The sequence below is a fragment of the Phoenix dactylifera genome, chromosome 6, assembly GCF_051530095.1.
Source record: "Phoenix dactylifera cultivar Ajwa chromosome 6, Ajwa_hap1_PhDact_Kaust_v1.1, whole genome shotgun sequence".
NCBI classification, from domain to species: Eukaryota; Viridiplantae; Streptophyta; class Magnoliopsida; order Arecales; family Arecaceae; genus Phoenix; species Phoenix dactylifera.
This window is the reverse complement of record NC_143195.1, coordinates 22,418,056-22,490,144: the sequence shown is the minus strand read 5'-3', so window position 1 is coordinate 22,490,144 and position 72,089 is coordinate 22,418,056. Positions and strand designations below refer to the sequence as shown.

At 41.9% G+C, this 72,089-nt stretch overlaps 1 protein-coding gene and 1 long non-coding RNA gene across 3 annotated transcripts; one reads left to right on the top strand and one right to left on the bottom strand.

Annotated features, from left to right (window-relative positions):
* Positions 1–9,393: 9,393 nt before the first annotated feature.
* On the top strand, positions 9,394–10,695 carry LOC149753353 (uncharacterized). The gene is made up of 2 exons (XR_016395730.1): positions 9,394–10,083; positions 10,173–10,695. It is a non-coding gene; the product is annotated as an uncharacterized LOC149753353 (long non-coding RNA).
* A 24,272-nt stretch (positions 10,696–34,967) lies between these two features.
* Positions 34,968–62,101, bottom strand: LOC103710295 (DEAD-box ATP-dependent RNA helicase 6-like). Of its 2 annotated transcripts, XM_088723386.2 has the most exons (12): positions 61,877–62,095; positions 61,521–61,813; positions 51,533–51,593; positions 40,903–41,137; positions 40,250–40,488; positions 39,417–39,668; positions 39,150–39,330; positions 36,997–37,085; positions 36,565–36,638; positions 36,316–36,470; positions 35,351–35,468; positions 34,968–35,271 (listed from the first exon to the last, which is right to left on the bottom strand). In XM_088723386.2, the coding sequence occupies exons 2-10, from the start codon at positions 61,757–61,759 to the stop codon at positions 36,392–36,394; spliced, it is 1,449 nt and encodes a 482-aa protein (XP_088579512.2). In that variant the 5' UTR covers positions 61,760–61,813; positions 61,877–62,095; the 3' UTR covers positions 34,968–35,271; positions 35,351–35,468; positions 36,316–36,391. The 2 variants fall into 2 exon arrangements, with proteins under 2 accessions (XP_088579512.2, XP_017699082.3); XM_017843593.5 differs by having other exon boundaries at positions 34,968–35,468; positions 61,877–62,101.
* Between the last annotated feature and the right edge of the window lie 9,988 nt (positions 62,102–72,089).

Below are 72,089 nucleotides of genomic sequence, written 5' to 3'. Positions count from 1 at the left end.
TTTAGAACCAATAATGGACCCAAGCCCATTTGATTCAGCCCATTTGAATTAACCCATTTAAGAAAAGTCAAATTTAATTTGGAAATTTACTTGTTTGCCCCTCTAATTGAATGCCACGTTTTTTGTTGGTTCTGGTTTCTTCTCGGTCCAGTGGACCAATTTTTTCTGCAAGTAATTTTCCCGTGGACCGCGTTACTTCTTCTTCTTCCGAACACATCGAAGGCCGCTTGATCTTCCCTCTTTCGGCTACCATTTGAAGATCCGAAGAGACGTGTCTCTTCGGTTTTGAAACCTCTTTAATATAGTACTGATTTAATTGAAATCAAATGGTTCAAAAAATTCAATAAAATCATGAAACGTTTGGCGTTCACTCTTCCCTTTTGGCGTTTTCTCTTCCCTGGTTCAGCCTTGTCTTTGCCTATAAATAGGCTAGCTTTCTCTTCATTCACAGCTAGAAATTTTATTTGGGGAGAGGGGAGATTCATGATCTTTTGAGTAGCCTGTAAAAGAGAGAAAAAGGAAACGGGAAGAAAGAGGAAAAAAAAAAGGGAAGAAAGAATTTTTGAAATTCTTTTCTTCCAGGGGCTTATTTGCAAAAGGGTTTTTGCACTATACAGACATCATCCTATCTTCCTGCATTTCTTGGCGTGCGTGTGAAGTAGAGGGTCCGTACATCCGGGCCTCGCATAGCACCAGATCCACCAGTACCAGATCCGGCACCAGATCCAGTTCTAGATCCAGCTCCCGATCCAGTACCAGATCTAGCATCCGATCCAGTATCTGATCCAGCACTTGGCCCTGTACCAGATTTTGTTCTAGAGTACCTCGACCATCTTTCGCTGCGGGATCGAGATATGGTAAACATAATATAGTTATATTATTTATTTATACCTGTTATAAATAAATAAATAAAATTTTTAAAACTGATTTTCTGACCTGGCATCCGATTTTATCGGATTTTGCGGGATATTTTCCCTTCAACTGGTATCAGAGCTAGGTTGGCTGATGGAATTGGCCTATAATATCTAGAATTATGCATGATTTAATTTTTAAATTTAGATTAGATCTATTTATTGATAAAATATCAATCTTGTGCTGAATTATAAGGTTGTCCTGCTATAAGGTTAACCCCTTATAGTGAAAAGGTTGTCCTAGCACAAAATTGAGACTAACTTGTATCATAAAATAAATAGTTTATTTTTGTGAAATTATGCATAATTGATGTTTATGAAATTTCAGTTTTAAATTTATTATGACCACAAAATTTAAATATAAATTGTTTATATTTGGAATAAATTGACACCTTGAATCCATGATCATAATGCATTTAATAAAGAATTAAATGTTGAATTTAAAATTTAAAATTTGAATTTCAAATAAAGATTTAAAATTCAAAATTTGAAATTCGAATTAAAATTTAAATTTGAACATCGGATTTGGGGCATGGGTTAGTACAATCAGATTAGTTGACTAGGTTAGACCTAATCATGAAATCAAATTGAAATGGACTAACTTAAGAAACATGATTTAATCTAATCAATAGTTGAACTATACTAAATCTAGGTTTATAAAATGATCAAACTCAATAGTTGTAGTTTATCATATCCAAACATTTCAATTGGATCTGATTGTGGCTCAGTGGTCGAGCCCGAGTTTCCAAGGATAACCTAAATCAACTTGATAAACCAATTGGTGTCTAAGGTAAGTCGGCATTTGATCATGGTTTTTAATTGGGGCTACCTCTTACCTGGCCAACATAGTTGGTGTCTAGGAAAGAGGTTAATGGCGTAACCCTCCCATGATCTCTCTTGCCTGGCCAATTTGGTCGATCAAGTTTTGATTAAGGTACCTTGAGACTTGGCACTCACCCATGCCATTAAGCAAAATCAGTGTGACTGATTTAGGTGTCTAATAGACCAATAAGAGCTAGTCCTCTGTATGACTTGGTGAAGTCAGTGGGAGAATTGAGAATTATCGGTCAGTATTACATATCATTTAAAATCCTCTAAATTATTAGGTCCTTAAAATGATAAAGTTATATAGATAACTAGATCATAGCCTCCCATTAAGGTGAATGATAATGGATTCAATATTACAGTTGAACATGCAGGACTCTTCCGTCTGGTGTTCCTTTGAATACTGGAATTATCCTTCATTATATGATAGCTTTTTGAGCTATCTAATTGTGATTAGGTTGGCCGAGCCTTCCTCGGGCTTGATCATACATTAGGTAGTGTCATCGAGTTAGTTCATTAATGGTTGGACCTAACCAAGATTTTCAGTGGAGGCCTCCGCCTACTGATTACCACTTGGGGCAAAATTGATTGCTAGAAATTGTTTAGAGAAATAATTGGTAATGTACCTACCCTTAGATGCACATCGGTTGGCCGAGCCTTCCTCGGGCCCGTATGCAGTCTATGCGGATTCTAGTACCCACTAGGAAATTAAAGTAATTCCTCGAATTAAAGGTAGAGGCTATTAATTCGATTAAAATAGTGGGAGAAAACTTTAGACTAAAGTCCAAGTCTTTAGGATTAAATAAATCATATACTGATTAGTTGGGTTTTTTTTTTATTTTTCAGATATGGCTAACTCATTATCCCTCCGAACACTATTAGACAATGATAAGCTTAATGGACCTAACTTCGATAGCTGGTATCGAAAGATGAAAATAGTATTAAAGCATGAGCGGATCCTGTATGTGATATCGGATCCTGCACCTGAGGAACCTGCAGCCAATACACTACGTGCAATCAGAGACGCTTATCAGAAGTGGCTCAACGATCGTACTACAGTGCGTTGCATCATGAGGGCCTCGATGAATGACGAGTTTAGTCGTAAATTCGAGGAAGCGTAGCCAATGGAAATTCTTCAAATGTTGAAGGAGTCTTTCGGCACACCTGATGATGTTGAACGACATAAGACCTCCTGCGCTATATTCAATGCCTGTATGAGGGAAGGGGCATCGGTCACCGATCATGTATTGTACATGGTCGAACAAATCGATCGCCTAAGTAAACTTGGCTTTCCTATGCACGAGCAATTGGGCAAGGATGCCATTTTGAATTCACTTCCCAAGTCCTACCTGACCTTCCTTAGTCATTATAGAATGATTAAACCTGAAGTATCCTATCATGGTTTGCTAGGTTTACTGCAGACCTATGAGAAGGACCACCAACTCAAAAAGGAGTCGATGAATGTAGTAGGTGGGACTTCTGCAGGACTTTCTTCCTTTAAGAAAGGAAAGAAGAAGAAGGTGCAGAAAGCTCGTGCTGGGGTCTCTAAGCCCAGCCAGACTAAGAAGTGTAAAGCCGATAAGAGCAAGGCAGAGTGCTTCTTCTGTAAGAAGATGGGTCATTGGAAGCGGAACTGTCCGGCTTACATAGCGTCCCTTGATCCAAACAGGCCTAAGAAGAAAAAGCAGCAAACAGTTGCTGCACAAGGTAATTATATGATAACACCTTGTAATTTTTCAATTTATGATTCTACGACTTGGGTATTGGATACCCGAAGTCCAATTAATATTTGCAATTCATTGCAGGGACTTCAAGTTAGTAGAAGATTCAAGAATGACGAGAGATTCCTGAACGTTGGAGATGGAAGATCAGTTCCAGTCCTAGCTTTAGGAGTCATTCAGCTTGTTTTTGAATCTAGAGTAGTCATATTAGATGATTGTCATTATTGTCCAACATTTTTAATGAATGTCATCTCTGTAGGCCTTTTGGCCAAAAATGGTTATTGTTTATCAATAAAAGAAAATTTTTGTGATATCATTTTGAATGGTATTAAAATTTTTCGTGGACAATTGAAATATGGCATTTATACTCTATCACTGCCTATGAATGTAATGTACACCTCTAATAAATACCCTAAGTTAGATAATGTCAATGAAGCCTATTTGTGGCATTGCCGGTTAGGTCACATAAATAAAAACAGGATAAACAGGTTAGCCCAACAGGGCATTTTAGAAATCAATGATTGTGAATCATTGCCAACTTGTGAATCCTGTCTTCTGGGTAAGATGACCAAGTCACCTTTTTCTGGAAAGGTGTACGAGCCAGCGATGTTCTTGGCCTCATACATACTGATGTATGTAGACCTATGAACGTAAGTGCCAAAGGTGGTTATGCCTACTTCATAACCTTCACAGATGACCTATCCAGGTATGGGTATGTCTATCTGATGAAGCATAAGTCGGAATCATTTGAAATGTTCAAACAATTTCGTAATGAAGTAGAAAAACAGACTGGAAAGAGTATTAAGATCCTTCGGTCAGACCGAGGAGGAGAATACCTTTCTGGTAATTTCTTGACTTATCTAGAGGAGAATGGGATTCTCTCACAATGGACCCCTCCAGGAACACCTCAGCACAATGGTGTATCCGAAAGGAGAAATCGAACTCTGTTAGACATGGTTCGATCCATGATGGGGTTTACTAGTCTGCCTGTATCTTTTTGGGGTTATGCTTTAGAGTCTGCATGTATAATACTAAATAAGGTTCTAAGTAAGTCTGTTAAGAAGACTCCATATGAGATATGGACTGGGCGTAAGCCGACACTTTCATACCTTAGGGTTTGGGGATGTCCGGCTTATGTTAAACGTTCTCAAACTGACAAACTTGGTCCTAGATCCGATAAGTGTTATTTTGTAGGGTACCCCAAGGAAACTAGGGGTTATTACTTCTACCTTCCTAATGAACAAAAGGTGTTCGTAGGACTTAAGGCAACCTTTTTGGAAAAAGAATTCCTTAGTGAAGGAATTGTTGCCTCTAAGGTTGAACTTAATGAAGCTCAGCAGATAGAAGATTTAACACAAACTACTGAACCCACAGAACCGGATTCGATTAGATCAAACCCGGAGCCCAATGTAGAAGCACCATTAAGGCGATCAGGTAGAGTACCACGTCAAGTGGATAGATACTACGGTTTCTTGGTCCAAGACGCAGATCCCATTGAGCTTGATGAGAACAATGAGAATCCGATTACCTATATGGATGCTATGCAGAGGTCCGATTCTGAGTTATGGCTTAATGCCATGAGATCCGAAATGGAATCTATGAAAATCAATAGTGTATGGACACTAGTTGATCCACCCGAAGGGATAAAACCCATAGGGTGCAAATGGATCTTCGAAAGAAAGAGAGGCGCAGACGGAAAGGTAGAGACCTATAAAGCCCATTTGGTTGCCAAGGGGTATCGTCAACGTTATGGTATCGACTATGACGAGACTTTTTCTTCTGTGGCAATGCTAAAATCTATTCGGATCATGCTTGCTATAGCAGCATATATGGATTATGAAATCTGGCAAATGGATGTGAAAACAGTTTTTCTAAATGGAGAGCTGGAAGAAAAGGTGTATATGATACAACCTGAGGGTTTCATATCCACAGACGAGTCCAAAGTATGCAAGCTACAAAAGTCCATTTATGGACTTAAGCAAGCTTCTCGAAGTTGGAACATACGTTTCGATAAAACTATCAAAACGTATAGCTTCGTTAAGAACGAAGAAGAACCTTGTGTTTACAAGTGGGCTAACGGTTCAATGATCACATTTCTTGTCTTGTATGTGGATGACATTCTCCTAATTGGGAATGACATCCCTGCATTACAAAATCTGAAACTCTGGCTGTCATCACAGTTCTCCATGAAGGATCTGGGAGAAGCATCCTACGTCCTAGGGATGAAAATCTATAGAGATAGATTTAAGAGGTTGCTTGGATTATCCCAATCCACGTACATCGACACTATGTTGAAGCAGTTCAACATGGAGAATTCCAAGAAGGGCTATCTTCCGATAGGCCAAGGAATTTCTCTCTCTAAGAAAGATTGTCCGACAACTTCCGAGGAGAGAGAGCGTATGAGTAGAATTCCATATGCTTCTGCAGTAGGTTCTATCATGTACGCCATGACATGTACAAGACCGGACGTTGCTTACTCACTAGCAGTAGCGAGTAGGTATCAGTCTGATCCGGGTGAGAACCATTGGAAGGTGGTGAAAACCATCCTTAAGTATTTGAGAAATACTAAGGACCAATGGTTAATCTATGGAGAATCTGACTTAAAACTTGTGGGGTTTACAGACTCTAGTTTTCAGTCAGACCATGATGATAGTAAGAGTATGTCAGGATTTGTGTTTACCCTGAATGGAGGAGCAGTCTGCTGGAAAAGTTCCAAGCAGCATTCAGTAGCCGATTCCGTATGCGAAGCAGAGTATGTTGCTGCATCAGATGCGGCAAAGGAAGCTGTTTGGATCAAGAAGTTTGTAAATCAACTTGGTGTTGCTCCCTCAATCAATGGTCCAGTTCTTTTGTATTGTGACAATACTGGAGCCATTGCACAAGCAAAGGAGCCAAAGTCTCACCATAGAACCAAGCACATTCTGCGTCGCTACCACCTTGTACGAGAGATCGTGGAGCGAGGTGACGTCAATCTTCAGAAGATCGATGGAAAGGAGAACCTAGCTGACCCATTCACTAAAGCTCTTTCTGTAAAGGAGTTCGATTATCACAAATCAAAGATGGGTATAAGATATTGTACAAATTGGCTTTAGTCCAAGTAGGAGTTGTTGGAAATTGTGTCCCAAAGCCAATTTTTTTAATTGTAAGAAATTGGATTGTGTATATGTTTTATTAAAATGAATAAAAATTTATTCTGGCAATTTTCTATTCATCACAAGTGTTACATCTTCAAATTGAACTCCTGTGTATTGTGATGAAGTCCTTAGGACTAATTTAGTGGATAAAAGAGGTTTTATCATTTAGTTCTTAAACCAGTTCGCGATCAAATGATGAGCTGTCAATTGGACGATAGCTATATCAAGTATAGGTCGTTGTGTGTCATTTAGTTGGTTGTCCTCTTAAACCAAGGAGTGTGGAGACACTGTATGGCATACAAGTGAGATGTAGAAGTACATCATCACTGAATAGTGACTCACCTGCGTAGCACTCCACTGTCGGGAGTTAGCTCGCAAAGCGTGTGGACATAAGTACCCCTTAGACCTAAGACTGTCACGGTGACTTGCAAGCAACTCACTGTGCTTAGGCACTGGATGACCTGAATTTCTAATTTAGGGATCGGAAGGATGCTGGGTGCAGTCAAGTACTCGCGAAGTCTGTGTATGAGTCAAGATGGGATTGACCGCTCCAGATTTTAGGAGTTGATGTCTCACTGTATTTCAATTCAGTAAAACCTTGGCCAGGGTAAACCAAGTGATAGATCACTTGATTTGATTATTTGAAATACACTATGGATGACCGGACCCAGAGGTTGACAGTCCACTCTGAGGTCATCTTGAGCATCGATGGTCATAGGGATGAATTATGCAACAACCATACGTCTGGGTTCTTAAATGTTGCTTTGCATATTCGACCTATCCGGACATCGGGTATCATTGCTAGATGGTCACCTCGATTAGTGCATGGAGTGGTTCATGTACTACCGGCTTAGTGTTCGAACCTATCGGAGTCACGCACATAAGTCAAGTTAAGTAGGAAGGACTTGATCCAATTTAATTGAGAATTAAATTGTGGGTCATTTGAGATTTGGTTTTGTCTATGTTCAACTAGCACTGAACATGAGGTACATACTGAATTTCATGGATGTGTATTTAATTATGTCTGTATTCTGGCTTAATCAAGTTTCAATTAATGTAATTGAAATTGATTTGGACTCATTTGTTGAGTTTGGTTTTGAATTGGATGAATTGGGCTTAATGATGATTTTATTAGAATTTATTCCATATTTATTCTAGTCCAAGTGTGACTTGGATTGATCTGAAAATTGAACTAATTGGAGTTCACATGAATCAGATTCATGTGGAATTTTTCCGGATCCAAAATCTTTCAAATTGGTCTTCAATTTGGTTTAGAACCAATAATGGACCCAAGCCCATTTGATTCAGCCCATTTGAATTAACCCATTTAAGAAAAGTCAAATTTGATTTGGAAATTGACTTGTTTGCCCCTTTAATTGAATGACACGTTTTTTGTTGGTTCTGGTTTCTTCCTCGGTCCAGTGGACCAATTTTTTCTGCAAGTAATTTTCCCGTGGACCGCGTTACTTCTTCTTCTTCCGAACACATCGAAGGCCGCTTGATCTTCCCTCTTTCGGCTACCATTTGAAGATCCGAAGAGACGTGTCTCTTCGGTTTTGAAACATCTTTAATATAGTACTGATTTAATTGAAATCAAACGGTTCAAAAAATTCAATAAAATCATAAAACATTTGGCGTTCACTCTTCCCTTTTGGCGTTTTCTCTTCCCTGGTTCAGCCTTGTCTTTGCCTATAAATAGGCTAGCTTTCTCTTCATTCACAGCTAGAAATTTTATTTGGGAAGAGGGGAGATTCATGATCTTTTGAGTAGCCTGTAAAAGAGAGAAAAAGAAAACGGGAAGAAAGAGGAAAAAAAAAAGGAAAGAAAGAATTTTTGAAATTCTTTTCTTCCAGGGGCTTATTTGCAAAAGGGTTTTTGCACTATACAGACATCATCCTATCTTCCTGCATTTCTTGGCGTGCGTGTGAAGTAGAGGGTCCGTACATCCGGGCCTCGCATAGCACCAGATCCACCAGTACCAGATCCGGCACCAGATCCAGTTCCAGATCCAGTTCCCGATCCAGTACCAGATCTAGCATCCGATCAAGTATCTGATCCAGCACTTGGCCCTGTACCAGATTTTGTTCCAGAGTACCTCGACCATCTTTCGCTGCGGGATCGAGGTATGGTAAACATAATATAGTTATGTTATTTATTTATACCTGTTATAAATAAATAAATAAAATTTTAAAACTGATTTTCTGACTTGGCATCCGATTTTATCGAATTTTGCGGGATATTTTCCCTTCAGAAGATCCTTCAGGACTTCGCGTGTACTTCTCGTAGAGGCCATTCGTGTGCGTGGCTGCGAAGTCAAGAATCAGATTCACAACTTTCATCCATCATAAAAGGTATTAATCTAGCATTAATCATTTATTATGGTGTCAAGGTCTAGGTCCGATTCTCGAGGTTTTACCCTCTTTTGGGGCTCCTCACGGAGATATCTTCAGAATCCATTCGATGGATATTCGGAGATTAATTGGAATAGAGTTCTTAAGTTTCAGATCTGATAGTTAATCATGCATAAAAGTTTTAGCATAATTGTTTAAACGATTCCGGCATAATCCTATGTGTTCTTAATGTGCTGATTTCTAGATTTGATCTTGTAAACATGCATGAATTAAATTGTTTGATTCATTTTTCCGCTGTATTTTTGAAATTTTAAAAGAACTACGTGTGGCTTGATTCCCCTTGTGAAGGGGTACGTAGGCAACCCGATCAGGTTCAGCCATGGTTTTCAAAAAAAAAAAAAATTTAGCATGCTAAACACCGAAGAACCTAGGAATAACTTTCAATCACATCCTCCTTGCTCCTCGACCACGTCCTCAACCGAATCCCCTGTTTCTCCGTGACCTCCTCCATATCCATCTGCATCATCCGAACTTCCTCAGCCAAGGATCCTTCCACGTCAACAAACAAGAGCTCTTCCGCATCTAAAGAATAAGCTCACCGATCCGGATTTATTCCAAATTTTCTACCATTCATTATAGCCATTAACCACCCACGAAAACAGAACCCTCTTCCCAAGTATCACGAAGGAGCTCTCTTCCAAGATCTTCCTTATCCGATTCCCCTGTTCCGCGTGTTCCTTCTCTGCTGGAGGAGAACCAGCAACCATACAACGTTCGGATAGATTTCATTAGCCGAGATCCCAACAACCCAAAGCTTGCATCTTTATCCTCTTCTTCAAAACAGAACCAGCAAAGTCCCAGCGTCATCTCCTCCCAGATTTTGTTCGCAATCAACCCACGATTCGACTTCATCCTCCCGAGCTTCACGGCATCCAAGTTTTTCTTCCCAACTTCTGGATAATCTTCCAGTCATCCAGCAACCGTATGCGCTCTTCCCAGCAATTCTTAGCACCCGCATCAAAGGATCAAGTCCTCTCAACCGTGAGCTTCATCAGCGTCATCCCCTGCCTCAAAACAGAATAGCGGTTAGCAGTGACCATCGAATAAGTCTATTCAGCTTGAGACAGAGCTTGAGGAAGAGGTAGGCGGCAATAAAAAAGGTAGTCTATCCATTCTGGCGTTCTTCTTCTAATCCGAGATCTTCTCAGCATCTTTCCATGATCATCCCAGCGTTCGGATGGTTTTCTCCCAGCAGAACAAAGTCACACGGGATAAGCTTCAACTCCAACGGCATCCAACAGCATATCCTCCATGTTCAAGGATCAAGGGACATCGACTCTATCCCACAGCCATCGATCCTTATCTACATTTGGAACAGGGAGGTGGGCAGCCTATTTAAAGGAGTCGGACATGAAGACCAGAGCATTCTTCTTTTCCCCACGAAGGCCGATCCCATCATTTAGGAAGTCTCACGGGAAACAAAAGAGGGAGAAGAGTTTCTTGAGTTCTTTGGGAATGATTTCCCAAAGGAAGAGATGACGAGGTGCTGAGAGGAAGCTGACGGGTGGAAGGAGGGAAAATCAATCATTATGAAGTCCCCCTGCAGTACCACTGTTCGACTCTTCATGGAAGGCTAATCTCTTCACTGGGGCTGCATGCAACCCTAATAAAGGGACACGGGTTTTATATTTTATTTTATATTCTTGGAGTTGTATGAACTTATTGTTTTTAATGAATATCTTCTTTTATTTCATATTTAATTTCTGTGATTTTAAGTATGATGCTTATACAACTGTTCTTCATGATCACTAAGTAAATATAAGATAGTCCATGCTTAGGGAAGATGCGATGTGCTGCCATCTTAGATTAGGGTAGACATTTCATGCCAACTGAAGATGGATTATGCCTAAATTACTTTTGTGAATTTCTATTCGAATGCTTAATGGCTTGTAGCCAATTTGCATGTTAATCCAAGAACGAAATAAAATATAATTAATCCTTATTCCGATGTTAGTGGTGAATTCCTTGCCCTAGGTTTCTCCTAAATTGATATCATTTTAATTGCATTGCTTAGTTTAATAGTCTTCACAAACTCTTCCTTTTAAATATTTTTATTTTAAAAAGAAAAACAACTGTACCCCAATCCCTGTGGATCAATACCCGTAATCACTATTGTACCAGATACGTGCTATTACGTGGTCTTTAAAGTTGACTATCACATACTCCTTGGTTAAGAGGACAACCAACGTATAAGTCTCACAATGACCTAATCTCGATAATGTTGTCGTCCTAATAACAATATATCATTTGGTCGCGAACAGGTTTAAGGACTTGAAGATAAATCCTTCTTTATCATAAAATAAGTCCTAAGAACTTCATCATATAAGAGTTAATTTGAAGATGTTCAATAAAATGATGAATAATACCAAATAACACTTTATTAATTTGTCAATTCATTTACAAAATTCAATCATCAATATGCTGACGATTGACTTTTAGGATACAATTTCCAATAACTCTCACTTTGTCTAAAGCCAATCGGCATAATATCTAATACCCATCTTCGACTTGTATTCGTTGAACTCTTTGATGCCGAAAATTTTGGTAGGGTCAGTCAGATTTTCTTTTGTATCAATCTTCTGAAGATCAATATCACCTCGTTCGACGATCTCTCGAAATAGGTGGTAGCGACGTAGAATATGCTTGGTCCGCTGATGTGCTTTGGGTTCTCTTGCTTGAGCTATGGCTCCAGTGTTGTTACAAAATACAGGCACTGGACCATCAATGGAGGGTGTCACTCCAAGCTCGGTGATGAACTTCTGCAACCATACAGCTTCCTTGGCAGCATCAGATGCTGCGATGTATTCTACTTCATATGTAGAATCTGCCATTGTATGCTGCTTTGAACTTTTTCAGCAGATGGCCCCACCCTTAAGAGTAAAAATATAACCCGACACGCTCTTGCTATCATCTTGATCTGACTGAAAACTTGAATCACTATATCCCTCAAGTTTTAAGTCAGAATCACCGTAGACAAGCCACTGATATTTAGTATTTCTCAAATACTTAAGAATAGTTTTTACAACCTTCCAGTGGTTGCTACCTGGATCAGACTGGTATCTACTCACTACTCCTAGTGAGTGTGCCACGTCTGTTCTAGTACATGTCATGGCATACAATATAGATCCTACTGCCGAAGCATATGAAATTTTATCCATACTCTCTCTTTCTTGAGGGGTTGTCGGATAATCCCTCTTAGAGAAGTTAATTCCATGGCCCATCGGAAGATAGCCTTTCTTGGAATTAATCATACTGAACCTCTTCAGTATAGTATCAAGGTATGTGGATTGGGATAATCCAAGCAATCTTCTAGATCTATCTCTATAAATCTTCATCCCTAGGATGTAAGATGCTTCTCCCAAATCCTTCATGGCAAATTGAGATGATAGCCAAACTTTTATTTCTTGTAATGCAGGAATGTCATTTCTGATTAAAAGAATGTCATCCACATATAAAACAAGAAATATAATAAATGAACCATTTGCCCATTTATAAATGCAAGGTTCCTCTTCATTCTTAATGAAGTCATACGATTTGATCACTTCCTCTTCTAAATCTCCATTTAGAAAAGCGGTTTTAACATTCATTTGCCAGATCTCATAATCTAAGTATGCTGCTATTGCAAGCATAATCCGAATAGATTTGAGCATTGCCACAGGAAAAAACGTCTCATCATAGTCAATACCATAACGCTGACGATATCATTTGACAACCAGACGGGCTTTATAGGTCTCCACCTTTCTGTCTGCGCCCTATTTTCTTTTGAAAATCCACTTACACCCTATGGGTTTAATCCCTTCGGGTGGGTTAACTAATGTCTATACATCATTAACCTTCATAGATTCCATTTTGGATTGCATGGCTCCAAGCCATTTATCAGAGTCATGCCTCTGCATAGCATCCATATAGGTGATCAGATCCTCATTGTTTTCATCAAGTTCGACAAGATCTCTGTCCCGGACCAAGAAACTGTAGTATCTGTCCGGCTGACGTGGTACTCTACCTAATCATCTTAATGGTGCATCTAGGACGGGTTCAGGATCTGATCTAATCAAATCTGATTCAATAGGTTCAGTGGATGGTGTTGGGTCTTCTATATGTTGAACTTTCCTAAGTTCTACATTAGAGCTTCTACTTCTTTCTCTGAGGAATTTCTTCTCCAAGAGTACAACTTTATTGCTTACAAACAACTTTTGTTCTTCAGCAAGGTAGAAATAATATCCTTTAGTTTCTTTAGGGTAACCGACAAAGAAACATTTGTCAGACTTGGCTTCAAGTTTGTCTGTTTTCAAACATTTGACATAAGTCGGACACCCCTAAACCCTAAGATGAGAAAGCACCTGTTTACGTCCCGTTCACATCTTATGTGGTGTTTTATTCACAGATTTACTTGGAACCTTATTAAGTATATAATAGGCTGACTCAAGTGCATATCCCCAAAGGAATATGGGCAGATCAGCAAACTCCATCATGGATCGAACCATGTCTAACAGAGTTCGATTTCTCCTTTCTGACACACCATTATATTGCGGTGTACCTAGAGAAATCCATTGGAAAAGAATCCCATTTTCTCCTAGATATGTCAAAAACTCATTGGAGAGGTATTCACCTCCTCGATCTAATCGAAGAGTTTTAGTACTCTTTTCAGTTTGTTTTTCTACTTCATTACGATATAATTTGAATATTTCAAATGATTCAGATTTATGTCTCATTAAATAGACATAACCATACCTAGATATGTCGTATGTAAACGTAATCAAATATGAATACCCACCTCTAGTATTTGTACTCATTGGTTCCCATACATCAGAATGTACAGGGGTCAATAAATCACTGGCTCGTTCACCTTTTCTGGTAAAAGGTGATTTGGTCATCTTACCAAGAGACATGACTCGCAGGTTGTCAATGATTCACAATCATTAACATTGAGGATTTCCTCTTTACTTAACATGTTCATCCTGTTCTTATTATTATGACCTAGCCTATGATGCCAAAAGTAGACATCCGTGACATTATCTATTCTAAGGCGCTTACTTGATGTGTACATTACATTAACAGGTTGTGATAACAAGTAGATGCCATTGCTCAATCGTCCATTCATTACAGTAACACCATTCATAATAATATCACAAGAACATTTCTTTATTAAAATTTCATAACCGTTCATGGCCAAAAGGCCTACGGAAATTATATTCAATAAGAACGTAGGACAATAGTGACAATCACTTAAAACAACTACATGAGAATTGAAAACAAGTTTGAGATTTCTTAAAGCTAGAACTGGAACAGATCTTCCATTCCAACATTCAGGAATCTCTCGCTATTTTCAAATCTCTCATTGACCTGAAGTCCTTGCAACGAATTGCATATATTAAACAGACTTCCAGTATCTAATACCCAGGTTGAATTATCACATATAGAGAAATTATAAGGTATTATCATATAAATACCTTGATCAGCAACTGATTGTCCTTTTCTCTTGCTTGGCCTATTCGGGTCATATAAGGCAAGGTACTACGGATAATTCCTCTTCCAATGCCCCTGCTTCTTACAATAGAAGCATTCTGCCTGACTCTGGTCAGCTTTAATCTTTTTGGTCTGACTATGCTAAGTTTTCAGCTTTCTAAGCCAACTATTAAAATTGGATCCTGTCAGCTTATCACTATCCAATAGCGATTGGAGCGACAAGTTTGTGGCCATTTCTGCATAAAAAGAAAATCGGCTATCAGTATATGAATTGACAATACCCTAAAGACTTCGACTTTAGTCTAAAGGTCCTCCCATTATTTTATACAAATTTGTAGCCTCAACCTCAAATTCGAAGAATTACACTTAACTCTTTAGTGAGCACTAGAACCCAATTGATCGCATATGGGCCCGAGTGTGGCTCGGCCAACCCATATGCACCTATTGGTAGGTTCTGAACCAATTGTTTTACCAAATAATTTCTAGTGATAATTTTGCCCCAGTCTCTTTGGCAGGCGTGTAGCGCCTCCACAAAAAATTTTGGTTAGGTCCAACCATTAAATGATAGGGTTTCATGTAATCCACTAATAGATGACCAAGCCCAAGTGTGGCTCGGCTCACCTGATCACCTATTGAAGGTACACTTGACTCATCATGTATTGAATGACAATTCCAATGGTCAAATAATCACCAGACGTGTGGTGCCTCCAATGATTATCTAGCTATTGGACACATTATCATCCAACTTAATGAGAGGCTCTGATCTAGTTATCTCTATAACTATTTCATTTTAGGGACCTAATAATTTTAGAGAATTTGATTTAATTGAGAATAGATGAGAAGAACCGATTAATCTAAATCCTCCCACTGACTTCATCAAGTCAGATTAATAAGAACTAGATTCAATCTGGTTAAGGAGACACCTAAATCAGTCAGACTGATTTTCCTTAAGGTATGGGTCAACTCGAATCATTAAGTGATCCAATAAAAATGTGATTGACCATGTCAGCCATGTAAGTGAGATAGGTGGAAGGAATATGCCATTAACTCGACAAAAATGAATCAGTGCGAGTAGCTTCCAATTAAAAACCACCGGTCAAGTTTGCCAAACTTACCTTAGACACCGACTGGTTAATCAATTTCGATTTGATCACTCAAATGACTCGGGCTCTTCCTATAAGCCTAAATCAAGTTCCATCTTGGTCTAATCAAAGACATGGAATTGATCAATCTACAACTATTGTGTTTGACCTATAGTTTTCTTGACCTAATCTAGTTACTACTTAATTAGATTTGATCAATTAACTCTAATTAAACCATGTTTGATTCTAACCTAGGTCTAACCCAATCCTAAAAACTTGATTTGAGCTAACCCAAATGCCTTATGAATTATGCAATTGTCATTTAATTGAGTTACAATTCTAGATCTAGATTTTCATATCACTTAATTCTCAATAAAATATAAACTTATGAAAATTCAGATCATTGCATAATTCTTAATTATATATTAATTACATAGTTTTAGTTCTTAAAACTTATTTTTCAGATCTGAGATTTGTAATTAATTATGTTAAAATTCAGATTTAATTCATGTTTCAATCTCAAATAATTTATGTTCATATATCACATATACAAACTAATATGAATTAACTCAAACAACATACATCTTATGTATTTTTTTATTTTTTTAAATTTTTAGATCTGATTTGTTCTTTAAAATCAGAGATCAATTGAATCATTAATTTTATTTAGATCTAATCTAAATAATATTATGATTTCAGATTTGTTTATGTTACAAATCTTAATACAAACATGCATCATATGCATTCAAAATTTCAGATCTAGTTAATCATGCATAATCAGCAATTAAATCAATCATAAAAAATACTTTAGATCTAATCTAAGAATGTTCATGATTTCATATTTAATTGCAAGAATTAAAACATAAAAGTTTAAATACGAACCTGGCTCTGATACCACTGAAAGTGAATCCTAGGTTCTTCGGTGTTAAGCATGCTGAAATTTTAAATTTTTTCTATGGCTGCACCTGTTCGGGTTGCCTACTTACCCTTTCACAAGGGGGATCAAGCCACACGTAGTTCTTTTTAATTTAAAATCACAGCAAAAAATATTGAATTAAATATTTTAATTCTAGCATGCATAAGAAATCAGATTTCAAAACATCACTACAAAACATATGATCGATATGCCAGAATCATTTAAACAACTATGCTAAATCATTTGCATGATTAATATCAGATCTAAAATGAGATTATTAAGTTCTAAACTTGTCTAATCTATGATCCAACTAATCTTCGAATACCCATTGAATAGGTTCTGAAGATTACTCTGTGAAGAGCCCCTGAAGAGGTTTAACCCTCGAGGATTAAATCTTATCTAAATTACTGGTATCAAATTTATACCTTTGCAAAATCAGAATATAATAAATCAAATGCTCGAGCTTCACAGCCACACAATCGTCTGGCCTCCACGAGTAATCCACGCGAAGTTTCTGGAGAGATCCAATCCCACGGAAGTGCTAGCTTGCAATTTCTTGAGGCTGAAATTTGATCTTCCTGACACTATCAACCTTTGATCTGCCTTCTTGGAAGAATTTGGAGGAATTGTTTATAGGGGTTGAAGAGGACTTAGATCTGATTTAAGGCTCTTATCAGGGACCCTTAACACTAACGGCGTGATGGACTTAGAGGAGGAAGAAGTCAGCTAGATTGAATGCAGAATTTTTCCATGCATGAACTAGGGTTCCTCTCTTTTCTTTTTTCCTTTCCTTCTTTTTTTCCTTTTTCTCTTAATTTTGGCCACAAGCTGATGGAGGTCATTTTAATGTCGCCCTCCACTCCTCTTCACACACCAACCTTCCAATACTTTAGGAGGATTTTATGGGGTTTCGAATTCAAAATTCAAATGCTTGTTTCATGCGCCAACACATGATGAAGCTTGATCTAATCTAAACCATTCATCATGTTGCCACTTCCTTCTTTCAATTTTGAAATTTCCATGCCCACAATCAGATTAGAGGGTCATGAGGTGATTTTGTGGTGTTTAAATTCGAAATTCAAACTTAATTAGAAGTGAGATAAAGATAAGGATGACATATGCCATGAAGAGAGAAAATTTGATCTTATCCAATTCTTTTCATGAATTTATCTCTCCATTCACCCCATCTGATGATGAAGGAGGTCCCTGATGTGTGCCACATGTCCATGGCGCCATTAAATAAATTAAATTAATTTTTAATCATATTAAAAATCAATTTATGGTGCCATGCATGGATATGTGACATGTGGATTTCAAGATCCGAACAGTTTCAGATCAAACCCATTTAATTAAATTAAATCCTAACAATTAGGATTGTCCAATTATCTTGGGTTGAACCTAATCCAATTAGGTCAATCCCTAATTAAGCACCAATTTAATCTAATTTAATTTGGTCAACCTAAGTCCTCTTGATTCAGACCTAATCCAATCAGGTCAAAAATCCTGATTGAGCCCAGAGTTGAATCCAATTCAATTTGGCTCATCCTCAGTCCATTTACTCAATCAAATTGAGTTTATTAGTAATCTTGTTGCTGGTGGTCCAAACCGAGAACGATTGGCACAGCGGTGTGAACGGAGTTCCGTTTGAGTTGCCTTGGTTGGTGTTGATTGCGCTCCACCTTCCACCGGAAAACCTGCAAGTAAGCCTCGCACCACCACCGGGGTAGTGGGGGCCCTCCGACGATCAAGTCAGAGGAGATTGGAGGAGAAGGAGAGATAATAGTAGCAAGTAAGAGAATGCTCTGGAAGTTCTTGCTTACCCCCCCTTCTCCCCCCAGCCGCATATATACCAGGCTGGGGGGTCTTTCAGGGGGGTTCGTCATCGTGGGGCACGATGGAGCTGCCACTGACACGGCCGTTACAGGGCGTCGTGGGGCAGCGCTGGGTACGGACATGATAGGGCGTAGTGGAGCTCCGCCTTGTACGGCCGTTACAGGGGATCGTGGAGCAGCGCCAGATACAACCGTTGCAGGGAGTAGTGGAGCAGGAGGCTGCGGCGTGCCTCTGGGGAATAGCCTGTTGTTGTCGAGAGATGTCCGACTCGGGGTCGGGCTGCGGAGCCGAAGATGTCCGACTCAGGGTCGGATTGCTGGATCAAGGGGCAGCCGACTCGGGGTCGGGCTGCGGAGCCGAAGATGTCCGACTCGGGGTCGGATTGCTGGATCAAGGGGCTGCCGACTCGGGGTCGGGCTGCGGAGCCGAAGATGTCCGACTCGGGGTCGGATTGCTGGATCAAGGGGCTGCCGTAGTCTTCCTAGGCGCGCATGCCGGTCACGTGGGGCATGGTGGCTAAGTTCCCCCGTAACAGTAGCCCCCCACTTCCGAGCCTGGAACCAGAAGGGGAACGGGTGAAGGGAGTGATGCTTCGAGATTGCCGCCATCCCTCGGAGAGGCGCGCGCGCTTCGAGCTCCCCGCCTTCTTTATGGCGTATGGCGGTTGTTGCTGACCTGGCAGTCTGAGGATTTCGGCGGACATCCTTCCTTAATGGCGTCGATTCGCCTTTGGGGCGCGAGCGACCCTTCGGCAGCCAGGCGTCCTCTGGCGTCACCGAGGCGTCACCCACCTTTCCGCCTATTTAACCGGGGGCCCTCCTCCGTCCGCCTTTCTCTTTACAGACATCTTCGAGTTTCTCCTTTGCGCTGCCGTCATTGCCGTCGGACTGTTCGCTTGCTCCTCCTTTGACGCTCTCGGAGCCGTTCTTCCTTCTCTTCCGGTGAGTTGCCCCATTCTTCAATTTAAGGCTCTCCATACTTTCTCCTTTTGTATTAGTGTACTCCAGTCGTTCCGGTCCTTTCCCCCTTCTTGACCCCGTCCTGACCGTAGATTCACTGGCCATTAGGGATGGGCGAAGTGAGAGCAGACCGCATTAAGTCGGAGCTGGTCGCCGAAGACCTAGATAGGTTCGTGGCTCGATACCACCTTCCCGAGGCCTGCAATGTTACGCTCCCGGGGCCTGAGGAGAGGATGTCCCATCCTTCTCCAGGGAAGGTTGCCATCAATGAGGGCATTCTTCAGGCCGGGTTCCGCTTTCCCCCCTCGGACTTAGTCGTTCAGGTGCTTCGAGGTTTAAGAGTGGCGCCGACGCAACTGGTGCCGAACTCATGGCGCGCCCTGACGGCCTTTCAGGTTCTCTGCCGCATGCACGAGGTTCCCGCCACCCTGAATGTCTTTTGGGAATGCTACGGCCTGAGCGGCCACCCCCAGGACAAAGGGTGGTGGTGCTTTGCGGCGCGGCGAGGGTGCGGCCTCGTCAAGGAGGCTCCTACCTCCATTCACGGCTGGAAGGGGCGCTTCTTTTTCGTTGACGCAGATCCCTCTTAGGGAATCAGGGCAACCTGGGAGACGCCGATGAAGTCCCCGATTGGCCTATCGAGGTTGTCGAGGGAGGAATCCGATGGCGTCGCCGTCTTGAAGGGGTTGGTTGCTGAGGGCCGGCTCTCCCCGGTGGCTCGCCTTATTTCCGAGGATACCTTGGTGAACGTCGGTCTGAGCTCGGTCCCCGCTGACCGTGAGCCCGCCACCATTTCTTTTTTAGCTCTTTTCTCCTCTTTCGTCTCGTTCTTTCCTTCAGTTTCTCAACCTCCGACCACCTCGTCCTTTTTGCAGAGATCGACGACGTCATGCGGTCGGACAAGGCAACGGCTGTTGGTAGGACGTCCCTACTGGAAGCAGTCCGGAGGAAGAAACGAGCTCCTCCGAGCGGGGCCCCACCGGCGAAGAAGTCCCGCCGGCAGGTGACTCCGACGCCGACAGACGGGTCCGGATCCACCGATCAGGGGGACGCCGCGGGCGCGGACCGGCAGTTGACGCTGTATCAGCCCTCCGATGCCGAGACTACCGTTTCTCCGGAGGCATCACCCGGGCGCGCCCGAGATGGACGGGTCGGACGTGATCGGTCACCAGCCCAGCCTTCGACTCGGTCGGCTCCGGATGATACGAGGAGGGACGCGCCGAGGCCCCGGCCGAGCGGGACCCTGTCAATTCCAGGGGCGGTCCCCGCCCCGAGCATGGTCAGCATGACTCTTCCCCAAGCGATGGGTAAGGGTAAGGCTGCAGAACCACCGTCCGACTCCGGGGAGAAGTCGGGGTCGGTCTTCACTTTCGCCGGCGCCCGAAACCTCATCGAGACGGTGCTGCTGGAGAAGGACCGCAGGCAGGTCCGGGAGATGAGGGTCCCTGACGTTGGGGCTGCCAACTGCGTCTGTCTCATGTCGGTGAGTGTTCTTTTGGTCGCTTTCATCATTTATAGGCTCTGTTGATCCCCGCCTGACGCCCTCATTTTTCCTATCTCTTAGCTCGCCCAGTACATGATCCGTCTGGAGGAGTGCTACGAGGAACAGGCGAGGCTTCTGGCGAGGGCCGAGAGCCAACTGAAGGCAGTAGAGGAGGGAGGTCAGGCTGCGGCGGGGAGGACGACCAGGGACCTCGAGATGAGGCTCCAGGTGGCCGAAGAGCGGGCACTCGGCTTCGTCACCCTCGAGAAGCAACTGTTGGAGGCTCAGGAGCAACTCAAGGTTGCCTCGGGTCTCGAGGGCGAGATCAAGAAGGCGGAGGAGCGGGCCGAGAAGCAGTCCCGGAAGGCTGCCGACTACCGGGAGAGGTGGGAGAAGGCCCAGCGGTCAGCCGACAACGCCCGCAACCAAACCCGGTCTCTTGAAGCCAAGCTGGGCGAATTGGAGTCGGCCTTGGAGAAGTCCCGCGCGAGCGACCAGGAGCTTCATTCGCGCCTGGAGGAGGCTGAGGCTGCTCGCATTGCCGCCGAGGCGAAGCACAAGGAGGCTCAGGCTGATCTGCTGAGGGTCTCCTCCGAGGCGGACGACCGGATTGTGGCGAAGGTCTTGGAGGCGAAAGCTCAGATTATGGAGCGGGCAGAGGCGGCGCTGGCCGAGAAGAGTGCGGAAATCGGGCGTCAGGCGGTACAGGCTTATCGTCAGTCCGCCGAGTTCACCCGTGATATGTCGGAGGCGGTACAGGCCTATTGTCAGTCTGACGAGTTCGTCCGTGACATGTCGGACGCGGGGTCCGACTCCTTTATCTTAGGCTTCGAGGAAGGCCTGACAAGGGTGTCGGCTAAGTACCCCGAAATTGACCTGAGTGGGATCTCTCTTCTAGACTCCTCTCCGGCGCCATTGCCCGCTGATTCTCCAACCGCCTCCCTACCCCCTGCGGACGTGCCCGGCGTTCCCGACCCGGGGGTTCCTCCAAGCTGACCTTCTGTATTTTTGTTCTTTTCTTTGTGTGTTGGTGTTTTGCCAAGTTGTATGGGTCTCGGCCCTGAAACAATGAAAGTTAATGCAAATAGAGTTTCTTCATTTCACTTTCGTCCTTCTTCTTTTTAACTCTTGGTAGCGTCTCGCTGACTTCCGACTCTTGAAATTCTTCTGGCGCTAGGCCAGGTATCTGAGGGTTAGGCCTCAGGGAATTCTTCCGGCGCTAAGCCAGGCATCCGAGGGTTAGGCCTCAGGAACTTCTTCCGGCGCTAAGCCGGGCATCCGAGGGTTAGGCCTCAGGAAATTCTTCCGGCACTAAGCCAGGCATCCGAGGGTTAGGCCTCAGGAAATTCTTCCGGAACTAAGCCAGGCATCCGAGGGTTAGGCCTCAGGAAATTCTTCCGGCGCTAGGCCAGGCATCCGAGGGTTAGGCCTCAGGAACTTCTTCCGGCGCTAAGCCAGGCATCCGAGGGTTAGGCCTCAGGAACTTCTTCCGGCGCTAAGCCAGGCATCCGAGGGTTAGGCCTCAGGAACTTCTTCCGGCGCTAAGCCAGGCATCCGAGGGCTAGGCCTCAGGAAATTCCGCTCGTTGGTCGGCCAAGGCTGGCGCAAGCCGAGGCGACCGGTCGGGGCTTCAGGCTAGTTTGCTTTCGGGATGATCATCGGGTTAGCCTGGCATCCGAGGGCCAAGCCTCGGGAGATTCCGCTCGTTGGTCGGCCAAGGCTGGCGCAAGCCGAGGCGACCGGTCGGGGCTTCAGGCTAGTCTGCTCCCGGGATGATCATCGGGTTAGCCTGGCATCTGAGGGTTGTCAGGCCTCAGGAAATTCCGCTCGTTGGTCGGCCAAGGCTGGCGCAAGCCGAGGCGACCGGTCGGGGCTTCAGGCTAGTCTGCTCCCGGGATGATCATCGGGTTAGCCTGGCATCCGAGGGCCGAGCCTCGGGAAATTCCGCTCGTTGGTCGGCCAAGGCTGGCGCAAGCCGAGGCGACCGGTCGGGGCTTCAGGCTAGTCTGCTCCCGGGATGATCATCGGGTTAGCCTGGCATCTGAGAGTTGTCAGGCCTCAGGAAATGGTCGTGCGCCTGTCGCTTGCCGCCCGACGGGATTTCTCCGTGGCCAGCTGCGATCGTGTTTCTCCTCCTCTCCAAGCGTCGCCTGGGGAACACCAGATGGGCATTAAATGCTAATTGAGGGGTTACCTGGGAAATCGGATCGCCAGTTGCTGCTTGCGAGGAGTGTCAGTTAAGCGGCCGCGATACGCGCGTTCTTCGAGGCGGATGCGGCCTGGGCGCGAGCGGAGATATGTGGACCTAGGGGTACAGGCCACCCGGAGTGTCCTGCACAAAGAATGCGATTAAGGAGAATAACGCTTAGAAAATCGCGGGAAGATACGCCTCGAGAGCCGGATCGGCTCCGGATTCAATGCGCCCGCATTTATTGGAGCCACCCGCATCGGAACGACCGGGGGGCCGCAGTTTGGCTATAAATATAGGTGCAGGTGCGATGGAGCCTGCCAAGCCGGAGCTGTTCAGGTTGCCATGGATCGTGGGCCTCCTCTCCGGCGCATGGTTGAGAGACCCCTACCGAAGGAACGGGAGGCGCGCCCTTCGCGACTTCCGCCAACTAGCCGTTTCATCTGGGATCAACAAGGAGGTTCTCCCCGGCGGAACTCCGCTCTAGGCGTTTCATCCGGGATCACGTCTCCCCTCCTTGAAGTTCAGCCTCCCGATTGAGCTCCGCACCAGACGCTTGATCCGGGACCGCGCCTCCATATGCTCTTCTCCCTTGTATTCCTTCTCTCCCCTAACACTGGGGAGGACCGGAATATCCCTTGGAGGTGGCGTTCCCCTGAAGGCAGCGGGAGCTTCTTCTGCGGCGGCTCCTCGTCTTTTTCGTGAGGCGTGGATGGCGCCTCTGGGTAGGAGCAGTGTGGACTTCTCCTTCGTCCACTTCTTCTTCATCCGCGCCGGCTCTTCGTCTTTTTCGTGAGACGTCGATGGCGCCTCCGGTTGGAAGCACCCACTTCCGGTGGGATTGCAGCCGCTTCGGATGGAGGTTTCGGGATCCCAGATTTTCAGCTCCTCGGAGTCTCCACCTCTTCTTTACTTTCTTTACACCCTAATTCCCCTCTGGGAATTCCTTGTAATCACACGAGCACGCCATTGTAACCAGAAATTATTGAAATGAAAAGTGTTATACATTTTTGAACTGTCTTTCTGGCATTGTCGTTCTACTGGTAATACATCCTCAGGTTAGCGGAATTCCAGCTCCTTGGAATTTCTCGACCATCTAGGGCCTCCAACTGGTAGGAGCCAGGTCGGTTTACCCAGCGAACCCTATACGGGCCTTCCCAATTTGGCGCTAGCTTCCCACCTTCCGCAGGTTGAGATGCTTTAGCTCGCCTTAGCACCAGATCTCCGATTCTGAAAAGTTCGGTCGGACCTTGGAGTTGTAATATCGGGCCACCCTCCGCTGATACATCGCCATCCGAACCTGCGCCATTTCCCTCGCTTCTTCCAAGAGATCCAGGTTCCCTCGGAGTTGCTCCGAATTGGCCTCGGGTCGGTGCGCGGCCACCCGAGGTGAGGGGAGTCCGAGCTCCACGGGGACAACGGCTTCCGTGCCATAGGTTAGGCTGAAAGGCGTCTCTCCGGTAGGGGTCCGATGCGTGGTCCGATACGCCCAAAGGACATTCTCGAGTTCTTCGACCCAAGCTTGCCCCGTCCGACCGATTCGCGCTTTGATTCCTTGGAGGATTGTCCGATTTGTGACCTCGGCCTCGCCGTTGGTTTGGGGATGCGACACAGATGTGAACCGATGCTCGATCCCGAACTCCTCGCAGAAGTCACGGAAATGCTTGTTGTCGAACTGTCGACCATTATCCGAGATAAGGACCCGAGGTACCCCAAATCGGACAATGATGTTCTTCTTCACGAACTTCCGGACTTGCGCCTCCGTGATAGTGGCCAGCGGCTCTGCCTCCACCCACTTGGTGAAGTAGTCGATTGCAACAATCAAAAATTTCCGCTGAGCTGAAGCGACGGGGAATGGTCCGAGGATATCCATTTCCCACTGGGCGAAGGGCCAGGGTGCAGTGATTGGTGCCAAGGGGACAGAAGGGACTCTCTGGACGTTGGCGTGGCGCTGGCAGGCGTCGCATTTCCGTACATGATCCTTTGAGTCCTCCAACAAGGTAGGCCAATAATAGCCTTGCCTCATGATCTTGTGCGCCAAGGACCTAGCCCCCAAGTGTGATCCGCAAACGCCTTCGTGGACTTCGCCGAGGACGTAGGCCGCTTCCGAGGGGCGGAGGCACTTTAAGAGGGGGGCGGTGAACGAGGTCCGATACAGCCTCCCTTCATAGAGTACGTAGTGGGCGGACTTCATAACAAGTCGCCGAGCTTGATCTTCGTCTTCAGGGAGGATCCCTTCGGCGAGGTAGGCGACAAGCGGGTCCATCCAAGACGGCTCCGGATCAATCGCCATCACCGCTCCAGCCTCGCCGATGCTCGGGGCATCCAGGGTCTCCAGGTAGATCGCCCTCGACAAGTTGTGCGCGTCTGCGCCCACTAAGCGGGACAACCTGTCGGCCCTGGCATTTTCACTTCTTGGGACCTGCTGGATGTCGACACTGCCGAGGTCGGGAATGAGTGCTTGCACCTTCCAGACGTAATTCTGCATGGTCGGGTTCCGGGCCTCGAACTCCCCACGGACCTGCCCGACCACCAACTGGGAGTCGGTGAAGACCTTCAGGCGCCGGATGCCGAGCTCCTTGGTGAGTTTGAGTCCCGTGGCTAGGGCCTCGTACTCCGCCTCGTTGTTGGTCACTGGAAATCCGAACCTCAAGGCATACTCGGCTATCACTCCATCTGGACTGGTAAGGACCAGCCCGGCCCCTCCACCTTCGGGGTTCGACGACCCATCGATGTGAAGCGTCCAAATCGGAAGGTCGAGGCTGGGTGTTTCCGGCGACCTAGGTTCCGCCTCCTGCACCGTGCACTCAGCGAGGAAATCCGCGAGCGCCTGGGCCTTGATGGCGGGTCGGGGCTGGTAGCGGATGTCGAACTCACCAAGTTCTACTGCCCACTTCACCAGCCGTCCCGCATTCTCAGGATTGCTGAGGATCTGCCGCAGCGGTTGATCGGTCAAGAGGGTGACAGAATGGGCCTGGAAATAGGGGCGAAGCCTCCTGGTCGCGGTCAGCAGCGCGAAGGCGATCTTTTCAGCCTTCGTATACCGCGTCTCGGCATCCCGTAGGACCCGGCTGATGTAGTACACAAGCTTCTGGAGCTTTGCCTCTTCCCGAACCAGTACCGCACTGACTGCGGTTGGGAAGACCGCCAGATAGAGGTAGAGCATCTCCCCTTCTTGCGGCTTGGACAGCAGGGGAGGAGACGCCAAGTATTCCTTGAGCTGGTCGAATGCTGCTTGACATTCGGCCGTCCAGAGGAAGTCTTTCGGGCGTTTCAACACCTTGAAGAAAGGTTGGCAGCGTTCGGCCGATTTTGCCACAAATCGTCCGAGCGCGGCGACCCTCCCAGCGAGCTCCTGAACCTCCTTCACTTTGGTCGGAGGGGACATATCTTGGATGGCCTTGATTTTGTTCGGGTTGGCTTCGATCCCCCGCTGGTTGACAATGAAACCGAGGAACCTCCCGGCCGAAGCGCCAAAGGCGCACTTCGCTGGGTTCAGCTTCATGCGAAACTTCCGCAAGGTGGCGAAAGTCTCCTCCAGATCCGCGATGTGCTGGTCTGCATGGCGGCTCTTCACCAGCATATCGTCCACGTACACCTCCATGTTCCGGCCGATTTGCTCTTTGAAGATTTTGTTGACGAGGCGCTGGTAAGTGGCGCCAGCATTCTTCAGACCGAAGGGCATTACCTTGTAACAGTACAGCCCCCGGTCTGTTATAAAGGCAGTTTTCTCCTCGTCCTGTGGAGCCATCATTATCTGGTTGTAGCCGGAGAAGGCGTCCATGAAAGACAGCAGCTGATATCCGGAAGTCGCGTCGACCAGTTGGTCTATCCGCGGAAGCGGAAAGCTATCCTTGGGGCATGCCTTGTTCAGGTCGGTGTAGTCGACGCACATCCTCCACTTTCCGCTCGCCTTCCGGACAAGTACGACATTTGCCAGCCATTCGGGGTAGCTGACCTCCCTTATGAATCCTGCCTCCAAGAGCTTGTCTACCTCCTGGTCGACCACTCGGATCCGATCCGGGGCACAGTGTCTCTTCTTCTGTTTTACCGGTCGGTGGGTCGGGTCGACGTTGAGGGCGTGAGAAATGACCTCCGGGTCGATCCCAGGTACATCGGCCGCCGACCAGGCAAACACATCGACATTGGCTCGGAGGAATTCCACCAACCGGGCCCGAGCTCCCAGGTCGAGATTGGCGCCGACCCGGATCGTCCTGTCCGGGCGACCTTCCTCGAGGGGAACTTCGATCACACCCTCGGCCGGCTCCCCGTGCCGCAAGGCCACCTCGTCTCTGGCGTCGAGGGACTCGACGCTTAAGGCTTCTACGGGCTTCTTCCCTTTGAGAGTTGCTAGGAAACATTGCCTTGCGGTCGGTTGGTCACCTCGGACCTCTCCAATCCCGGCCGCCGTGGGGAACCGCATGAGCAAGTGGTACGTAGAGACCACCGCGCGAAGGGCGTTCAGTCCGGGTCGTCCGAGGATAGCGTTGTAGGCCGAGAGAAAACAGACGACCAAGAACTCGAGCCGCACCGTGGCTTCTGCGGGTGCAACGCCCGCAGTCACAGGCAGCTCAACGACACCTTCGGCCGAGATAGCGTCACCAGTGAATCCTATGAGGGGGGTGGATGTTTTGTGCAACAATTGTCTGGACAAACTCATCTTTTGGAAGGCCTCGTAAAACAAAATATCAGCTGAGCTTCCACTATCCACAAGAACACGCCTTACATCATAGTTTGCCATAGTGAGGGAGATCACCATGACGTCATCGTGGGGGGTCTGAACCCCCTTTACATCTTCATCACAAAAAGTGATTACATTACCGACCCTCTGCCTCTTTGCGACGGCTGCCCCTGACGCTTCAGTCGAGCCCCCTGCGTTCCTCTCGGGCCGGGGGCAGCCCCCAGTGATAGTGTGGATCACGCCCGCGACGGGTCGATTCTGCTCTCGAGGCTCCTGAGGGGCCGGGTCGGCCGGACGCGGGTCTGCGGGGGGACGTCGGTCGTTCACATATCGACCGAGACGCCCTCGGCGGATGAGAGCCTCGATCTCGTCCCGAAGCTGGAAGCAGTCTTCGGTGTCGTGGCCGTGGTCCCGGTGGTACTCACAGTACGCCCGAGAGGGCCTCCTCCCAGGAATCTTCTTCATCTGTCTCGGGACCGGGAGGTCCTCCCGCCCCTTGATTTCCATGAGGATCTGGGCCCGGGGAGTCAGGAGAGGAGTGTACCGGTTGAAACGTCGGGGCGGAGAACGAGGGCGTAGGGCGCCGTGGTTCCTCGCCGGCGACAGGCTTCTGCGCCGACGTTGAGGCGTCGGGCTCCTCCTCTGGCGTGCCTCTTTTCGCCTTTTCTTCCCGAGCTTTGGAGGGATCTCGGCGGCCTCCTTGCTCCGGTGGGCGGCCGCCTCCTCGGCGTCCGCATATTGGTTCGCCCGGGACAACAGCTCCGGGAAGCTCCGCGGCAGGCGTTTGTCCAGGGAGAAGGTGAGTCTGCCCTTTCGGAAGCCACGCTTCAGGGCTGAAAGAGCCACCTCCTGGCTCAGGTTCTGGACTTCCAGCGTAGCCTTGTTGAAGCGGGTAAGATAATCCCGCAAGCTTTCTCCCTCGTTTTGCTGGACATCAAAGAGGGAGTCGGAGACCAGTCGCCGCCGGCTACTGACGGCGAAATGGGTGATGAAGAGGCGAGTAAACTGGTCGAAGGACTGGATTGAGTTAGCCTCCAAGCCGGCGAACCACGCCCTTGCCGGGCCACGGAGGGTCGCCGGGAAGGCCTTGCAGAGGAGAGGATCTGATGCTCCGTGGAGGAGCATAAGGGTCCTGAAACTCTCGACGTGATCCCGCGGGTCTGCCGCCCCGTCATAGGGCTCGATCGCCGGCATTTTAAACCCCGGCGGATTCGGGGTCCGCAGGATCCTCGAGGCGAGCGCCGGCTGGGAGGAGATCTCCAAGTCGGCGAAGGGATCTTTGGAGTGGCCCTTCAGGACCTGGAGTTGTCGGTGGAGATCGTCCACCCGCCGGTCCAGGGAGCGCGACCGATGGGTGGGAGACAAGGAGCACCGAGAGGTGGACCGACTGGAGCGCGGGTTCCTTGAGGACTGGGGGGTCTGGGAACGCGCCCGGGCCCGCCTCTCGTACCCCGCGCAGCTCCGATGGGAAGGTCCCGGCAGAATGGACCGTGCTCGAGAATCTTCCTCGCGCCGACGCTCCTCCCCATGGGAGAGGAAGGAGCGCGGGTTGAGGAGGACAGGTGAGCGCTCAGGGAGCAGCGGCTCCTGGGCCCGCTGCGGCGCCCGAGACATCACACCCTGCAGGTTCTGCACTGCCTCCGCGAGGGTGCGAACCTGCTGGGCTAACTGGTCGAACTGAGCGGCTTCGACCATCTGAATGGGAGGTGGAGCGGTGGAGTGTTGCTGAGAATGTGTTGGAGACGCAGCGGCCTCCCGGCCGGAGGCGCGAGAGGCCCCGCGACCGGAGGCATTGGAAGCTCCACGACCACCTCGCCGTGCCATTACGATCGCTCTGAGATTCGGCCCTTCCTCTAGCGCCAACTGTTACTGGTGGTCCAAACCGAGAACGATTGGCACAGCGGTGTGAACGGGGTTCCGTTTGAGTTGCCTTGGTTGGTGTTGATTGCGCTCCACCTTCCACCGGGAAACCTGCAAGCAAGCCTCGCACCACCACTGGGGTAGTGGGGGCCCTCCGACGATCAAGTCAGAGGAGATTGGAGGAGAAGGAGAGATAATAGTAGCAAGTAAGAGAATGCTCTGGAAGTTCTTGCTTACCCCCCCTTCTCCCCCCAGCCGCATATATACCAGGCTGGAGGGTCTTTCAGGGGGGTTCGTCATCGTGGGGCACGATGGAGCTGCCACTGACACGGCCGTTACAGGGCGTCGTGGGGCAGCACTGGGTACGGACATGACAGGGCGTAGTGGAGCTCCGCCTTGTACGGCCGTTACAGGGGATCGTGGAGCAGCGCCAGATACAACCGTTGCAGGGAGTAGTGGAGCAGGAGGCTGCGGCGTGCCTCTGGGGAATAGCCTGTTGTTGTCGAGAGATGTCCGACTCGGGGTCGGGCTGCGGAGCCGAAGATGTCCGACTCGGGGTCGGATTGCTGGATCAAGGGGCAGCCGACTCGGGGTCGGGCTGCGGAGCCGAAGATATCCGACTCGGGGTCGGATTGCTGGATCAAGGGGCTGCCGACTCGGGGTCGGGCTGCGGAGCCGAAGATGTCCGACTCGGGGTCGGATTGCTGGATCAAGGGGCTGCCGTAGTCTTCCTGGGCGCGCGTGCCGGTCACGTGGGGCATGGTGGCTAAGTTCCCCCGTAACAAATCTAATTACTAATTAATTCTCCAATAATTACTTTAATTATTTTATAAGATATTTTACCAATCGACTTGACCAAATTATCCCTGAATGATTCTCAACCATCCATCAGCTATCTTGATCAATCAGAAAACTTCTATGCGTGTGATCTCATAAGTTCGAACCTAGGCCGGTAGTACAGGAACGATTTCCTATACTAATTGATGTGACCATCTAGCAATGGTACCCGACGTTCGGATAGGCCGAATATATGCGAAGCAAATATTCTAAAATCCTGGACTATGGTTACTGTATAATTCATCCCTTTGACTCCTAATGCCAGGATGACCTTAGAGTTCTGTCAACTTTATAATCAGTGCATTCATGATGTGATTCAACTTTAGAAATCCTGTGACTCCTCACAAGAATTACCCTGGCCAAGGTTTTGCTTAATTGAACATAAAATATTATCTCCTGTTTCCAGGAGGGGTCAATTCCATCTTGACTCACTCACTGATTTCGCAAGTACTTGACTGCACCTAGTAACCTTCCATCCCAGAGATAGAAATTCTGCTAGTCTAGTACCAAAGTACAGTGAGTTGCTTGCTAATCACTGTGGTGATCTCAGTTCTGAGGGATACTTATACCCATATCCACTCGGAACATCTCTCGACAGTAGAGTATTCCGGAATTAATCACGTTCAATGAAATATATTCCTACACTTCACACATGTGACATATCAGTATCTCCACACTCCTTGGTTAAGAGGACAACCAACGTATATGTCTCATAACAACCTAATCTCGATAATGCTGTCGTCCTAATAACAGTATATCATTTGGTCGCAAACAGGTTTAAGGACTTGAAGATAAATCCTTCTTTATCATAAAATAAGTCCTAAGGACTTCATCATATAAGAGTTCATTTGAAGATGTTCAATAAAATGATGAATAATGCTAAATAACACTTTATTAATTTGTCAATTTATTTATAAAATTCAATCATCAATATACTGACGATTGACTTTTAGGATACAATTCCCAACACCATAGATGTAGAGGATCAATGCTCTAATATCAACTTGATTCAATTAAGAAAAAAGATTTTTTTTTCAACCCACTCAACTCGAATCTCTCAAAAGAAATTAAAAGAAGATGGATGAATCACGAAAGTTGGACTTAATTCCCCATTTCTTTCATTGAGTATTCACATTTAAACTAAGGCACATAGTTTTTGTTTATAATACTAGTGAGGTCCTCACTTTGATAATTTGGGTTAGATTTTTTCTTGATTCGAATAGGACTTGATATCAAAAAATAAATATGACTGATAGAAATAATTAAAAAATTAAAATTCTATAGGAGATAACGTCTGATCAAAGTCTATTCCGAAAAAAAAAGTTTCAGTTTGACCAATCCGTTTTGAGGTATAAGATGAAATTTCATCCTAATTTAACCTCCTAGCGAGTTGGTCGAAAGTTGTATGTCTCGAAAAGTTACCTAATTTCAAAAAAAGATCATCTCAATTGGGCATCATATGATTACGTTATGGCCTCCAGAAGTTTTGGCCTACAACTCGGCTTTCCGATGTGATTGATCTCATTCCTGAACTCTATCCAGCCCTATTCGTAGTGGCCAAGGTGGTCCACATCAAGTCTGAGGATTCTCCTGGATCACATAATATCGCATGTCTGGTAATGGTACTAGTATCCTACTGATCATATCTACGAGGTGGAGAGTGATGCTTATTGACCCTATCAGGATATCTGGCATGTTGATCAACTAGCCTATGACGGACTTGATCGTCATGAACTGGTTGTCTATAGTCCTATCAGGCTGATGCCTAGGAATTTGGTGTTTCTCTATAAACTCATCCTCCTCATTTACATCCTTATGAGCCCTAGACTCTATATTATAATAAGGATCCCTAGGTAAGACTCTAATAGGATATCTAGAGGCATATTCATCCTATTAGTAGGTACTACAGACCCATGAGTCGGGAGGATATCTTGGATAGACCTGACTAAATGAGAGAACCCATCAGGTTGCCTAATAGTTTTGTCTACCCCTAAACCTCTTAGGGATTGAGCTACATGCTGACTCAATTACTCATATTGCTAACTCGTTCACTCGAATTTCTACTCTACGAAGTTTATAAAGACTTGAGGGTCAAATGATGGTGTAGAAGTAGAGAAAATGATATTGGTGATAATTTGATCCATAGTTGATAGGAAGTCATCCAGTTTGCTCTTGGCATAGTGTGTTGCAGTCAAGTACTGGGCGATGAAAGTGTACACAGATAGACTAAAAATTGCAATAAGTAATTTAGGAATCTAAATTACTACGATGCACAATCAAAAAACTAATAAGTTTAATGCAAATGATATACGAGTTCAAAAACTAAGATGGTTGCAACAAAATAAAGGCTAGATGCAAATTAGAGTTCAGTGCAAGAACATAGAGGTTTTTTGTTTGTAGAAGAAAGGGACAAGATTAATCTCAAAACAAAAATAATTTACTAGTTACCCAATCAAATAAATATTAGTCAAGGTTTCGAAGGCCAAGATATTAAAGCACACAGAGCACTTTAAATTACCACTTCACCTTCTAGGAATTTCTGAAGCTTATTACAACAAAGTATGAAAAAATTTAAACATAATAAAGTATAGGTCCTAAACAATGAATGCAAAAGTAATAAATGAAACTTGACTTTGTTGGTTGACTTAATTGCTCTTGATGATGCTGTATCAACTCTCTAATATAGAAGATAGATCTTTCAGCTTGCAATGAAGCCTCTTTAATGATATTATCTTTGAAACTTTATTTTTCTAATTTTTTTGTCTCAATAGATTTGTCTTTATAATGCTTGAGCTCTACTTATTTTTTAGTTTTGCCATACATTTATACTTTTTGGAGATGGTTGGAACACTTTCCTAGCCATGAGACAGGTAATAGAGCTATTGTGAAATAAAAACAACCATTGTAATTCACAAAATAACTGGCCATTACAGTTGTCAGACGTAGAAAGGTAAACTCGAGATTTTCAGGTGTCAACTCATGATCTTCAAGAGTCATCTCAGCTTGATTTTGTTTTTGCTGTGCTTCGTTTTTCTTTTGTGGCGCTTGTGAAATCGGCCCTCTCAATTTAGAGGTCGACTCTTCACCAAAAAAATTTCATTAATTTCTATCTTTCCACTATGGCCGTTCTGAGGTCGACTGGACTATTTCTAGGGTCGACTCTTGCTAAGCTAAAGTCAGCTCAAGTACTTCATAGGTCAACTCATCAATATGATGAATTTCTTAGCTTTCTGTTTGTCACTATTTTAAGGTTGAATTGCAATCTGCTGGAATCAGCTCATAAAAGTATATCAGTCAACGATGGTGTGCCGGAGTCGACTCTTGAAATTGCTCAAGATAATTTTTTTTCTACTTATATGTAAGCTTTTAAAAAAAAAATTCATATCTTTTTGAAGTTTAGTTTCTTGATATGGAGCTTCAAATACATGATCTTCACTTGATAGTAACCGAAAAACTTTCGTCTTTGCTTTTTAAAATTAATCAATTAAACTCAAAGCAATTGATTAATCAACTTTTTGACTCAATTATTTTGCATCATCAAAATCAACCTTTTAGGTCGACAATCTCTACCTTTCCAGCATCCAAACATGCATATAGAAAGAAACAGACCAGCATGCCTGCAAGAAAACTATTAAGAAAGCCTTCGCATGCCTGCACTTATGCAAGCACAAGTTCCCTAAGACATTGATGAATAACTGCTCCGGATAAACAAATCAGGAAAAAAACTATCCCCAAAACTAAACGTTCCAACCTTGGCGACCGTCATGTCCAACCGAGTCTTAAACACACTACCTCGCACTTTTTATCATACCAATCCACCCGAGCTGTAAATAGATAATGACAACATTTAACCCAAAAAAAGGTTATCCTCTCATATTCCAACATCAGCACAGCATTTCGTAACCAGAGGGGACCACGTTGGATGGCTACCTCTATATTTCGTCTAAGTGGTATAATAATTAGGAAGCTTTGCAAGTGCAAAACAAACCAAGACTGTTAGTATCGTTGTTGGTTGTGTGATGCCTAGTTGATGGGGTATACAGTATAGATTGGCCGTCGTATAATGCTGAAAGATTTTTAAGATTTAGATATCTAAGTATTTGGACCTAGTGTGCCTAAGCAGTAATTTTTGAAATATATATAATCAAAAAACTATTTATATCCCCAAAAAACTATCTAGGAGATCCAAGTGGATCATCATTGCAGCATATCCAATTTTCATATCCCCAAAATATATACTATGTTTTAACCAAAAAAAAGAAAGAAAGAGAATCTATTCTGTGATCTAACTGCCTCGCAGCAGACACAGGATATTTGCCCAGTTAGAAGTGCAAACCGATGCCAAACGATGTATATGACATACAAGGCCACAGTAGGGATATCCAAGACCTATTTCACTGACTAGCGCAATACCCACCTGCATGTTGACGAATCCTTCGCACACCAAAATTTGGACTCCTGATAAATCATCCAATAAAACCATTATGGGCAAATCATACAAGTCTGCCGTCTTGAATTCAACATCCCTTCTGAAGAACAGAAGTATATTTCATCCGCCGCCATGCAGAAAATTATTCAGTATATCCCTTGTTCTCCCTGCTCAGTCCGGCAGAACAACGTTCAAAAGCAATTTAAAAATCATTACAAAGAGCTCCAAACAAGACAAATCAATATTCACCAAATCACACTAAGAGCAACAGATAATTGTTCAGAAAAAAGGTACCAGATAGATCATCTAAATCTTCGGATCTGATAACACATGCAGCATTTGAATGCATGGATTCAGCAGACACCTGAGCATTACAAGCCCTAATCCTAGACCTTGACAGTAAGCATTTGATAAAGCCATGAAACACCTTGCAGTTTCTCAGATTAAAACCACCTCCCTTCAACAGAACCACCGACACAAATACTTGGGAGGCAAATGACTGAAGTTGCAAACAATTAAAGCTTTGATCTGCAACCTGTTAGCGCTAAAAAGAGGTCACTACGAAGCAACATAAAAACCTACAGGTCACCGAAGATGACAATGATTTAAAGTACCACATAAACAGGTATCACCATATAGGTTCCACAATATGAGCGGATTGTACTATCAGTTTCACCGAACACCTCACAAGATGCCATCACTGGTACCTTAGGCAAGGTGACAAAATAAACCCTGGATAATAGTCCACAGAAAGATTGTCAACTTTACAGAAAGTGTAAGTGATATAAACTAATAATAATAGAACCAAGAGACTGAATAGAGCAAAATTATTTAAGATATTAATTTCATAGCATTTAGAAAACATCTAGACCACAAATAAACCTACAATGGTTTGCGAATATGATAAGCAAAGTGCCACATTTAGGAAACGAAGTACAACAAGGCAAGACAGAGGAAGGATGTAAAGGGATCAGAAAAATAAATTAATTTGAATTTCATCATGGTAAACAAACATAAAAACCTAGAACGCAGATTACTGATTCAAAAATTTCTACACTAGCTACTGCCACATGTAAGCTCTCACAAAAGGTTTAAGAGAAGACATAGGATTGCCTCATATGAGGTTGCTACTTAAACTTGACCAACTACTTGGTTAAACAGTATTCACTACCAATTCATACAAACCATGCTGGCCTTTCAATTAGAACAGGGTAAAATACATGGGTTAAGCATGGCTATAAGTCTCTAATGAACCAATTTCGAGTTAACCTCCTACACAATTACAAGTTCAGCATTCAGGAACAATTTAACTATGATTTGGAAATTCTGTAAAAATTTAGAAATTTGCCAAATTTCATATTCAAATAATTAAAAATTATAAAATATTTGTGTATTTGTCCATATAAAAACAAGCACAGGGGAGATGAAAACAGTAAAAATAACGGGGGAGAAAACCCACAAGCATCATTAATTTGTATTCATATTGGTATTCTGAATTAGTCACTAACAAGTAATAATAAATAAAATAAAACAAAACAAAAGAAAAGAACCCAACGAGGTGATAAAGTTCAGGACGTACTTGATAAGCCAATATTTACAGCAGGTCTTCCAATTATTAACCACCGATGAGGATGCACATTTATCAGTATCACAGATCACCTGCAATATACAGCTTGGTCTATTTGTGGAGGAATCTGTTTAATTTCAGTCCCAAGTTCTTGTTCAATCCTATACCTATCATTAGACAAATATCCAGATCTTAGAACTTCATATGAAGGGGGAAAAAAAAAACCTGTGAGCATATCTATAACAGGGAAAGAGTGCATACAGGTTGAAGCGGTCCTCATAGGTGATCAAATTCACTGCTAAACCAAGGTGACCATATCTCCCCGAGCGACCAACCTGAAAGTATCAAGCAAAAACAAGAATGCAACAGCTTCCTAGCAATATGCAAAAAAAAATGCTGCTAGGAAGATTTGACTTAAACAATCTAAACATGAACCAGCAGGCTTAAGATAGGCTGATCCATATGATCTGATTCAATATGGACTTTCTAACAATTCCCTCTCCTTACCTCCAAAAATGATGCATAGCAGTCTGTTTAATTTAACCACTTTTGTCCCTTTGAAGTAGGATGTCAAGAAAAAAGCAACTCAATGGACAGTGCACATTGGTTATCACACGGCTGACTGATGTTACAGTTTACATATGAATTGTAGCAGACATATCAATGCAGCTAAGATATTTATAAAAACCATACCCGGTGCAGATATGTTTCCGCGTTCTTGGGAAAGTCAAAATTGATTACAACGTTAACAGCTTGAATGTCAATTCCCCTTGTGAACAGATCTGGAAAGACAAAAGATCAACAGTCACAAAAGGATCTAAATGTCTACCAATTTGAATGACCAAAGGAAACTGTTTTCCAATTAAACCAACACAATGCTAATCCAGAAATAGTTTTGAATAGATATAATGCCTGGGCCTACTTCTAACTTATATTTAGCTCCCCACATATGCAATCTAGCTAATTCATGTAGGTAAAATGATATTTATCGACATTGGGCGAAACATAAATTTAAGCAAATGATATTTGTAGGGAGAGTGATATTTATAGGAAAGAAAGACTTGCAGATATGAACCAAATAAAGCAAGAAACAGAGCACCAAGGATCAGATTGATTGATAAATTTCCTGAAAAATCATAAAGACAAAAGGTTGCATATATAATGTTTGAACTATGGTTTCCATAAACAAAAACCAGAGGATGAGTGAGTTCCTAAATATTACATAGCCCAAAAAATGAAGTCCAAAAGTATCACCATCTTTGTAAATGTTAGAGCAGCATAATACGCATCCACATTCTTGATACTTCTCCCATAACATAATGCCAAAAGGAGAGGACTGCTTCCATTCTACAATAGATGGACGAGAACAAGCTTACAGGGACCATGTTAATACTAAATTTTACTATAAACATATCCCAACAAACTCACAACAAGACATGGTGCAGAAGTGTGTAAATATAATCTCCCTCTCTTTTACTTGAAAGCCTAAAACCATGCCATTTGTAAAACATAATAAAGTATACTTACATCATACAAAAGCAGGAATAGTGACTGGCAGAGAGGGCAACATAAACAAGACAGATATCGATACTAAAACTGATTAATATTGATAGGTGGATTTCGGGAGTAAAGTCTCCATAAAATAAAGGTTTTTATACCAGTTGAAAAGTAGTAGAGATTATGAAATGTAATCCCAACAAAAATGGAAATGGCAGTAAGGCCCTACTCAAGATTGTTGAACAAAATATAACACAGAATGGCTCCATTATCTAGGGTGTGCTACATAAAAGAATTGAGAGAGATGAAGACATGTAATGAAATCAGAGCTGCATTAATTAATGAAGAAGTGCTTATGGGATGTTAAGTAACCAGCGTATACCTTAGCAACAAAAAAAATCTATAAAATGTGTCAAAACCAACAATATCCTATTGCTACAGCTGCTGTTAAGAGGATTTATGAATATAAAATTAGGGTAAAATAAATGAGAAATATTCAGATGGATGCACAGTAAAACTAGGATAAATAAAGTTATGATAAAGTATAATGAAGAAATTGTAGGACCACTATCAGCTAAGGACAGGGCAATGAAGAATCAAGATCTGATTGAGATAATATGAGCATATATTGAGGAAAGATACCAGTATCAGACTTCTAAGAATTTAGAAAGTGAATTTGAAGACCCAAAGTAACATGGATGCAGGTCTTAAAGAAGGCTTTGGCAAAAATTACAACAACATAAGAGGTAACTTTTAATTAGAAAAATTGGTAATCAATTATTCATATATTATGTATGCGTTTATGTGTATGTATTATTAAAACAAAAAACTTCATAATGACTATTGATCACATAGTTTGACGATCTGCAATTCAAGTAAGAAAAGGTAATAACAAATATTGAACCTCAAATCTAGAGTCTGTCCTAGGTATTTAAAAACCTAACCATTATATAGACGAAAACAGTTTTCAAAAATTTATTCATATAAAGGTTGGGGTTGGGTATGAGAGTAGTCATAGATCAATAGATGCACTTCATTTCCAAAGCTACATGCCTAAGAATATGCATATGCATAGGTATCATAAAGACATCAATTGTAGGTTATTCAGACAACTAGCAGCCTCACATCACAAGCCATGTCCAGCAACAATTTTATAAGAATTATCACAGCAACCCAATGAAAAAGATAATATTTATTTTAAAGAAGCTAGACAGAAGTACAAAGACATAATTATCGACTATGAATGCAATGTATTCTAACATGATATTAATAAATGATTTTAGACCAAAAACCAGAAATAGTCCTGACTCCTGACAAATAAATAGAAGCTTGAAAGATAAAAATTGTACCTGTACAAACAAGATTCCTGCATGCACCATTGCGGAAGTCATGGAAGACTCGATTCCGATGGTCTTGCAACATTTTAGCATGAATATAGAAGCAAGAATAGCCAAGCTCAGTGATTTTCTTAGCCAATAACTCCACACGGTTAACCGAGTTGCAAAATATAATGGATTGGTTAATTTGGAGCTGTCAAAGCACAGCCAACAAATTCATTATTTTTGCAATCGCAAACATTATGCATAGCGCAAAAATTATAATGGTTAAGTGCAAACCTTTGAGAAAAGGGTATTAAGGCAGTGGACCTTCTGCCTTTCTTCTACGAAAGCATAGTATTGTGTTATTCCCTTCAGGGTGAGTTCATCCATAAGATTAATTACATAAGGTTTTGCTAGGTATCTATCTTTGAAATCCTTGACCGTTACAGGGAATGTTGCTGAAAACAGTAAAATTTGCCGATTTGCAGGAAGGAAACGAATCAGTTGCTCTACTGAAGGTTGAAACTCAGGAGAAAGAAGCTTATCTGCCTGCGGAAGTAGGAAGAGGAACATCTATCAGACAACAGGAATAAGGCAGAATAGATTATTACAGCCAAATATTCCATCTCTATTTCTTCAGCAAAATATACCTTAAACTCTATTCATTCACTATGGCTCTTTGCATTTGAAGAATCAAGCAACGGCAATTAAACTCATGGAAGAAATATGAAGTGCATTTTTTCTTTTGTTATATGTAATGTAATGAAGTAATGCAATGAACCAAAATAAAGAGGTCAACCACAGGGATCATTCACAGATAAAATTCTGACATGCAAAATATTACAAATGGATGAGATACAGTTGAAAGTTTGAAGGAGTCCGATTTAAGAAGGCAGGCAATGTGACCAACAATAAGAAAAAGGTATACACCGGACAATAATAAAGCAAAATATATAGTACTTTACAAATAGAGTATATCAATAAATAAAATCTTAGAATTTTAAAAAAGATATAGAGAAGGAAATTTAACTTCAGATGAAAATTTTGAAACAACTCTTCATTAACCAAAACATAGTCACTGGGTTGACCATTCAAACGATATAGTAGAATCAGTTTAATATATATGGTACCTCATCCATAATAAGCATTGAACAATCCTTCAGGATACAGACACCTTTCTTTGCAAGATCAAGTACTCGGCCAGGTGTTGCAACAAGCAAATGAACTGGTTGATACAAACGCATTATGTCATCCTTCAAGCTGGTTCCTCCAGTAGTGACCATAACTTGAATCCTTAAATGCTTTCCAAGCTCCTTACAGACTTGTGAAGTTTGGAGAGCTAATTCTCTTGTAGGAACCAATATGGCAACTGAATATCAAAAACATCCAAACAAGTTTAAAACTAAAAGATGTAGCATGCAAATTCTAACAGTTCGAGCTCCACACTTTCTAAAAACATAGTGCACTTCAGCCAAAAATGGAAAAACAAAATGTTAGAATGCCATCTAATAATTGAGCTATTTCCCTTAAAAAAGAAACATTTCTCTTGTCGTTAGACCTCATAACAGATAGATGTTTACAAAAAAGTCATGCATATTAGTCAAAAACAAATGTCAGTAGGCTGTCCTGAATATGATCTTTGCTCCTAGAAAATACATAGAAAAGCACATAAGATGCATCTGACTACCAACTGCAAGTGATCCAACTCATTACTTTATTCCTTAAAGATAATTAACCATGTCTATTTAGGTAATTAGAATAATAAATAAGGATAAAAAGAAACCTTGAATAACATTGTTATCTTGATCAATTTTTTCCAATGCAGGAATGCAAAATGCAGCTGTCTTCCCGGTTCCATTCTTAGCTCTAGCAAGAATATCACTTCCAGTCAGTGCAATTGGTATACTTTCTTCTTGGATAGGCGAAGGCCTTTCAAATCCCTTCTCATATATCCCCATAAGTAGCTCTCGCTTCAGAAAATAGTCTTCAAATTCATTGCCTTTAGTTGCAGTGACATCCTGGGAAAAAAATGTGGAAGATAAATTGGCAAGGTAGGTGAAATATTCAAAATTAATTGTGTTCATATCGAAGGATGAAGACAACATATTACATCATTACACCCCAAAAATAATCAGCAGTTCTTGAGAAGGCTAGTTGAGCACACCAAGGAGAATAAGATCTCTATCATACTGTACCACAAGGGTGGATATTATATTTAAAAATTCATTTAATTTAAATTATATTTCCTAATCATATTACACCTTGTTGCAATACATAGCTGCAGCCATTTTCCATCAGCATCATTTAACAATTTTTCCTCAAGTTAAACGATCATACACAGAATCAAATGTCCACATCATCCAGATATAAAAGAATCATCTTAGGTTCAATTTACATTAATTCCTTGTATCCTACAGAACAATTTTCTTTTTTGAGGAACATTTTTATTTTATTTTTCTTTTGAGGAAAGGATGGACTGGCCCACCATTATATCCTACAGACCATTGTGCACCCAATCTTTCAAAGATTTGGTCTATGCACTAATCAAATTAATCAAGCCAAATAATCATCAGAGCATATAAAACTTGTGCTGATCAACAAGTTCCCATTCAGAAGATTTGCCACTTGCCACAATTCAATGGACATGTATACATAGGGATCAAAGAAATGCTGTTCACCAAGTGCACAGAATCTTTTAAAAAAGATGAATATCTTCCATGATGGGTCAAGGGATTCTCCACAACCATCTAGAACCATCACAAAGGAGGTGGGTGTGCGCAACGTGGATAGATGGATGGTAGAGAATATTTCACCCATCGCGAGTGATACAACAGGTTACAGGATTCTGATTAGTGTGCTTTGGTCGCTAGATTTTCAGATTAGGGCACAATTCACAGGCCTACATGGCCAGTCATGGTAGAGGGTCCAGCCAACCAGCAAGGGTAAAAATGGGCACCAAGGCAACGCAATCGAACCAGATTGGTGCTCTTGGAGGCAGAAAAAAGGCAAGTCAGAGGTTAAAAAGGCAATCAATCTGGTGGAGGCAGCTGACAAGGAAACACAAGGCTAGAGAAAAATCCAAATATGACAAGGAAATGTTTCAAAAGTGCTGCAGGACAGAGACAGAATCAAGACGATGCTGATACATATAAGGAGGTTGGAGAATCAAATGCGAGAAACTATGTTCAAAGGTAAGAGAATTATATACACAACTGGAAAATTGAAAGTTCAGAAAATAGAAAATTAAATGGAAGTCGCAAGGACATGAACAGTATCACTGGAAAACTCGAGAGATTTTACATTAACTAGAGAGAGTGCACATTGGAGACATCTATCAGTGCATTAGGGGGGCGTTTGGTATGGGATGATCGTCCTAGGATCAAGAGTGATGTGGGTGGAGATGAGGAGATCACCGTGTTTGGTTGCACCATGGTGATGCTACGTGGAGGTGATTCTAAATCACCTCCACTCCTCAAATCACTGCCCAACCTGGTGATGGAATACCCGTCCTTAAGGTCGAAAATCCAAGATCACCCCAGGACAATGATCCTAAGTTGAAAGTTAAAGACAAGAATACCCCTCAATTTAGCAGAAAAATTGATATATCAATATACCATCAATATATTATGTCAATATTATATATATATAATATTATGTTGATATTATATATTATATTAATGATATATATTATATTATAATATATTACTAATAATATTATTACCATATTATTATTGAAGGATAATTTTTAATTATAGTAGAAATATATTATTATATTTTATATTTATATAATGAAAATATTTAATATATTACCCTATTTAACTTATTTTTAATCAAAATAATTATTAGTATTGAAAAATCTATTTTATATGATTAATAAATATATGATAAGGGCTACTAAAAGTAGAATATGCAACAAAATTATGGAGCTATTATAGGAATTAGCATATTGACTTACATTTTTAATTTATGAGAATTTAAAATACATAAAAAATCTATTTAAGATATATCAGGGGTAATTGTGGTATTATGTGGTAGGTGATCTTGGATCCCCATACCATACCAAACAAGTTACTCATAGATATCCGAGAATTTTTAATCATTGGACCATGGTCTACCAAACACATTGATCTTAGATCACTGGAGATCAAATCACCCCAGCATTTGGATCACCGGAGATCTTAGATCACCGTGGTGATCCTGTTAGGGTTACCAAACGCCCCCTAGATAGCTATAGCGTTCCATCATATACAGAAGGCGGATCTCCCAGTGCATCGAATAGTCAGGATGGATAGTATGCTCCATCTACATAGGATCTGTATGTCTATTCCATACATCATATCCTGCGAGATATGACCGTACATTACACCTCCTAAAGACATGGGTATGGCTTGCCTCTTACTACCCTAAGCAAGGATGATAGGCTCCTACGACTACCAGATGTACATAGAGCCACAATCAAACCAATATCAAACATCATATAATCAGCTCGAATGGGTATAGCATCCAAGCTAATATCAGATTCAACGTCTAGATTACAAACAAGATCCAAACGTCTATGAGGGCCATAAACACAAGCTAGATTGAACTTTTAAAGTAAGCTATTATACATTTTTCTATGACAATACATTATTTGCCATTTTACACTTGTACATGTTGCAAGTTTCTTAATCCACGCTGACTTAATGTCAGTACTGATTATGATACTCTAGTATCATACACCCCTTCAAATACCACTAAAACATTAAAAAAATGAAAATAAAAAAAAACAACAAAATCACTTTAATATTATATTACATAACATAAGCAAAAAATTAAAAATTAAGGACTCAAAATTGCATCTCGATACAATACTTGTACGCAACCCTGTACCATGTGTCGGAATAGGATGGACCAATACCACACCAGTCCAACAAGAAACTGGTACCACCATTGACACTGGTACTCGAATCCTTGTGCATAAGAATAACAAACACCATTGTAACCATATCACAATCCAAACAGCAAATCCGTAAGTTTCTTCTACAGTCCATTCCCAAAAAAATTAAGGTTTCCTCTACAATCTGCTGTTTCAAATTACTATCGCAGCTCAAATCTTGTCCTGTATTCACCAATTCATATATTAGTTGGAACATTATATTTCACATAAATCTAAGATGATTCAAAGGTTCTCCCCCACATTCTCTTCTCCCAGTTGTTAATAGTTATAACAAGCAATCTACCTATCAAAATATTTTCCATCATGCAGCAATCTTACCCTATTGACATCTAAAATTTGCATGCTGACTCTTGCTCCCCACATGCATGGAGCGCTCTTCAACTTCACACCAACAAACAACTATGTTCTTCAACTATAGATGTCAATTGTGAAGAGAAGAAATTGGCTGTGCCCCCATACAGTCAAGAATATTTACAAAATTTTACATTCCATGATCCTTTACAACTCTAACTCATTTTTCTTGGTGTAAAGTGGAAATTGAACTTGTTTTAAAGAACTTTCAGACTGATCCCAGTCTGTTCAACCATTCCAACTACAAACTCTAATGTTTCAAAAACAGGAACCTCATTGCAGATCAAAGGCATGCAGTTTTGCAATTAATGAAATTAGCCTTCTGCAGACATCTAGATTCCAAACAAGCATTTAAGTGCTCACACTTAAGTGCTGATTATGCTAACTTTGCAATTTCTCGAATCAAAAGGCTTAGTTAAACAACTATAGAAGCCTTGATCTCTTTTCTCCTCAATTAAGAAACAAAAATTTATAAATGCATTCCTCATGAATTTCAATTTACACCAGAAGATCGATCGTGTTCATCATTTGTTTAATCTCCATTATGGAACCCATCCGCTGGAGTCCTTTAGCCACTTTAATGACTGCATCTGACATCTCTCCATGAATCACATGTGATGTGTTCTAATTAACAGATTTGAACCTTTCATTAAGTGCCCATCAGGAATTGAAATCAGATACTTTATACCAATGTGATGCCAATCTAGCTTGATAATCAAAACTACTAAGTCAATTATATGATGTAATTTGTGATTGATACTGGATGAATTTATTATAAAACTGGAAAATAATATCAGATCTGAAGCTTGAGTTTGGAAAAAGCATGATGCAATAGCGGCTTTTTGCATATTTGTAACTTCCAACTTTGCACAAAATTCAAATTACCTTTCATGGCATAAACATCGATGTGGACCAACCATTCAATTGATTTGAAGGAAATGGTTAGAGACATAGTTGGTTGTGTTGTAGACAACTGCTGAAATGCAATTGTAGTTCAAATTTTCTCACATAAAAAATGTTTCCCAAAAAACAAATAAGGCCCATACAGTAAATGCAAATATCCTCTCCTTGCAACAAATGCTGCCCCAACAGATGACTGAAAAAGGCAGATCCCTCAATACTAGATGACCTATATCCAAACCATTTAGCAGTTCCAGACTATTAAATTTTACAAAATTGCACCCTACATGCAAATAACAGCTAGATAAAAACAGTACAATTAAAAAAAGTAGAGAAAGTATGAAAGTAAACAACTTAGCAAATCCTATAACCATAGTACGGCTAAAATATTACTTTAAGACAAAATGAACTACATGCAAAATTGGCAGGCACCTCTACAATCTGAATTGTTATTGAAGTGGAGAAAATAACAATTAATGTTCTATTAGACCAATAAGTTAATTCTGTATCTAGCCCAATAAATCAATTAAGTTTGCAGCAACTTGACATTTTCTTCTTTTTTTCTCAACTTAAACCGCTGATGTTCAAACCCAATCACACTAAGAATGAAGGTTTGCCATACCGAGATGGCGAATCTTGCTAGAAACTTTGGTGGGCAGTTGTGTTTTTTTATTTAAAGCATGGACAACCACAAATTTTATATGAAAAAAGGGATGGCTGCCAGAGAGTTATGAAGTAAGTGTAAATAGAATTTCTCGTGACAGACAAGCAAAAAGATTTAATCATGAAGCAATTATCATCAGAAGAGATATTGGTAGTGATAAGTGCTTAATAATCTATAATTTAGTTATCTTTCCATAGCACTTATCAATGTTTTTAAACTGATAAATATATATTTTACCATAAAATTAAATAAACATTGAAATGAATTTAAAATATGGTGAGAGGTAAATAATTCTTTTCTCAAAACAAACTCTAAACTTGTCTCTCTCCTGGTTATAATCTTTCATGAAAACATATAAGGAGGAGATTGTGTTGACCCGATTTGGTAACCTAATGGAGTTGTAATCAAGCTAAGGCTATAATTAAATGGGTTTTGGTCCTGATTCGATCGAAAGTTATAATTAATTATGTATGGGGCAAAGGTTTGATTAACCCTTTTTATTAGGTCACGGTCCGGTTTTTAATCTTGTCTGGTCGAGTTCGATCTGAAGCAGCTTAGCAAGAATTAAATGACAATGGGCTCAAGGACAAGTCAACCATCATGACCCACCTCAAACCCAAAGTCAATTCCCAACCAATTCGTTATCTGCCTTCATATAAAATTTATAATAATAATAACTAAAAATTCACGATTCACTGTTCATATAAATAGTGTCCCGTTAAAACACTGTTCATATGAACAGTGTTAAAAAATAAATAAATAAATAAATAAAAACATAAATAAATAAATAAAAATATATATATATATAGATTCCACTGTTTATCTTCTTCCTCCCGCTGCCAAACCTTCCCGTGATCCCGCCTCGCTCACAACAACTCGATCCCCCATCATCCGCGCGCCAAATTCAAGAGGGAGATCAGCCGGGCATCTTCCGCATCCGGCCATGGCGTCGTCTTCATTCCCGGATGCTCCGCCGGCGATCACTCCTCCGCTGCAATCAACGAGCCGCTCCAATCGTCGGGAATCAAATGCTCCGCATCAGCCCGTTCCAGCACGAGTTCCACGGGGTGCAGCCAGCGACCGGATCCCCCGCCTCTCCTTCCGATCGTAACGCTTCCAATTCATCATTCGCACAGCACCCGGACACCTGCAACATCTTTCCGTCCGGATTCATCCCTAGCACCAAGCCGTGATCGGCTCCCAACCGCCGGAAACCCAGCTCGGCATTCATCTACAGCTCAGTACCCGGCTTCTCCGAGATCCAGATACTCCGCATCAGCACCTCCCATCGATCCCGCGGCCATCTCATCTTCTTCCCTCCACCTCCCGTCGATCCAGCGGCCGGCTTCATTTCCGGCCATTACAATCAAACGCTCCACGGATCCCTCCCAAGATCTAGCCACGCCATTGACGCCATTCATCCACTATAAAAGGAGGAGGGCGTTCGGTGGCAGGGGAGGAGCAGGGTTTGAAGAACAGAGGAGGTTCTGTGGGGAGAAAAAGAAAAGAAAAGAAAAAGGATGGGGGAGAGAGAGTATTTTGGATATTTTGGGAATAGAGGGAGCCGAATGGGAGCGGAAGACTTTCATTTGAAGATGGGAGGTCGTCCGGAAGCCATGCTCGGCTAAACATCTAATCTAGGGCTGGATGAAGCCCTAGCAATGTATCAGGGCATTGTAGTTCTTATTTTCTTTATTATTTTGGAGCTTGTTTAAATTCTTATCTTCAATGAAATATCTTTTTATGATGTTTAAACTTTGAGCATGCCATTTACTATTCATGTTTGCTAAAGTAGTCTAAGATGATCCATGCCTAGGAAGATGAGGTGTGCTGCATCCTAGATTAGCATACTTAGGTAGACACTTCATGCTATACCAAAGATGGATTTTTCTAACACTCTTTATGTTTTTATTTTAAAAGGCTTGTAGCCAAAATTGCATGCCTCTCCAAAAGATAAAAATTAAGAACACAATCCTTGATGCAATGCTATGTGGTGGATTCCAAACCCTAGATCTATTTACTTTGATAAATTCCAATCCGTACTCATAGTTTAATTTAGTTAAATCAAGTTAGCAAATTCTTCTTTTTGATTTATTTTTAAAAGAAAAATAACCTATTCTTCAATCCCTGTGGACCGACACCCCTAATCACTATCCTACAGGATACGTGCTATTGCGTGGTTTATTTTCAAAATTGAAAGAACCGATCAGGTAGTCGGTTCTTATAAGAGCTAGTGATGTATGAAGGTTGTCATCATAAACGAAGTTAGTAAGCTTTTGGGTGTTCTCACATTTTTCTTTATTTATTACCAAAAACACCTTCTAGACTTATTTCACGTAGTTATTGTAATGGAAGAAAGTAGTCGATCAAGGAAATGGACTTCACAAGGCTTTGTCAATGTAAAACTAAAAAAGTAGTGACTTTGACTACATTTGTCACATGCCGTCACTTTGCACCACTAAAAGTTGAAATGAATGCACATATAATTGAACCATGCAAATAGAGGAGTAATCAAGAGAGAGAAAAATTAACAAAACAAAAGAGAGTATTGGGTGTGGAATATGAAGTTAAATGCATCCAATGACAAATGAGATGAATTTCATCAGGAGTTAACACAAGTCGATGGTGTCATGTCATCAATGGATTTAAAGTAGCAAGAAAGCATTAAAATTCGATTTTGAGTTTATTTTATGAATCCACTCATGAGGAAATTAATAAATTTGGAAATTGAATATATGACTTTATAGATGAGAAACAACATCTGATGCAACTCCGGGAAAGGCCACAAGCCAAGCACGACATGAAGGATACTCTCTCTCTCTCTCTCTCATACACACACATACAGTTGCATCTAAAGCTCCTACAACATATTTTATTGGACCAAACAATGAGTCATAGCCCCATTTTAACATAATGTAACATATATCTATCAAGTAGCAAAACAAATTATGGTCGAACAGTATAGGAAATTAAAGAGAAATACTCAAGATGTGGAGAAGGAGGCCAAAAGCAGTGTTATCTAGTTGACATAGAAATGATCTCAATAGCCAAGAGCTATCTCTGAGATAGATCCAAATCTCCAATTATAAATAAATCATGCCAAAAAAAGGGAAACATCAAAGGACAGGTGGTGGACAAAGGAGATGCATATGGCACAGTATTGGATAATCATTAAAAAAACCCAGGAATAGAAGGCAAGAGTCCCATAAATGAAATGAACAAAATTATAAATGATGCAACCACACCTTCCATCCAAGGCTCACAACACACCAGAGGATGCATTACTAAGCCTTATGATATTAATTACCTAGATAACAAAAAAAAATTGTCAAAATTATTTAGATTTTATCATCTATAGTTAATTTCCCCAGATTTATTACAAGGATACATAGAATACACTCTGAGTTATTATGAAGCTTCTGATATCTTCAGAGATGATTATTGTTTGCTCAAAATATTTTAATTGATATGCCAATCTTTTTCCTCCTTTTTTCTAACCATAACCTTATATTCTTTGGCTGAAAAATTGCAGCATTTAAAGACAAACTGGAGAACTGACTAACATAATAGTGGAAGTGGAAAGAAGATCAAAGAAATTAGAATTTATACAAAAAATAGGAAGGAGGACACATACGGCATGGATAGATGGATGTATGAAACCGATCCAAAATAGGTGGGATAAGGCCCGATCACTACGAGTATGGTTGATAACCTGTTCTCCATTCTAATTCTCTTCATAAATCTACAAACTTTCTTGAATTGTCTAACATTTGACAGATTACAAAAAACTATCTTCTCAAATAAATCATAAATCCAAACTATGCGACCAGGATTCTAGGTTGAGCTAGTCCTCAAAAGTAGTTGAAAGGGACCAGATTATCACTATCACATAAATATTGTAGCCAGGTTATATGGTTTGAGAGACATAACGCCACATAAATTGGTATTAGAGATCCTAATAGGAGATGCCAACCAGCAAAATTCTTATATATTTGATTTTTTTTTTTCCAACTTGTCCTTGAGTCAACTACATCTACAATGGCCCCAACATAGATGAGGGTGTTTACCTTTCAACCCCTATCTGCCTCTTAATAATTTAATTTAAGAATGATGGGACAACATAAACTTATGAGGAACCTAGAGCATATCAAGAAGACTCATGTTACTTGCACATTCAAATGGCCACTTGCAGTAGCATGTCTACATCATGCCAATAGGTACTGAATAGATGCAAGAAGAAATGAAGGATGGACAGGATTCCCAAGGAAACATATAAAAATCTGAAGTATGAAAGGAAGATATGTTACAAGCATAAATTGTTGAGATAATGCACCTGGAAATCCAAGATCAAAAGCAACCCTAAGACAGAAAGAGTAGGATCAAAAAGATGCAACAAAAAGAGGAAGAATCAGAACTAAGAGCATTAGCTGACTGAAGAGATCAGGCCAACTAGGATTTCTTATACAAATATATTATACATAGAAGATTACCTCTTTGGTCATCCATCTTCACAATCACAGCATTTCAAAAGACAATAGAATAAAATTTATGCCACTGGTCCAAAGCCCACCCATCTTATGCTTTATCCTCTTCACAGAAACAGGTATCACACTGTGTTTCCTCCATCTCTTTCAAATCTTTTCATCCTTCAGTGAGATAAAGCCATACATCAAAAATTACTTCTTCTAGCATTAATCACTCGCATCAAACAGAAACCGGTGCGATGTCACAGACTGGATGCGATCTACCCATTAAAGGATACAATCCCCTCTTTCTAAAGGCAGGCATGATTCACTACCTCCACAGTTTTATCCTCTCCAGATACCACATCCATATGTGAGGATTTCCTTCTTTTTAAAATCAGTTGCATGCCCCCCACATGCCGAATGCCGGTTGGGATCATATGATGAATCCCAAGGATTATAATGACATTTTAATCTCAGAAATACCTTTGCATATCTTCAAGGATCTATAAGTATTAAACTGTGTAATGCATCAATAAGATTGAATTCCTTCATGTTAGGCAAGTTCTAGGAAAGCAACTTCATCCCAGATTAGAAATGACATATTAAGGAAAACTGGAAATTATCTACCAGAAGAGACTAGAATCGGAAGAGGGAAAAAATCAAAATGATCAACCGTAAGTGGACAACTAAAATTAGTAAGTAAATATTAGTTACAGGAAAAGACTTCTGAGCAAACACTAAGTCAAAATCAATTGCTTACTTATTCTTCCAGATAAACCTAAACCTGAAGCTACAGATAAGACCCACATTGGGCGCACTAAATGAAGCTTTAGAAGTATTATATAAGAAATAAGCATAAGAAAATGCTTAAAATCGAGCAACCTTGCAAACACCTGTCACAAATTTAGGAGAAAAGTGTTTCAAACATCGCAATCAAATAATATATATATATATATAGATAAAAATTCCCGTCATGGATGGCAACTGAAGATTTAGAAAAAGGAGGATCACTTATTAAAACAATTTAATAATGACAAATATACTAAAGTTAGCAATATTCCCCCAAGAGAAATGTATGTATGCAAATGGAATTTACCTCTGTCTTGTAGCGCATATCAGGAGGTGGGACATTCAACTGTGCCTTCCAATCTTGAGAACTGAAACATGAGGTGAAAAAAGTCAGAAGTGTGGATAAAGGATTTGACTATTTCTTACTGAAAAAAAAATCCACAATAGATTTCTGAATGATACTTATTTTAAAAAAATAAAAATCGGCACATCTCATACCAACATAGTTATTTGGCATATTTCGGATGATTCAGCTCGCAGATGCTGTGCATAAATTGAAGTGTCATACACCATGTGCATGCACGTGCTTGCATGTGTTTGCTTGTGTGTGCAATAACATATGCAATACACCCTGCCACCCCCCCTCAAAAAAAAAAAATGAAAATAAAGAAAATAGTTCAAATTACCATTTTTCAAATCAAAAACTGCACAACACCAGCCATTACATAATAGACGGAAGAATAGTCGTGAACATTCATAACCTATAAATTCATCAACATATTAAGCAAGATTCGCCATCTCGATACCGGACCCTGTACCGGTGCCATACTAGCATGTGTCAAAACAGTATGGTACGGAGTTTTTTTGGCATACCGAGCTTACCAATACTCGGTACACCACCCATACCGGACACCGATTTTGAACCAATACGGTACGGTACACCCCATACCACCTGATTCGAGCCGATACGGCGTACTATGATATCAAGTATTGCTAAAAAAATGAACTATCTTCAAAAGTTTTAGCAAATGATTAGCATGTGCCAGGTGGATCACCAACAAACCAACAAATCAATTCGGACAATCAGAAGCATATTAGGTAAAATAATGAGGTAATTCTTTTTCTACCTATCGCGACTAAATGACAGATTGCGAAAATATCTTTACTAGTTCCAACTTAAGGTAAGCATCCTCATTTTACGGATATAAACAACTAAAAAATAATGGAATTTCAGATTTGAAACTATAGTTTAATACTGCCATGCCAAAGAAATTTAGCATAAGGTTTCCCAGTTTACTGTAGTGGCAACATCAAAGCTACTACGTATAAAAATGTCGAATTACGTGAAGCACTACATTATGCCAAGGAGGGGTCACTGGTTAGCACATCATTATATACCAGTGTGAGAATGTCATTATTTGAGGCAAATATCATACGGAAGAATCCATAGTGGAAGAGAATCATACACATCAAAAACCTTCTGATTGCGTGTACTTCACAATATAGGACATTGAATTACAGGGAAAAATTTAATGTCCTGATATAAGCATAATAGAGAATATAATCTCATCTGAAAAAGATGGAAAGCTCAATCTTAAAGTAGAAAAGTAAGATCAAGACAATCAAGTAACATTAAACAGAGTATATGGAAGTTTAAATGCAAGATTTTGTTTTAAATGGAAAAAGATTAATGATGATTAGCAGATACAAACACACTGCGAAAAAGCATGATTCTGCAGTCATCATGGCTGCATAATAGATATTTAAGGCATTAGAAGTGATACTTTCAAATGTTTACAAAAAACATGAGCATATGGGTTCATTAGTGGAGAAGCCCAAAAAAGGACCACCACAATCCAACAATCTCCAGATCACCACAAAAAAGTTTCTTTCACAATAAAGAACCTCTTAACCCTTATTTAAAATCATTAGGAGCAAGTACATGAAGACATTAAATTCATGGGCAAGTTTCATAAATCAAGAACAACAAATGCAACTAGAAATGCAAAGTAAATTGTCAAGGGCAATTATTGAACATTATTTAGGCCTCAGTTTAGGTAAGTTAATAGATTGACCCAAAAGTTTAAAGAAGCTCACTGTTTTTACTAAACAATACACAGCTTCCAGGGATATGCTAGATATTTCTATAATAATTAGTAGAAAAGGCTGCATTAGGCCTTTGCATTCAGTAGCAATGTACATGTTTTCGTTTTAACTGCTACAACCATAACTAAGGACCAAGTATACAACCAAATTATTTGTCTGGCATGGACTATTGTAAAATTTTTGTGATCTCAAGGAAGTTTCAAATGAAGTCAAGGCGTGAAATTCTCCACATGGCATGGCTCATAACCAATGGTTTTAAAATCTGAGATATTTATCATCTCTGCGGAAGACCAATCCCAGGATGGACAGAGATCTCATATTATCTCAGCTGAGATAGAAGATGGGAAACTTTTGGAAAGAACTGAGGCTTTCCAAGATCTTAGCCAAGGTATAGAAACCAAGACATTAAAACTTCAGCCAATATGGTAAAAACCCGGACTAATAACCATCTTTAGCCATTGATTTGTAATTTATTAACCAAAAATTCTATGTAATATAGTACAAAAGTGACTAGAAAATTGATAACATATAGGTCAATATCTCAAAATAAATTGGCCTAGATTTTATATAGACCATATTGATAGGGACGAATACCCGTTCCAACTAGGATTTTAGCGAAGATCTAGGATAAGACGGAAACCTTGTTTGTATCTGAATTGTTGCCTTGCCAGATGTATTTCAATTTTTTGCCCAACAAAAACAAACAAGAAGTTTAAACAAGTTTACCTATTTCAGCCCCTATGGGACATTTTGCATAAATCAACAAAGCTTTATCAGAAACACATGGTTATGTGCGTGTTTCAGTCATAAAAACAAATTTCTTTCAAAATATGAATAATGGACCTAACTTATATAATGAAGAATCAAGTGATCTGATGAATGACAAATTCAAAATTATGCTCTTAACTGCAGAACTCATATACCCATCAGGTCTAATTTGTCTCATCTTCCAGCAAGGTCTCACCATTTGGCAAACAAAGTAATCATGATATAATTGCATAACTATCATTATTTTATATATTCACGCAAAATACAAATTCTTAAAATAACAACAAAGAAAAGAATGACAACAGCATTCGGCCTATATGAGTAACATACATTCCTGCCTATGAAGCACAACTCTCAAGAAAGTTCAACATGAGGTAAGCATTTTCCTACCAGATAATAACTTGACATAAACCCTGTTATGAATTCTACCGACATTCTTTTCTTTTTAGGGGTGAAATTATTCTGAGGCCAAGATTTTATTTAATTTATCTGAAATATAAATATGTTTTTATCTCACAAAAAATACGTTAAACCATACAGCAGGCCTTTAGGGTGTCTCAAGTTCATCCATCATTACATCCTAACGTAATTATACTTAAAAAAACATTTATGTACCCATTTTCATATAATAGGTCCAGAACAAAGAAGGTGATCGTTATTTAGTAATACTTGTCAATCACTTGGTGCCTCATTTCCAACTATCGGACTTCCATTTGAACTTTAGATTAATTAATTTTCTCTCATTTTCCAATGTTTATCCTCAATAACTCAATCCCTATTCTAATATGGTCCATGATATGCCCAGAATAATAATAAATACATACATATATACACACATATATCTGTATGTGTAAGTCCTATAAAAATATCACTTGATGCTTACATAGATTAAAGATCACTTGCTCATGCAGCAAATCATTTGCACAGCCTTTTTTCCACGCACCCCCTCCCCAACTATAGTAGTAATAACTAATTAATGCAATGACCTATACTCATTTTCTTTAACACCTATCATATAACTTCATGCAATACTTTATATGATACCCACTCTTCTCCCAAATATTTTTACAAATTGCCTGCATGAAATCATTGTCTAGTTGATTTCAAAGTCAATCAAAAGCCCTTGACTTTCATAGGGATTACCAAATTAACATTCAACATGGTTCACCATGCTTTGGTTATCTTTCCCTTGTAAATGTTTTGATTTTAAATTGTTACTTCTCTAGCTTCTATCCACTCCGACAAAGAATCATCCAAAAAAAAGGATATTCTGAATGTGTCAACCCATTCAATACCAAAATTATAAGCCATGCTTCATGACAATGTTGCCATTACTTGTAGAATGCAAGAATAGTATAGCTTTTAATGCTGTTAATGCATTATTATATTTCTTATACTTATTACTGATATTTTTCCATATAGTAATGCATTAAATTTGCCTTCCATGCTCGGACTATATTCATTGTGTCATCACACTCGTAATACTCATTAAGCAACTTTTTACATTTGCAAAAATCTTGAGAAAAATAGACATTGTTGTAATCAATATTTAAGGCAGGGCAGACAATATACTTCTAGTGTTTCAGGTCTTTCAGGAAATTATTGCATCTCATTATTTTCTGCTGTAAGAAGTGCTGAATAAACATATCTTGCTTTAAAAGAGCATTCTTATCAACTTCAATCTGAAAGTACCAAAACACTTAAAGACAAGCAGAGGTGCAATAATTAAGGAGAAAAGGTCTGGAAGAAGAAATTAATGGAAAGGTCATATACCTATATTAGGGACACTACTGAGTTAGTTGTGGTAATCTGTAATAATGTAGGTTGCTAGCAATCCCTTAGATGTTCCTTGGAGCTTTCTGCTCGTCTTCGGAGATGAGCCTAAATCACTCATGTAACATGTATTTTGTTACTGTAGGAAAGGATCTAAAAATTGAAACATTTCTCCTAAAATATTAAAGGAACAAGATACACTTGGCCAGAGTAAAAAAAGATATGAAAAATCAGATTTCTGGACCATGGTTACAAAAAATTAAGATGTCATTTTCGATTCTTAGCGGTCAACTTTCATGTTTTATTTAACCTGGTATGGATTTTAAGCATGAAGATCCACACCAAGTTGTAGGTCCAACATCTTAAATGAGCAGCCCACAGATCTGAACATCTTAAAACACCAACTTAGTTTGAGATGAGTTGCTTAAAATTCAAATGTGATAAGTTTAATCACGGCTCTAATACAAATGCATAGCATGATGACTTATAGCTTATCTCCAACTCAAAGGGGTATTTGGATGTGCGCTTGTGCTAATAACATTTTGGGGCTGCCTGCTTTCTAAATGACAATTTGAGAATAGTAGGGGGGAAAGGGTTATGGAAGGATCTAGTAGACTCTGACTTAAAAGATTTAGGAAATCACAAATCAACTCACAAAAGGTTTGAGATACAACACATAACTATAAAGCTGAAAACTCCTATCAAATTTTGATTTCCTAAATCATCTCACAAAATGTTTAAGATACAAAGCATAACTATTAAGCTGGAGACTCCTAAACAAATAAAGGCTAATAATCAACGGTATAGCCTAGAAATTTTCTGTAGAAATATAATGTTGAAGCCGTGGTATCTTGAATAGCACACACAAGCATCTAGAATAGCACACACAGGCATCGCATTGCCTAAGTGAATTATGCCAGTGTATTATGAAGTTAAATCTCCTTGGATTTATAAGGAGCCTAGTAACTAGGCAAATGACCTTGATTACCTAAATGCCCTTTTATTTCCTCCTACACATCAAAATAGACCTCTTGCCAATAAATATCAGCCAAGAGATCCAAAAGAGTTGGGGCAAAAAGGTAGCAACAAAGAGAAAAGCACAACAAAATGGAATATTTGCTATTAAAATAACAGAAACCAAATTTTTTAATCTTTTCCAACCATTTGTGTCATCTACAACTATTAACAATTTGAAGTCAGTTTGACAATAGGCCTCCTAAAGTAAATGAGATTGAGTGGGGGGAAGGAGGATGTGGGAGGAGAGGGAAATGGGGAGGGAGGGAATGGTGTTGGGTGGTCTCTGTGGAAGCACCATACCAATGAGATATATAAAATACCAAAACCTCTTATGTTTCCAAGATCATAAGAGGTATATGAATGGTACGATGAAGGAAATTATTAGGCCAATCTTGTCTCAATTGAAACATTTTGTATAACATTTTTGGCAAACTGAAGACTTACTATAATTTTAAAATACTGCTGAAAGATGTTAGAAATAAATTTACTAATTGCTATAATTATATATACAGCTGAAAATACAGCAAACAATTAAAGAAATCTATTCTAAGAACTATATAAAGGTGGAAATAATTTCTGAACTTTTATACTTTTATTCCAAAAGTACCCCTATTCTTAAAAATAGTTTAATAATTTCATTAAAGCAAGATACACCAAGTTTAATCTCAGCTTAAGAAAACTCTCACATAAGAACTTGCAGAAAGCCAAGATTTCCACCCTATCTGTAACTCTATCCCATCTCAATCTGGTATATGAACCATCCAACCTAATCTTCCCCTTCCTTAAAATCCATATTCCCATCCCATGGGCTTCCTAACCAACATGGATCAGCTCTTTGGCAAATAAGTATTCATAATCTTGGATTTGCTTAAATTAAGCTGCATGAGAACAGGCCCCATCATCAACTTAAACATCTAGGACAATTTATGATGGGCCATTCATATAATAATCATTGCATATTCTCTTTTATGCTACCTATGCATATGATAACCCTTCTTAAAATGAGATATAAGGATTTTGATCATGGGTTAAGAAAACTTTCCTAGAAAAACTTGAATATAGCCAAGACTCTTACCCCATCTCTAACTCCATCTCAACAACTCCAAGCCATTCGAAAGTGGCATTAATAAAATCATCTAATATGATTTCTCACTAAAATTTCTTAAAGAAAGAAAATTTCTTGATTTTCATTTAATATGACTTATATATATTATATTGTTAATTTATAAATCCTTTTATTTCTTGAGTACACATGCAAGAGCATGTACAATATAACCAGTAAATATAAAGGGAGGAACATAACCAGTCAACAAAAAGGGAGAAGGGATATAACATGAACAAAAAAAACCTTTGCAAATTATTCACAAAGACCTGCAAATTTTCCTAAAATTTTATTTATCGTGAATTTCTGTTTATTTTGCAGAACTTCAAAAACTGTAATAACGTGTAGCCCTAGTAAATTCGGTCTTAGACCTTTTTAAAATTCAGGATTAAGATTCTCTACCTTCCTTAGTCGTCCATACCTTCCAAACCATGAATACATAACAAAAGCCTCCACCAAGGACATGTTTGGTTTGACGTACGTCACGGGTCTGAACTAGGATTCCCCTGGAAGTGCCAATGACATTTTGTTTGTTTCAACAAAGCCTGCCACTTGGTATGATAATCAAGTTATCAAGTTCTGACTTCACTTAAAGGGTGTTGCTAACTCCACTAAAAGAGTCTTGCTTTGGTCGACCTCCGGAGGACAACAATTTGCTTTTCCAACTGTCGATTCTCTTTTTCATTTTCTTTAAAGGTGAGCCAAAGTCAAGTTCCAAGAAGTTGGTAGGTGAGAATTATTTCCATGCTTGCCAACCTATCCCAATCAACCTTTTGACTTCAGACTTCTTAATTGAAACAAATGATAGATGTTGACCAAACTTTCACCCTACAGAACACTTGTGTTGGACTCAAGATTCATCAAACGACTTTAGAAAGTAGTTGTTCCCATACTTTTTGCACTTTCTCCCAACCAAAGATGCCCTAAACCTCTTTTATATATGGCTATACTATATTTAGAAGAAACGTAATGCAGATGATTAATACAAGATGATATTACAAACAGACATAAGAAAATATTTTTTTCTATATTTAGATCTAACAAAACTCCTCTTTAATATATTTGGTCATGAACAATGTTAGCTCAAGGATTGTAGTGTCGGAACCGAGGCCTGGACTGGTTGCCTGATGGCACGGATCGATACGCTTCCATATCGTTCCGTGCCGGGCCGTACCAACATTGTAGGAGGTGGGGAAGAGGGAAAACGAAGAGAAAGGAAGAGAGAGAGAAGGGGAAAAGAGGGAGCGAGAGAGAAAGAGGGTGAAGATGGTCGGTAAAGGGCTAAGGAGCCGCACGAGGGGGAAAAGGGGCTCCGCCTCCAGTTTTTCTATTTTGTTCGAAACTGGGGTCCTGGAGGGGGACCCTTTTTATTTTCAAAATTTTTAAATGAAGTCAGCAAGGAGATCACTATTTCAAACACAACAGAAAAATCGGAGGCGGAGCCCCTCCTCCACCCCTTTGGGCAACTTTCTGCCCTCTGCCAGCCGGCCGCCATCAAGGTTCGCCGTATCGGTACCAAATCCGTACCGGTGCCACACTAGCATAGTGTCGGTACGGTAGATACGAATTTTTTTGGCGTAGCAAGAGTCAGTACACCATCCGTACCGGTACCGATACCGAACCGGTACAGTACGGTACGTTCCGTATGGTATGACATATCATGGCCGCCACCCTCCCTCTCTCTCCCTTCCTCTTTCTCTCCCTCTCTCCCCCGCTCTCTCTCTATATTTTTCTCTCTTTTCTTCTACTTCTCCCTCTCCGTCGTCGATTTCTCGTTTTGGTTACCGAAGTCATCTTGGTCCGCCGCCGATACAACTTAGAACGCCCTGAACCAGGCGGTTCGGCATAGTTTCATCGACCATTGATACAAAGACTTATTCATGTCTAGTGATTTTTGTAAAGGCCCACATCACTTCGAAACCAAGAAGGGATAGCAACAATAAATCAGGAAGATACAATGTCTACTAAAATTTTATATGGAGTAGATGGGTAGGCAACAAGATATTATGTCTTAGGAGCATTTGCGGGCTAACTATTGTGATCTGTCAGGTGGGCAGAACATTGAGTGGCGGATGACCCCATAAAAGTGTTTCTATATTTTCTTTCATTACTCAAGTGATGGAACCCACATCACCTGGCTTTGGGAAGCCATCCAAATTGAAGTTCAATTGGAATGAATATAAATTGAAGTTGAATTGTCATGCCGAGAGAATTAGAGCTTTAGATGTTGTTCTCCATATAACATGGTGAATTTTCAGCTCGACGATACACATAAATTATGGATTCAACACCTTAAGTAATGAATACCAAATCTCACGTCACTTTACATACTTACCCTATTTCTTACTAAATCTGATTATATATATTTATCAGCATAGCAGTTTTGTACCCATAAATGGAATGCATTCACTTAGTTTCACATTTTCCATCCTTCACTTTCAAAGCATGTCAATAAAAGCATTTCTTAGGCTCTTACTTGATTGCGATGCCATTCGGATCTCCAACCATTAAACCAAGGAAACGATATTACCCTTTTTTTTATAGCAGTTCTAGATGAAAAACTGAGAAGAAATGAAGAGGATTTCTTGACATAAGAAACACCACTACACAAGCTTTAGTGCATAGTGGACTAAAAGCAATGAAAATGAATAATATTAAGGTACGAATTCTACAAAAATGTATAAGAGACCCAAAAGAATGCCACTAGAGGATAATTAGCCTAACGACTCAGTCTGGTATAAGTCGCTTAGAATGGTTTTACAGATGCGCAAAAAATGGCCAGTCATTATGAAGAAGAGTCTTGGTATATATTAAGTGAATTAGGCACTCAAATGTCATTGATCATGGCAGGGCCCTTCCCTTTTTTTTCTCTCTCTTTTTCTAAGCAAGCATCAAATCTGATTATATATTTCTGCTTTCAATTTCCTCCTCAAGATCAATATGTCCACTTATCATATAGACTAGCTGAGAGATTTAAAATAGGTAGGTGGCAAGGATTTAACATGCCATAGATTAAGCATATGGTGCAGGTTCCAATTTTCATGACCAACTACATACACATCACGACCACCATCAGCTTTTATAACTGCCTCCCAGACCTGGGAAGTTTTCCAAAAGGAATTAGACACAATTATCTGACCAGCTGTCAACATAATGAAAATCTTCACGCGTTGTGCCAGCAGCCCTAACTTCCGCCAGCAGACCTGACTTCCGCCAGCAGACAGGAAAAAAAAATCTAAGTCCAGTATGACAACACCTTCTAATTCCAGGATGATGAAGATTTACATTGCATACTTGATAAAGAAAAGCATCGGGTTTCATTTGTATGTGTTCTGGCATCTAGTGAAACAATATTGGCTACGAGAACCCTAACTAGAAGAAGCACTTTGTTTATAGCTGGATATCAGCGTATGAAAAAAAAACAATAATTTGTGTCATTTGGTTCTTAACGTAGCAGCAAAATTTATAAGGACATATAAGCTAAATAGCGAAAGACAATTTTTTTTCCTTTAAATCTTCTTCGTTTTACCTGGAATCGATGCTAGCGGACTGAACTGATTTCATTACTTCGCTGGTTCCAGAATCGTTTCCCAACTGATGCCTTCTCAACCACTGCTGCTGCTGGTTATGCTGGCCCTGCACTGGATTCCGCTGCACATATTGCTGCTGTTGCTGCGGGTTTCTCGCATAAATGTTAGGGTTTCCGCCCACGTTCCCTCCGCGGCCGTTGCCAATTCCGGGAGGATATCTACCACCTCGATAGTTCATCTCCACGATTTCGATCGGTTCTTCAAGCACCGATTCTCCCACCCGATAAACGAACTAAATCGTATTCCAAAATCAAAATAAAATCCAAGAAAACAACGAAAAAAAGAAATCAAGAACCTGCAATCAAAATCTAGGGTTTTTCGCCTTGAGGAGAGGAGGAGCGAATAGAGGCGAAACCAAAGAGAGATTCGGGCGCTTCTGCGTTGATTCGAGGATCGTTGGAGCACCGATCGGAAGAAGGGACGTGAAAGGAGGGTGGGTTCAGATGGATCCGGAGATCAAAATGACGGCATTTCTTTCTCTGTGGACGAAGAGTTGGTCGGAGAAGGGCGGAGCAACTCTAGTGAGGGTTTTTTCTGAGCTTTAATTTAAGCGCCCAAGATATGGAATGACCGAAAAGCCCGTAGATGGATCTCGAAACTTCGATGCCGTGGATGAGGATCCACTTCTAATTCTTCCATAGGAGGATATATTTCTTAAATTAGGTTTCGGTTGAAAATGGACTAAATTTTCCTACCAGGAGAAATAAAAAAAAGGATTAACTCCATCAGGCATCTGAAACTGAACCTAATCAATTTGAAACCAATCCGTAACTAGAATCTTGTATATCGTACAAAATAATTTGTATTGTTCATAATTTGTATGTGATTGTCAGTTAAATCATAGGGTAAATGGATCATCAGTTGTTTATAATATTTTACATGTTTAATTGTTATAATTTATCTGATGAGATAATGACACATCGTTTTATATTTCTTTATAGTTTGCATTTGAGGTATTCTTGATTATGGATGAAAGTAGATTGGATAATATCTGTCCGCATCAACTTTTGTATCTAAATCTATTCGAATATGGATAGAAATTTGAACATCCGACTAATATCTATATTTGTATTAATATTCGTCAAAAAAAAAAATAGATATGAATATGGATAGGGATAGACAACTATCCGATCCGTATACGAATATCCAATTCCATTTGTAATCCTATATAATTTTATACATCACTCATAAACTTTTAAGAAAAATAAATAACCACATTAACTTACTATTAACTCGATTTATCATCCACTTAGTAATAATTTTGATTCTGTGGTCATAAAGTTTAATTATCCAATTTATATAGATATTTATATCCATACTTTTGGTATTTGATTTATATCCATATCCATTTAAAATAAATATAGATATGAATTTTTGCATCCGACTAACATCCATATCCATATGTATTCATCTCTTTGACTGAAAAGTGGATTAATAAAATAAATTCGATTCCTAGCCGATTCAACCTAAACAAAAATGATAGATTTATATTAAATCTTTTTGACTAATTTAAATGTAGATTAGATTTTGGGTATGTCGATCCCCAATCCAATCTAGCACACCTGCAACTCTATCTACAATGGCAGGAGAATGATTGTTTTTAAGGAGCAAGCATATAATCAGCTCCACCAACATACTAGCAAATATCTAGGGAATAGTGAATTGGTGAGGGATTTGTAGGTGAATTTTTGTTTAAGGATTCTCTAGCTCATCGTTGAACTACATATTGTTTAACAATGATAAACAACTAGTTAACCGCAATGAATTTTAGTCCACATACTACTACTATTGTTGAGGGATTCTCTTACAAAAAGTTAGGGTTTCCACCAGTAGATACAACAATTAGGGATTCTCTTAGAATCTCAGGTTTTTAGTTTTTAAAGGAAAGAAGTGAATCAAAGCAAAATAAAACAAGAAATTTGGGCGCTTCTGCATTGATTGGAGGATCTTTGGAGAGCTAGTTGAAAGAAGAGCTACAAGAGGAGAAAAATTCAAGATAGATTATGTAATACCCAGGCCTTTTAAAGCCTTGAACCAAACTGGGCCAGGTCCATTTGACTAGCCCAAAAGTCTACTTTGGCCCAATTGCTTTGGCCCAAAAGAAGAAAGAAAAAAGAAGAAAAAGAAATGGCACGTGCCGCGCACATGTCTGGAGAGAAGAAGACTCCCAAGGATGGTCGGACGGAATCCGACTCCGAGTTGGATTCCAGTCACGGTCGAGCTCTATAAGAGCTCTTCCCCATCCTCCCCCACCGAAAACCTAGCCCCAATCGGAGCTCTTCGCCGGAGATTTCTTCAAATCCCTCTTCGAAGCTCGGTTGTCGTTGGCACAGCTGCCGCTGCCATTCGTCACTAGAAATTGGGTAAGGACCGGCCTGCATTGAGCTAACTCTTTCTCTCCTTCTTTTGAGGTTGTTGAGAGCCCCGATCAGACCGGTGATCGTCGGATTTTTGCCGAAAAAGGGTGATGCCCTATTTTTCTCTTTTTCGGAAAACCAACCGTGTTTCTTCCAATTTCGGCTACCTCCACCACCGGCGCTTGTCGCTAGAGCCTTCCCTTGGAACCCATGACCGGAGTCCCTATAGTTGTGATGCCTCTGTTCTATAGGCTAAAGGGGAGGGTCGGAACCCCTGTTTTTGCTAGTTCTAGCATTGTCGGCCGTCGGCCGATTGTTGGCCAGAAGCGACCGCTGATAGTGAAGGCGCTACTTTATTTCCTTAAACCGCACCAGCCAGCACCTCGAGTTGTTTCCTGGGCGACACCAAGACATGGATTCAGGGACCCCACCTAGGGTATAACCCACTTACTAACCAAGCCATCGCCGCTGGTAAGCTGCAGGACATGCTGATTCAGTGACCCCCTCATGCTGCTCAAAGACCCTGCAAGGTATGGCCCGCACAAGGCAGAGTATGTCCAACATCTCCCCCCAGTGCGATGCCTAGGTTTCGAACTCGAGACCTCTGGCTTTGATACCAATTGTTAGGATCAAGTGCTGACCATTACACCAAAAGCGACCGTTGATAGTGAAAGCGCTACTTTATTTCCTTAAACTGCCCCAACCAGTGCTTTGAGTCGGCTACTGGGCGACACCAAGCCATGGGTTCAGGGACTCCATCTAGGTATAACCCACCTACTAAGCAGGCCATCACCGCTGGCAGGCAGCAGGACATGCTAACTCAGTGACCCCCCCTCATGCTGCTCAGGGATCCCACAAGGTATGGCTCACACAGGGCAGAGTATGTCCAACACAGAACCAACGATCATTATCTCTTTTATTGTTAGGTTTGAAATCCCTCGATTGTTAAGCTGACCTTGTTTTCTTTGATTATTTTGATTTCAATTATTTCTATTAAACCTAGTTTTCTTGTGGTGGTATGAGGAACCCTTATCAGTATAACCTTTACTAGGATGTGGCTGATGTACCCTATTTACACTCTTACCTTTCTCCTTTTTCATGCTCTCCTCCTCCTGAGCAGGAGTGGCTCCGTGTATTTGGGGGCCTAAGGCGAACTCACTAAGGGGGTCTTTTTTAAAAAAATGATGAAAAATTTTTAATAAGTGCAAAATACTTTAAAAATTTTATTTAAAAATAATTCATCTTGCTTTTTGAGATGCAAAATTACTAATCAAACTTTTATACTCAAGATTCATTAAAATAATATTTTCAATCAATAATATAGCTAATTCATTTAATTTTTCTTATGATATAGTTGACCGCAAATAAGATTTTATCAACTTTAATTTTGCAAAACTTCTTTCAGCAGAAGCAACTGTTACAGGTATTTTTAGCAATATCCTGTAACAATATATGCTCTATTTTGAGATTGAATGAATTTTCGATTTTTTTTTATACCCGCATTTATATTTTCTATTAGATATTTGAAACTAAAAATAATATTATCAAACAAAGCAATTAAGACAATCACCACAAACAAACCAAATTGGCAAAATATAAAAGAGTTGAAAATGATAAAACCTGATCTTGAATCCTTTTGTCAACAGTCAATGTTTCTTTTTTTTTTCTTGTAAGAGTGTAACTAGTGTTGATTTCTTCTTCCTTGAAGCTTGCACGAAGAAAAAGAAGAAGAGTGATTTTTTTTCTTGACAGTTGCACGACCCTTTCATAGAAGAGAGGAAAGAGTGTTTTTTTTCTTCCCTTAAGCTTGCATGACACTTTGAGAGGAGAGAAGAGTGTTTTTTTTCTTGCTCCTAACGACACTTTGAAAGAGGGGAGAGAAGATACCTTTTTTTTCCTCCCAAAATCTATCTTTTATGGCACGAGATTTCTTTGTAAGATAGTTTCTATAAAACAATTCACATTTATTTATAATATTTCTATTTTATGTTACCGTTGAATTTAGAATCATATCTAAATTAGGCCTCTTGATGGGTAAAATTTTGTGGAGTCTTTTTAGGAGCAATATTTTGCTCCCGACGGTTATTTTTGACTTTTTTTTTATTTAAACGTATTCCCTAATATTGAAATTCTATGAATGTTAAAAGCATAGTTGAATCCTAATAAATTGGAGTAGCATCTAAAATATAGGGATTTGGATTATGGGGCTTTCTGATGTGGGAAAAAGAGAATCTAATCAATTTTTGAAGCTTTCTAGCATGGAAAATAGAGAAACTAAATAACTTTTAAGGCTTCCATGTGTGGGAACTGGGAATAGAGGATAAATTATTTGTAATATATTTCTTTGAGGCCTTCCATGCGGATGGTAGTTGGAAAAATAAACTTACATTAATTTCTAGCATTGATTGCTTATAAAAAAAAACTTGAAAAATTAAATAGGAGCCTTTTTTAGGCCGGAGCCTAAGGGTTGAGCCGGCCCTACTCCTGAGCACATACTAAGATTAGATTAGTTAGTTGATAGTCTATGTATCTTTTAGAGCATTGTAAATGTTTTTAAGGCTATTGAAAGAGGCAGGAAGGGAATTCAAGATTTGGTGAACATGAATTGGGTCAGCAATGGGTACTTCAAGGTTAACGAGATGGTTAGCAATATTTTGCATTTGTAGAATGAAGGCTCTAGCTTCACTAACTCTACCACACCTCATCTTATACGACTATTGCACTAGTTCTGCAGTTTCAGCCTTTTCAAATTTCTGGAATTACTGTCCTATGGCATCAAGGAATTTGTAGATGGTTAGCAATATTTTTGCAGTTGACACACTGCTTTCAAAGGACTCCGATATAGATTTTGTCATAAGCTATATGCTCAACCTATTGGCTCTCTCTCACTTCTGATAATAAGCCTTTTATTTTGTAGCCTGCTAACTGAAAATAAACACAATTTAATTGAATCCTGATGATGTAGATAGTAAAATCAATAACTTATAACAATATTCTAGCAATATGCTCATGGGAGTTCAAAGTATTTCCTTTTGGGCATAATATACGGCATACATTGTGAAGCTCCCGCTCAGGTAAAACAATGAGAATTGTTGAGGGAAATACAAGTCCCCCCAAAACACGTGATTGGAAGCACCCGACTTCGGACTACCGACCTGGTGCCCGACCTCGGACGACCGACCTGACGTCCGATCAGGCGTCCAACCTAGGAGCTCTCGACCTCAAAACGCCCGACTTAGAAAGCACCCAATCTCGAAAGGCATCCGATCCCGGAAGTCGGACCTCGCCGACTGCCCGCTGCGGTCACATCCTCCTACGGCCCGATTTGGGACCATGCCTTGAGCGGCTTACTCAATAATTAATGCGCATGGTCTCTGCAGACCTCCGGCTTACTCAACAATTAAAGTGCATGCACTCTGTAGACCTCCGGCTTACTCAACAATTAATGCGCATGGCTCCTGCTGTCTACGGATCTTCAGTCCTCCACGATAAGTCAGCTTGGCTGCGTCCAGTCAGCCGTGACAACTCCCTGATTCCGACCTCATCCCCTACGGCGAGACATTAATTCACATGATCGTACACCAATTCATGCGACGTGCTCAGTCGTACGACAACCTGGTCCCGTCGCATCACAGTTAACCCAGCGCCCCTCTATAAAAGGAAAACCCCTCTACCTTGAATGGGGCTGGGGACCGAAACTCTGGACACATTTTTCTTCGATATAACTTTTCCCCTCTGACTTAGGCATCGGAGGGCCGGCGCCGGAAATCCCGGCCACCGACTTTTTGTAGGCCCCATGGAGGACGCCGCCCGCCGACGGAATGCCACTCACCGACCCTTGCCGGAGCTCCACCTTCCCAACCGACAGCCACCCCCGAGTCCAATTTCCAGCAATAGTTGGCGCTAGAGGAAGGGACCGAGTCGCGGCCATGAAGTTGAGAAGTAAAGGAGCCTCCAATGCTTTCCGGTATCTTCCACCAAGTCCTAGACACTCCGTCCAGAACTTGCCGCCTCCGGCTGACCCGGTTCCCTAGGTTCAGCCAGAACAGTTTAACATCCTGGTGCAGCAGGTTTAGGCTTTGGCCGCAGCCGTCCAAGGCCTGCAACATGGGGGAGCCACGCCTGGACCGCCTTCGCAGGCCCAGGCTCAGCCAGTGCACCCTCCAAACGGGCCGGTGCCCCAGGGCCAGAATCTCCACGGCTCCTCAGGGGCTAATAATGAAGAACGGTGCCGTCATCAAGGCTCGGCCCGGACGTCTCCCTGGAGAGAAATGCCGGGGAGGAGCATAGACCGAAGGCTGCAGCCTTCGGAAGCTGAGTCGGCTCCAAACCGCCACGAGCCGGAGCAGACTACTGTGATAATCCCTCAGGCTAGGGAGCTCGACAGGAAGGTTGAGAATTTGGAGCACCAGATTGAAGCGCTTCATAGCAGGAACGCGAGGGTGACTTTGAGTTTACCACTAAGTCCCCCTTCTCCCAGATCGAGGGCGAGCCGGTCCCACCGAGGTTCAAAATGCCCCAAGTGGAGCCCTACGACGGAACTGCCGACCCCCTCGACCACTTGGAGAGCTACCGAGCCCTCATGGCATTGCAAGGGGTCCTCGAAGGCTGTGCTCTGCAAGGCCTTCCCAGCTACCCTTCGGGGGACCGCTCGGCTTTGGTTCTCTGGACTGAAGCCGAGCTCGGTATCTTCTTTCGAGCAGTTCGGCCAGTAGTTTGCCACCAACTTCGCTGCCAGCCGACGCCAGCGGCGGACATCGGATTCCCTCCTAGACATCAAATAAAAGGAGGGGGAATCTTTCAAAGAATATCTTGACCGCTTCACCGCTGCGACCTGGGAGGTCCGTGAGCTCGACCAGTCGATTGCCATGTCGGCGCTAAAGACTGGAGCCCGCTCCTACATATTCCTCTTCTCTATTGAGAAGAGTTTTCCCGCTGATTTCACCAAAATGCTAGCCCGAGCTTGAAAGTACGCGAAGGCCGAGAAGGCCGTCGCCTCTAGAAAAAGCGCAACCGAGCAGGCGTCGAAAAAGCAGAGGAAGCGCAACAAAGAGCGTGGCCGCTTGAGAAGTCGGTCTCCACGCCGAGACAAGAACCTGCCTCGACTAAGGAGCCCGCCCCAACCGCAAGGACGGCATCGATCAAGGTCCCCGCCTCGACCGAGATCTCCATCGCGGCCACGAATGTCCTCGGGGAGGTATGAGAGTTACACCCCGCTGAATGCCCCCCGAGCAGAGGTCCTTATGGAGATAGAAGGTCGGGATTACTTCCAACCTCCCCTCCCAATGCGGGACACCGGATTTCGGCGCAATCCAAGGAAGTATTGCCGCTTCCACCGGGACCATGGCCATGACACGGAGGATTGCTTCCAACTCTAGGACGAGATCGAGGCACTCATCCGCCGCGGAGTACTAAACCGGTTTGTGCGGAACCGACGCGAGGAAAGAATGCCCGCAGAAAATGCCGCACCACCTGAAAATCCAAATGACAACAGGCCTATCGCCGGCACCATCAACGTCATTAGAGGAGGAAACTCGGCTGAAGAGCCAGCCGAAGAAGGAGTTCCCCCAAAGCACCCGCGCACTTCTGAAGCCATTTTCTTCTCGGACAAGGACTTGGAAGGAGTTGAAACTCCTCATGATGATGCTGTGGTCATCTCTATGATTGTAAATAAATTTGATGTAAAGCGCGTCCTGATTGATAATGGAAGCTCGGCAAATATTTTGTACTACCATGCCAATCAAAAAATGGGGTTGACAGAAAACCAGCTTCGGAGGATGAATACTCCACTTGTTGGATTCACCGGAAACTCGGTCCCGGTCGAGGGCGAGGTCAACCTTCTTGTCACGATCGGGCTCGTCCCTCGAGAAAGCACTGTGAGGACGGACTTCCTTGTGGTCCGCCTGCCTTCGGCCTACAATGCCATTCTGGAAAGACCGGGACTTAATGCCCTCCGGGCTGTGGTCTCAACCTACCACTTGGTTGTGCGGTTCCCTACCGATCAGGGGATAGGCGAAGCTTGGGGAGACAAGACGGTGGCCAAGCAGTGCTACATGGCGACCTACAAAGCAAAACCATCGGCTGAAGCGTCAAACCCACAAGAGCTATCAGCCGAGGCGCCAACTCAAGCAATGGATCGCATGCTGCCCATTGAAACCTTAAACGTGCGGAACGACCTCTAGAAGAAGCGGGTAGAGCCTGATGAGCTTCTTACCCAAATCCCTTTACAGAAAATTGCCCTGAGCTAACCATGCAGGTCGGCTCCGGCTTGAGCTCCGGCGAAAGGGAGCGCTTGATCGAATTCCTCCGGGCCAACATGGATGTCTTTGCCTGGTCGCCCGCCAACATGCCGGGAATCGACCCCGAGGTCATGGTTCACCGACTCCAGGTGAAACCGACCTGCAGACCCGTGAGGCAAAAGAAACGGGGCTCTGCCCCGGAACGACAACAGGCGGCGGCCGAGGAGGTAGACAGACTCCTCGAGGCCGGCTTTATCCGGGAGGTCTCCTATCCGGACTGGCTCGCCAACGTGGTCCTCGTGAAGAAAGCTAATGGAAAGTGGCATATGTGTGTGGACTACACCGACCTAAATAAAGCCTGCCCGAAGGATAGTTTTTCCCTCCCCAGCATCGACCAGCTCGTCGACTCTACTTCGGGACATCAGCTGTTGACCTTCATGGATGCCTTCTCGGGATACAATCAAATCCGAATGGCGCCAGAAGATGAGGAGAAGACGGCTTTCATCACCGACAAGGGCACTTATTGTTACAAGGTGATGCCGTTCGGATTGAAGAATGCAGGAGCTACATACCAAAGACTGGTTAGCCAAATTTTCAAAGATCAGATAGGCCGAAACATGGAGATCTACATGGATGACATGCTGGTGAAAAGCCGAACAGCAGAGCACCATGTGGCTGACCTCGATGAAACATTCTCTAAGCTCAGAAAGTACCAAATGAAGCTCAATCCTGCAAAGTGCGCGTTCGGAGTCACCTCGGACAAATTTCTGGGCTTCGTAGTAACCTAGCGTGGAGTCGAAGCTAATCTCGAGAAGATCCGAGCGCTGCAAGAGATGGTACCTCCAAAGACGGTCAAGGAAGTGCAGAGGCTTATCGGGCGGGTCGCGGCTTTGGGGAGGTTTGTCTCCAGGTCAGCCGAGCGCTGCCTCCCATTCTTCAAAATCTTCAAACGACCAAAGGACTTCCTATGGTCGGATGAATGCTAGCGAGCCTTTGAAGAGCTTAGGTGCCTTCTTGCCTCCCCTCCGCTACTCACCAAGCCTCAAGCCTCAGCAAGGCGAAGTTCTTTATTTGTACCTGGTCGTCTCTCCGGTTGCAGTAAGCTCGGTCCTGGTCCGGAAAGAGGACAAGCTCCAGAAGCCTATCTACTATACCAGCCGGGTCCTCAGAGATGCTGAGAACCGATATTCTAAATTGAAGAAAACAATCTTCACCCCGATCACTTCAGCTCGGAGACTCCGGCCCTACTTTCAGGCCCACACTGTGGCCGTACTGACTGACCAGCCTATGAAGCAAATCTTGCAGAGGTCGGACCGCGCCGAGAGGATTGCCAAATGGGCAGTCGAGCTCGGAGAGTTTGACCTCGAATACCGTCCAAGGCCGGCAATCAAAGCCCAGGCGCTCGCCGATTTCATCATGGAGTGCACTTTGCCGGACGACCCCGAGCTCCCACTCATGCCAACAAAGGAGACCCCGGGGCAATCATGGGTCCTATATGTGGACGGCTCCTCGACCTCGGGGGGTAGCGGAGCCGGTCTTATCCTTACAAGCCCAGATGGGGTGGTGGCAGAGCAGGCCCTACGCCTTGAGTTTCCGACTTCGAACAATGAGGCGGAGTATGAGGCACTTATTGCCAGGCTCAAATTGGCGAAGGAGCTAAAAGTCGGGAATCTGAAGGTTTTCAGTGACTCCTAACTGGTCGTGAGCTAGGTTTTGGAAGATTTTGAAGCAAAGGAGCCGTCAATGCAGAAATATCTCCAAAAGGTGCGAGACCTCACATCCGCCATAGGCTCCTTCAACATTCACCATATCCCCAAAACGGAAAACCTCAGAGCTGATCAACTGTCGAAGCTGGCGACCTCCCGCATGAGCGAGCTCCCCCAGGCGACGACGCTTGAATATCTCCAAACAC

Bases quoted from the DNA above. Each gene is read 5' to 3' on its own strand.
- LOC103710295 (XM_017843593.5), bottom strand. From the start codon at position 61,759: ATGAACTATCGAGGTGGTAGATATCCTCCCGGAATTGGCAACGGCCGC. The intron at 51,594-61,520 runs GTAAAACGAAGA...CTCATGTTTCAG, and splicing joins TCCGCTAGCATCGATTCCAG to TTCTCAAGATTGGAAGGCAC. The intron at 37,086-39,149 runs GTACAATTTTTA...TTGTCTTTCCAG, and splicing joins CAGGAATCTTGTTTGTACAG to ATCTGTTCACAAGGGGAATT.